The 72,089-nt window shown below is 41.6% G+C and overlaps 1 protein-coding gene across 1 annotated transcript; it reads right to left on the bottom strand.

Annotated features, from left to right (window-relative positions):
• Window positions 1-31,596: 31,596 nt before the first annotated feature.
• Window positions 31,597-42,121, bottom strand: LOC123934416 (odorant-binding protein-like). The gene is made up of 7 exons (XM_045994502.1): window positions 42,010-42,121; window positions 41,401-41,540; window positions 36,663-36,733; window positions 34,217-34,327; window positions 33,207-33,308; window positions 32,701-32,753; window positions 31,597-31,765 (listed from the first exon to the last, which is right to left on the bottom strand). The coding sequence occupies exons 1-6, from the start codon at window positions 42,085-42,087 to the stop codon at window positions 32,734-32,736; spliced, it is 522 nt and encodes a 173-aa protein (XP_045850458.1). The 5' UTR covers window positions 42,088-42,121; the 3' UTR covers window positions 31,597-31,765; window positions 32,701-32,733.
• Between the last annotated feature and the right edge of the window lie 29,968 nt (window positions 42,122-72,089).

The raw sequence follows: 72,089 nt of genomic DNA, 5'->3' as shown, positions 1-72,089 counted from the left end.
TCCATTCCTTCTTTCTCCACCTTTGACAAAATTCCTGGTGACAAGAATGGAGATGGTTTCCTTGGTCATAGACTGAGCTCAGCCTGTCACTCGGGCTCAGCCTCTCTGATTCGGTAGTCAGCCATCTGAGACGTAAGAGCCTCCAGTACCTAGAGAGGGTCTTGGCATGTCCATAGGACCCAGGCACAAAGACCTAAAGTCTGATGTCATAGTTGAATGTTGTAATTCTTTGGGAATATGTGCCTCAGTCGGGTGAGTAGTTGGAGACTTTGCATTTATGTGAGCCTCTCTGCCTTCTTCTTTCTGGTTAACCATGATTCTGCTCATTGGCCACCTCTCCTGCCCCCCAGAAGATGCAATACTGAACACAAGACCCCTGTCTGCTGATGCTGATGCAAAAATTTTGGTGCTAACCCTAGGCAAGTTTCTCTTCTGTACACATATATATTCCATATACTGGATCTCCTCTTCCTATCCTGTGGGAGCAGAAGCAATGCTGAAGCCAATGAGGAGGAAGTATTTAACCCAGAGTTACCAAAAAACAAACAAAAACATTACTATCTAAAGCATTCTTTCCATTGCAAGAACATTGCTAAAAATCCACCTCGGATTTAATCCCTGCCCACTGTGAGCCTGGCCCAGTGAAAAATAAACATCTCATTGATGAGTTTAATTGTCTTTGAACAAAATACCCCAGTTTTCAGCTTCCCTGTTTTCACGGGGAAAGTGCTTCCCTGTGTACATGGTATTGCTTTGTGAGGTGATGTCCACACAGACACAGCTGTATGTCAGACACACAGCCTGAATTCTATGTCTGAGCCTACTCAGTAGACAGAAACAGCCACATGTTGGTGGTCGAAAGATGTTCACACGTTGCCTTTTCTCCTTTGACCCAAAACACATCCTAAAAGAGTATGAGAGTCAGGACTCTGATAAATTTCCATAAGACATTTGTTGCAACACATTCAATCTGTAGAAACACACACATCCGTGAATATTTTGTACTCAAACAGATTCTTAAAAACTGTCTCCATAAGTGATTCCTTGTTTCTATTTAAATTGCAATGTCTTGGGTCTCCTGGGAGGCTCAGTGGGTTAAAGCCTCTGCTTCAGCTCAGGTCATGATCCCAGGGTCCTGGGATCGAGCACCACACCGGGCTCTCTGCTTGGTGGGGAGCCTGCTTCCTCCTCTCTCTCTGCCTGCCTCTCTGCCTACTTGTGATCTTTGTCTGTCAAATAAATAAAATCTTAAAAAAAAAATAGAAATAAATAAATAAATTGCAATGTCTTTCTCACTTGTAGCCATGCACAGATTGCTGATACAAGAGTATCAGACCTTGAATGCAGTAGGAGGGCTTACACACCTGTCCTAGGACCAGTGCCCTAAATTGGAGTCACAGCCCTAGGTGGGGTAGTGTATCCATAGGTTAACCATCTAGAACATTGTTACCGGCTCTTGCTTTGTAAGTTCACCAAGGAGACCCGAGGACCTTGGTGTATAGGGTAGGATAGCAAAACAACCCAGAGCACACTGCCCTGTGTGAATTGGGCGGGGGACATATAAACTGTAGGGGAAAAGATAATCATGGGTCTTTGTCTTTCAGCCGTCCCTTGACTTCATTGCAAGTCAAGTTAGGAACCGAGAAAAAAACGTCAGCATAACTCTGTTTTCCGAGCCTCCGGTTTATTTGTAGAAACACAGAAATGTACCCTATTTCATGTCATCGGAAACTTACATCAGGAGATAAACACTTTCAGCTGCCTTGGGAATACACTTAGGCTTCTGATGGAGTAATAATTCATATTATGAATCGAGGCTTGAGGATATGGAAATTGAATGATGGCCAATCCAGGGAAATGGTAGACAGAATTTCCCAAAGGAGTTGGGAATTGTGACCAATGCCCGCTTCTTTAAACAAGCACCCTACAGAATCGTTTTCCTGCAGAACATGCTAGAATTATGCCAGAATATGTTAGAATATGCTGACATAAACTTAGCTCTCGGGAGTTTGAAAACAATGAAAGCAGTACAAAATTTAATCATCGTTTTATGGAGAGAAAGGTATGATCTTCTTAAATACGGCTATTAGAATATCAATACTGTTGCAATGAACCTTATCCCAAACTGTATTTGGTCTAGCAAGAAAATAAATATGTGAACAGCCGCCTATAAATGACCCACTGGACACAGGCAAGGATTCGACACCCTGAGGATGTTTTACATGGTACAACTGTCAATGAGCATTCTGTAAATTGCATCACTGAATGTGGTGCATTGTGGTTTCCTGACCTCTCTATGAGCTTTATGACTCCCGGATAAGTCTTACCTGCCCTGGGAGAAGCCAACCCCACTTTATGCATTGCTCAGCAGAGGGTAAATCACTTGAGACCTGCAGTACGCAGCAAGGAAAGGGTTCGCTCGAGAGCCCGCCAAACCAGGAGAAAGAAGGTCAAGGCTTAAATCCACCTCTCCAAAGGAGGAGGGTCCAGGAAACTTACAGGCGGAAGGAGGAAGATTTGGATAAAAAATTGAAGCTGATTATCAGGAAGATCATATGATAGTTGTCTTTTTCTTTTTCTTTTTTTTTAAATATTTTTTTATTTATTTGACAGAGAGAAATCACAACTAGGCAGAGAGGCAGGCAGAGAGAGGAAGAAGTAGGCTCCCTGGGGAGCAGAGAGCCCGATGTGGGGCTCGATCCCAGGACCCTGGGATCATGACCTGAGCCGAAGGCAGAGGCTTTAACCCACTGAGCCACCCAGGTGCCCCAATAGTTGTCTTTTTCTGATTGACTTATTTCACTAAGCATGATACCCTCTAGTTCCATCCACGTCATTGCAAATGACAAGATTTCATTTCTTTTGATGGCTGCATAGTATTCCATTGTGTATATATACCACATCTTCTTTATCCATTCATCTGTTGATGGACATCTAGGTTCTTTCATGGGGGGTTAGGGGGATAGGAGAAGAATAGATGAAACAAGATGGGATTGGGAGGGAGACAAACCATAAATGACTCTTAATCTCACAAAACAAACTGGGGGTTGCTGGGGGGAGGTGGGGTTGGGAGAGGGGGAGGGGTTAGGGACATTGGGGAGGGTATGTGCTATCATGAGTGCTGTGAAGCATGTAAACCTGGCGATTCACAGACCTGTACCCCTGGGGATAAAAATCCATTGTATGTTTATAAAAAAAAAATTGGAAGGGGAGGCAAACCATAAGAGACTATGGACTCTGAAAAACAACCTGAGGGTTTTGAAGGGGTGGGGGGTGGGAGGTTGGGGGAACCAGGTGGTGGGTAATAGGGAGGGCACATATTGCATGGAGCACTGGTTGTTGTGCAAACAATGAATACTGTTACGCTGAAAAAAATAAATAAATTAAAAAAAATTGAAGCTGAGCTTATGAATGTCTGTGCTGCAATTGGCCCCATCAACCTTTTGGGGATGGATCTCCCCTGCTTTCAGACACACCAAGTCAACAGGCATTGTTTCCATATCCCGATGGTGCTCCTTGGTATTATTCCTACGTTTTGTTCACTTCTCAATCCACACAATGAACTCACCCTTAAATAAAAATAACCTGCTATGGGACACCTGAGTGGCTCAGTTGGTTGGGCATCTGCCTTCAGCTCAGGTCATGATCTCAGGGTCCTGGAATCGAGTCCTGCATCAGGGGGTCCCTGCTCAGCGGTGAGTCTGCTTCTCCCTCTGCCTGTGGCTCCCCCTGCTTGTGCTATAGCACTACGTGCCAAATGAATAAAATATTTTTAAAAATTTTAAAAAGAACCTGCTAGGTGCTTAAACTGAGTTCTTAAAAATAGGGCAGTAGGTCATAGGTACTGATCCGATTGGGTTTCTGACAGTGCTAACATGGGGCACTGAAGCAATCAGTCTCCCGATTCCCCACGTGTGGGCATATTCCCAGCTGGGACAGGAAGCATCCTCCTGCGCATTTCTCATAAACTCGGGCTGTCTGCTGTGTCCTGGCAGGCAGGAGGGTAACCATTCCTCCGACTTTCTCAACTGCATTATCCGTCTCTCTCCGAGTCACATGGTGAGGGCCCTGAACGGATCAGCCCTCGGACTCAGTCTTTTCCATCTGCCCCCGTTTCTTGTTCTGCAAAACTCCTTTCAACAGGCAGTACGTGAGCGCGACTTCTGTTTTCCACATCCCCGACTGCGTGCAAACACCTTGTGGGTCTTGATCCCTGGAGACACTCTGCGAACACGTGCGCGCTCAGTTAAGATGAATTTCTGGGATGGGACCACACACACATGAGAACTGTGATTTAATAGAGGACAGGGTCTGAGAACAGGTGCTACAAGAGATGATTTCGGGCGGGGGGTGGGGACGGTGCTGGATCTAGCTGGGGTTGTTGCGTATCCGAGGAATTGCTGGTTCTTGCAGATACCTCCCCAAGATTCTGGTAGATTCTATGCAGGTTCTACATGAAATCAAGCAGAATCCATCCTTCTGTGATGGGAGCATTGTGGCCTTAAGCATCATCCATGTCTTCACGTACGGAGAAGGAGAAGGAGAAACATCTCCTTCCTTTTTAAGGCTGAGTGTTATTGCATCGTTTCCTTTATCCTCCTGCAAGGGACACTCACGTTGTTAGCCCATCTTGACTATTGTGAGACACAATGCAACAGACACAGATCCCCTGGAGACCTTGATTCCAGTTGGATGGTGACGGCCAGAGACTGGGGCATGCATGGGATGGACAGAAATAGAGACCTGCCATTGAGCACGGGTATGCTCTCCACCATGCACATCTGCTTCACAGCGCAGTGCATACAGTTACCACTGTCGTGCACTAGAACATTCAAGGGGGGACAGACCTCATGGAAAGGCTCTTACCAGCAATGGCTTGGACTTGTCTGGAGTACCTTATTCATCCCTATTACTTTCTTCCCAGCAGAGTTGGGGAGTTGGCAACTCCCAAATGAGGAAGATCTTTGGAAAATAAAACTACCCAATTGGCTGACTCACACTTCTTGCATTGCTGTCAAAAGTCCAGATGAAGGAGAAAAAAAATAAGACTAGGGAGCTATAGCTAGTTTTTTAGGACAAAATTGAATTAAGAGCCTCACTACATGTATTAAAGCGCCAAATGCATATAAACCGTGCGTGATAGTCTTATGATTATCATAAGCTTTAAAAATAATCAAGTGATTCCTTCCATATTTTACCCAGAAATGCAGCTTCTAACATAACACCGCTTTACGTGGTGAAAGGGGGAAAGAATACTCGTTTATTTAGATTACGGGACAATTTAGTGTGTCTTTAAGTTTTTCTCTTTAATGTCATGGGATCCAATGAAAGAACTCAGCTGGGGTACATTCTTAGTGACTCAGAGTAAACAAGGTCATAAGACTGTAACGGTCATGTCCTTCACCCTTCCGAAAACAAAAGAGAAAGCATGAGCCATTGGAAGATTACAGGACTTTTGCCAGAGGCATTAATACCTGTAATTCACAGCAGAAAGTGGACTAGAATGCCACCGTGCAGATATCTGTTTGAAGCCCTTCACGGTCAGAGCGGCATGCTCACAGCTGGCGATAACCCTATAGCCCTCCCTCCTACTTGGTTACCTCTGCCCCTTTCAAGACTGAGTCATGGTCCCTGGAAAACAAAGCTGACCCAAGTTCACTGTCAGATACAACCACAAAAATGTCATCTAGGTTATACCACTCAACGTGTCATGCTCTGTATCACCATCCTGAACTTGTAGAATGACTCTGATGCTGGTGTCAACATCACACAGATTGGAGAAAAATGGTGTTCAAAGCGCAAGTGACTTGCTCCAATTCACTCTTCTCCCAGATCTGAAACTCAGGTTGAGACAGAAATCAGAACCAAAAATAATTGGCCACATGCAAAACCACCGGGGCATGGAGAGAACAAGAATTGTACAAAACAGCAAGAAGAAGAAAAATCATCCCTTTTTAGACAAAATCCTTTTTTGTGCAATTGCAAAAGGCCAATCCAGTCCCTTACTTATTTTCAAGCACATTCCTACTTTACAATTTTGTAGGTTTTCCTGTTGCTTTTTCTTTCCTTTCTGTCTCTCTTTCTCCCTCCCTCTCTCCCTTTTTCTTTGTCTCTCTGAATTGCTAGCTTTGAAGGAGTGACACTCCCTAAGTTCCAGAGTGACAACTTTCTACCAGGGGCTTTCACTTTCTAGGAGACAGTTCGACAGTCTGACCCAGGGTCACCCAGGAATTTGCAGTTCCATGTAGATAGTCTTCCTTGACCATGGGCTTGGTACAGATCACCTGCAACGGGCTGAACTCTATACCTCCAGAACCCGTATGTTGAATCTCTAAAGCTCAAAGTGACCATATGTGGAGATAGATCCCATGAGACAATAAGGTAAAATAGAATCAGAGGGTGGGGCCCTAATCCAATATGGCGGGTCTATGTACAAAAAATGGAAGGAGACACCCAGGATTTATGGGCACAGAGGAAAGGTCACATAAAGATGCAGTGACTGGATCGGTTTATCCTTTGGGAGCCCTCAGTGCTGGAGTCCTCTATATACAGATAAAGAGTGTGTAGAGTAGTACCATTTACTCAACTGGAAAAATGTAGATTTGCTTTTTGTCATTTTCTCTTTCTTTGGGAAGGGAACAGGTTCCACAGTATGGGCTGAAGAAACACTCCAGGAACAGGATAAATGGTAGAAATCAAAACCATTGTCTGCAGAACCTGTGTGGAGATGGTGGTCCATGGCTGGAATGGTGACAGTCCACAATCAAGGTGAGGGTAGAGAGGTGAGCTCACAGCCATGTGTTAAGAGAACAGCTGCATAGGAAAAGAGGCACCAATAATCCATCCCCTGTGGTCTTCTGAAGCCCAGACCACCATGCTTCAGTACACAGGCTTCATACTAACCACTCGCCATGCTAGAGGGGTGCATGGAATTTCGCCAGGAATGAAACTCCCAGTCAGCCATGGCTGCAAGTCCATGTTCTCAAGTCTATCACAGCGTGTATATGCACATTGGATCTTATTCTCTGTTAAGAGATGTTCTGTCTTACTTTGATTTCTGGTATGTGGTTCTACCAAGAATCCATCCATAATGCAGACTACCAGACCAGTTTGACACTCAAGCAGGGTCCTCAAACTGGGGACAAGAATGCCCATCTCCCAGGAGACGTTTGGTCATGGCCGAAGATGGTTTTGGTCACCACCAGCATCTGGTGGTCAAGGCCAAGCACAATGATCCCCATTCTATACTACCCAGAAAACCCAAGAAACAATTGTTCAACTCCAAAGGTCAATATTCCCATAGCTAAGAAAACCAATGGCGTAGACGTTTGAAGGTTTTGTGACAGATGCCAAATCACTCAATGCATGGGTACATTTCCAGCATCCAGGTCAGTTGGGTTTGCAAGGCAGCATGAGTGTGAAGCTGGCCCCAGTATGCCCCTGTAGGACCAGTGCAGAATCCTAATTCTAGGAGTTGTCCCTTACCTGGTCGCTGGTAGAAGAGCCTCATCCTAGGCTGGAAAGGACTTTGCGTGTCTCAGCTGACACCCGCGGTTCTTGCTCATTCCATCATACCTCAGCAAGATGGGTATACGCCGTTTTTGAGAAACCTTCTCCTCCACTCTCCAACACAGAGATCTCAAGGCAGATGACCTTAGTGGACAAAAGAGAGATGCCTCAGCCCACCTCCTTTATGTTTCTTGCTAAATGGCACACAGAACCGAGAATTCCCTGAGCCCTAACAACCTCCAAATTCAGTGGGGAGTCAGCACGTAGTCTGCAGTTACCCGCCACAGTTAGAACAGAGTGTGACGCTTGCCCAAGCGTATGCTACTTTGGAAATGGTATTTTTGGGGACCCTTCTGCTGAAGCCTCCCTCTGTTTCCACCCTCTCTTTGGCCCCAAACCTGGTTTTCTAATTGTTTTTGTTTGAATATGTTGTATCCCCTCATATATCTTGGTCCCAATGCTAATATAAAGATTATATGCTTGGCAGAGAGAAAATCCTCTAAAAGCTACATATTTTCTGTCTATTAGGAAAGCCAGCAGATCAGTTCTAAGAATAAGAAAGTTATTTTGGGGAAGCCCGGATGCCCGTTTCTTCCCACATAAATCAGCTTACTGTTCAGCCTTACAAGCTCTTAAAAAGGACAAAGCATCTTTATGATTCTTTACTCGTGGTTTGACAAGCATTAAATGTAAGGAAAGAATTCTTGAGTCTACATGAAGAATAGGAAGACGAGTCTTCTCTCAATCCAAATGACTATCATTTTTAGCAAAACAAACACAACATTTGCAGATCCCTATGGCCAACGTTTTGGACGAATCTCCCCCAGATTTCCCATGTATCCTCTGTTCCCTTCATTAAGAGTTCAGTCAAGACTCAGACTACCTTGCCCAGGATGGGGATGTCATGAATGAATGCAGGAAATTTAATCATTACATTGAGGCGATGGTCTCAGGAGGGAATGAGATTTACAATTCTCTTTGTTTCCCCAAAGCAGCCTCTTTGGGATCATGCCACCATCTGGTCTGTCACGTTATTTGAAGTTGTTGAGATACACAGTCAAGTTCTATAGATGTTCCTGTTTCCTTAACATCTGTACAGGGTTCTATAATTTGTGACACACAACATACTCTGCTCACTATGGACTCAACACTTTCTCCACCACACTGTGGAGAGGGGTGTGATCACCCCAGTTTCTGAAAGTTAAAAGAGGCGAGATATCCGTCCTCTCTCTAGGTCAAGTTGGATTAATGGAAACCAGGAAGAAAGAATAGTTTGCAGACTTACTTTTGTATGCCCATGTTTACTTACTTATTTTTTGCCTAATGTAGTATCAGGCAAAGAGGGTTTCATTCTCTCCTCAGTGAGGAAAAAAAAAAAAAAGATGCTTGTATGATGAATAATTTCCAAATGAAATGAGTATAGGATTCCACAGTATTGACATATGAGATCTTCCTCCAGAGCATCTCCAAGGCCTTGGAATCACTCCATGTGTCTATTTTCTGACCTTTTCAGAGGACTAAGATTAAAAAAACCAAAACAGAATAATAGTGTTTTGCCGGACTTAAATTTATCCCTTGTCCGCTTACTATCGAAATAGTAGGACTCATGTTCATTCTTAGGTGTCTCCTTCTAATTTTCTTTTCATCTGCTCTCAGATTCAGACTTTTCAATTTTTTTTTAAGATTTTATTTATTTAAGAGAGAGAGAGAAAGAAGGATACAGCTTGCACGTCGGGGGAGGAAGAGAGAGAAATAGACTCCCCATTGAACAAGGAGCCCAATGCAGGATTCCATCCCAGGACCTCAAGATCATGACCTGTGCTGAAGGCAGATGCTTCACCAACTGGACCAACGAGGCACCCCTCAGAATTTTATTATTTTTTAAGATACCTTTTATATTTTGATCTACACCTTTGCCCATTGTAAGGACAAGGAGGGAAATGTTGGTGTCAGACAATGATCCAAACTTGGTCACTCTCATTTCCCAAGTTGAGTGAAATTATCCTGAAATTCACCAGGAGGTCACTTCACCAATCTTACCCTGGGCATCTCCAGCAATGGTGAATTTATCATCTCAACCAATAAATAGCTTTAGATAATATCTTTGGATCTCCTACATCCTCTTTGACCAAATGGCTCCAAATTTCTGTAACCACCTAGCTCAGCAACTCTGAGATTCCATTGGAAATTCTTTATTACAATATAACTTTATTTCTGATTTTGATCCATGACACTATGTTTGTGTTTTGAACTAGATTTCATAGGGTCTTTTCCCTCCACTGGGATAGCCTTCCCCAAGACGCTCACATGCCTGACTGTCCAACTAATCTTACGTCTCTGCTCAGAAGTCATTACCATGTAAACAACTGCTCATAGAAAATAAGTCCAGCATGCCATGTCTTATTTCTCTAAATGGAGAGTCAAAAAGTTATTTTTCTCATGTAAATCACGTTCAAATGGGGAAATACCAACTATTAACATGTTAACATAATGTCTCATGCCAATATGTGTGTGCATGAAAAAATTTCAGAATGAGTGGATGAGGAATGAGTAGCTTCTCACTTTTATCGAATGTGTGTAAAGTGGAATTAATTAGATATGCTTAGAAAGCAAAGATTGTAAAGAAGTTAGGGCTTCCGCTTCCTTAATATCTGGTCAAGGACATCTGTAGTCACAGGAAGGAGAGAGAGGGAATACAATAAAGAACATAAAAACTTAGAAAAAAAATTTGCAAGGTCAGTGAGGCTGTATTGGAAATATATCAAAAGAGCTTAGAGTGTGAAATGACTAGGATTATACAGTCGACTGTCCATATTTTTAAAAGTAGATTCTAGTTCAAATCATACCCCAAAATATCTCCAAGGTGATTTGAAGAGCTGAAGGTGAAAAACAAAGTGATAGTAATTCTTAGAAGATACCAGATGTGCACCTTTTGGGTTTCTTTAGAGAGTTTTCACTCCTTAAAAGCCCAAGCTATAAAATACAGTAAAAATAATTTGACTAAATTTTGGTATCACAAAAGATAGCCCCAACAAAGTCATACTCCAAGCCACTGACTTAAAGAAGACAGTTCTTTATACTATTATCTAAAAAAATTTATCTCCCCGAATTTATAAAATCCTATGAGTGGGTTATCTTAAGCTGTTACCAAACAGCAACATGTTTGTGATGCTCATAATATCTGCAGCTGCCCAGCGTTCTTGGTGACATTGGGAAATAATAGTTCCTTACACTATTATCTAAAATAGTTTATCTCCCCAAATTCATAAAATCCTATGCGTGGGTTATCTTAAGCTGTTATCAAACAACAGCATGTTTATGGTTCTCATAACATCTGTAGCTCCTCAGTTGTCTTGGTGACATTAGGAAACACTCAGATGTCTTGCAGAGATAGACAATCACATTTCTTGTTTCTCAGTGTGACACCAACTTGAAAATTTACAAAAAAAATAATGAAGATGCTTCCATAGTGTTTGGCTTGTATCTCCTCTTTGTTCATTCTACCTGCTAGCAAACCCTCCTGAAATTGCTGCAATGTCTACTGATTCCATCTAGAAAAATTATAGGTATAATTATGCCAAGAATAAATAGTAATTTTTGTAGGTATCTGTATTTCAAGAGGATATCAGTTTAACCTTAAAAGGAGACAGATTTTTGCATAAACCCACAGGAGTGGAGTGCTTAGTACATCAATTCATTTCAGTTTTCACTAACACTGAGCAGAAGAGGTCATATGACCAGCAAGAATGTCATGTCCTCAAACTATGGCTTTCTAGGAGAGAAATTGGGTGAAAACATAAGCGATTTCTTCTCCATGTTATAATTCTGATGTCAAGGAGAAGATGACGTTGTAGCTCTCTTCATGTCATTATTACGTATAAGCATGTGCACAGAATGGCAAAAAATAGGAGATGGACTGTTACCCTGACAATCATGGGGTAAAGGTGGGAAAGAATGGTTTAAAACTTGGGAGTCATCCTTAAAGAACATAGGTAAATAATTCTCTGGTGGAACATGATAATGTCTATTCTGTATGGAATGTTCTCCACCACTTGAAACTTTTCCTGCTCCTGGCCATCCTGTGGGATATTTTATAAGCATCAATTTCAGAATGCACAGACACAGTGCAATAAAATGTTGCATATGCCTTTTGTCTGTGGCTACTTTCTGGCTGCATTGCCGGAGCATGTGGTCTGATGGCCACAAAGACAAAATATTAACTACATTAAGAAAAAAAAAAAAAAAGAACTCCAGCTAGTGTGCCTATGAGTCAATTCTTTCCTATAAATCTTTTTAAAATTTAATTTAATTTAATTTAATTTTTTCAGTGTTGCATGATTCATTGTGTATGCACCACACCCAGTGCTCCATGCAATACGTGCCCTCCTTAATACCCACCACCAGGCTCACCTAACCCCCCTCCCCTCCTCCCCTCCAAAACCCTTTCCTATAAATCTCATGGAGAAATATGAAATGTTTCGAATATTGACTCTGCTACACTCATTTGGCAAGTCAGCAGGCTTAAGTACATTCCATATCTCACTAATTGATCCCACAGTGAGCCAGCATCAATAAGACTACTCTGAGAATATCCTCCCCATTATCCGTGTCTTCACCAATAGACTTAAAATCATAATCTTTGGAGGCCAGTCATTCACATCACTTTATTTGTTATTTATTTATCTGTTTTTATTTTGTTTTATTATTTTATTTCATCTCATCTTAAGCAGCCTCCACACCCAGCGGGGAACCCAGTGCAGGGCTTGAACTCACCACTCTGAGATCAAGACCTGAGCTGAGATCAACAGCGGGACCCTTAACCGACTGAGCCACCCAGGTGCCCCTATATTATTTTTTATTAGCGTAGAGTAGACGCACGATGTCACTCGTTTTAGATGGACACCATAGTGATTCACAAGTCTGTACGTCATGTGAGGCTCACCACGGGGGGGGTCCTCTCAGTCAGATATTACAACGCTGTTGAAATATCATTCGCTGTATTCCCGATGCCAGCAATGATGTATGCTCACCAGCTTTAAGTGTTATCAGTATTTGTTATTTTAGCCATTCTTATAGACACGTCAGAGATACCTCGTTGTGGTGATTGGGTCTGTCCTTCACCATATATATTGATGAAATGTGTACTGAAGTCTCCTGCCCACTTTCTGATTGGGTTTTTTGGTTGACTTACTGTTGAGTTTAAAGAATTCTTTATCTATTAAAGAGACAGTTATCAGTTATGGGATGGGCAAATATCTTCCCAAGCCTGTTGCTTGTTTTGTATTCATTGAACAGTATCTTTCCCATACCAAAAGTGTTGTGTTTTTTTCCATCACTTGTAGAATATTTATAAATGGTGATGTTTGGTGTTAATTCTACAAACTCTTTGAATTGCCTTAGGTTGTAAGGTTTCCTTATAAAAAATGTTTCATAATTTTGTTTTACTACCATATTTATATTCCATATTGAGTTTATTTATTTATTTACTTTTTAAGAAAATTTGGTTGAAGTGTAACTCACATATAATATATTGATTTCAGAGGTACAGCGTACTGACTCAACAGTTACATAGAAGATCCAGCTGGGCTTACCTTTCAATCAGGTATAAGGTTTCCATTGGGAACAAATTTTTTTTTTTTCTCCAGTCGCTCTGCCTGAATTTGTTGAAAAAGTCTGTTACTTTTTTCTTTATTCACTTTCTCAATAACGGTTGGGTATATTTGTGAGAGTTTTACATTTCCTGTTCCTTCTGTTGATGTGTATGCTCATTTACCATATTCTATTAATTGGTATAGCTTTACAAAAAGTCTTAATATAGGTTGTGTTGAGTCCTCCAAATTCATCTTTCCTTTCCAACGTTGCTCTTTATCTAGTCTTGTTCTTTTGATTTCTATACAAATTGTAAAATTAAACTAGTCTACACAAGCAACAATCACTGTTGGGAGCTTCATAGAAGACGACTTGTGTTGAATCCAAGAGCAATTTGGAGAGACAATAGATCTAGTATTTTAAGTCTTCCAGTCCACTGAACAGGAGTCGACTCTCCTTTTACTGGGGTCTTCATGGAATTCTTTCATCAGGATCCTCTTGTTTTCAGCATACACTTCTTGCTCATGGTTTGTTAGACAATCTTGTGTATTTTATCCTTTTGGACAAATGGGAATGGAACTGTGTTTGGGTTTTGTTTTGGTTCACTGCTAGGATAAGGAATAGGATGGGGTTTTTTAGTCAATCTTGCATTCTGCTACCTGCTACAGTAAAACTCACTAGATCCAGGAGTCTGGGTTTTTTTTAGAAATTAGTAGGATTTTTTGTTGAGAGTATTGTTGGTGATAGTGAATATTTTGCTTTCCTTTTCAGCCTTCAATTTGACTTTCTTTTTTTTTTTTAAAGATTTTATTTATTTATTTGACAGACAGAGATCACAAGTAGGCAGAGAGGCAGAGAGAGAGAGAGAGGGAAGCAGGCTCCCCTGCTGAGCAGAGAGCCTGTTGCAGGACTCGATCCCAGGACCCCGAGATCATGACCTGAGCCGAAGGCAGCGGCTTAGCCCACTGAGCCACCCAGGCGCCCCTCAATTTGACTTTCTTATGTCACTGCTTTTATATTCATTTCATTCACTTTGCTTGCTTTGGATTTATTTTGCACTTTATTTTAACAGGTTTCAGGGGATTGAAACAGATTATCTAATTGGTAACTTCCTTAATTTCTAATAAATATTTGGTTTTACGTATATCTCTTTAAGCCATAGTGTACCACCATCCACAAATTTTGATATATTTCTGTTTTCACTTAGCTTTGTATTTTTAAATTTTCCCTTGAGATTTCATCTTTCAGGCAGAGATTATTGTGAGTGTGATTTTTAATTACCACATGTTTAGAGATTTTTCTGATGTTTTAATTTTTTAACCATCTTTCTCAAAGATATTCTGTAGGTAAGGAAGCTTGAATTAAAATACGATATATATATTATATATAATATACCACATAATATACAATATATAATATAATATATAATATATGCAATATATTATATGTGTACATATATAATACACAATATATACAATGTATATTATATAATATGCAATATATAATGTATATTATATAATATATATATTATATATATTTCTATCATTCTTTTTACATATGAAATGAATTCTGCATACTTTTAGGAAAAGTTGAAGTGACTTTCCCTATTTTGATGGCTTCTAAAATATTTTCTTTTCCTTCAGTTCATGTCATGAAATCTTCTGTTTCTTATTCTTTCTGACTACATCCTTTGAATGCATTTTTCACAGGATAATGCAGTGGGTTGTCCTTTACAATCCTTAAGACATTCCAGATAGGCAAATGAGAACCGGGAAAGTTAGAAATCTGGTCTCAGGTGATATACTTTGACAGAAACCAAATATTTAACATTTTCCCTTCTTACCATTGACATTTTTCTGAGCCTAACACTACTGAGAAAATTAAAGGCCACTTACATCTCTGATATCGTGCTTCCTGAAATAATTTCCAGGATCCTGAGGTTGCACCAGGGACTTCATGAAGGGTTGACTTTGGTTTTCAAATTTCCTAACCCTACCCTTGTTCTCTACCTACTAGTAGACCCCCATTCATGCCGTGCTCTAAACCAGCTGAGCTATTAGACAGTAAATTGTCAGGAATTATAGTGGTCTCATTCATGGTGATGAAAGAAGCATTCCCATCAGAGACAGAAACTTGTCTTTGAAAGGTAAAATACCATGAGTTCACCACCACGTGTGAGAACACTGAAATTCCTCATGAAAGAACCAACTTAATGACTCATAGTTCATTGATTAAAGTAAGGTATATATATATATATGTATATCTCTGAGCCATTATGACAGGAAATCAGATGGGTCATTGTTATTTCTAGCAACAGACCTACTTTCAACCCCAACTTTAGTTAAATAATATAATTCACTCTCCTCTGAAACTCTGGTGTCCCAGTGGAGTGACCCATACAATAAATACACATGAATCTCCAGGACAACTATGTATGTGTGTCTATAGGTCTATATATGTGTACAAACATATGCAAACATACACACTTATATACACACATATAAACCTATACCCACACATATATGTGTATAGATATTTTATATATATTAATAATTATGCATAAATAAGCATGTGCTTAGTTATTATTTATAAATACATATATAAATATATAAATATTTATTTATTACTTATAAATAATTATGTATATTGATATAGAAACATATCAAAGTTTTGTAAACATATAAAAGTTTTTGGGGAAAATCTAACATACCATTGATCACTTCTGCCCCTTTTCTCAAAAATCTAGTTTCTAGGATTCTTTTTTTTTTTTCAAATTTAAAGATTTTTTATTTGATAGAGAGAGAGAGAGATCACAGGTAGGCAGGGAGGCAGACAGAGAGAGGAGGAAGCAGTCTCTCCAAGGAGCAGAGAGCCAGATGTGGGGCTCAATCCCAGGATCCTGGGATCATGACTTGAGCTGAAGGTAGAGGCTTTAACCCACTGAGCCACCCAGGCGCCCCTAGTTTCTAGGATTCTTGCCCACTAAACCAAAGCATCTTTGCTGTCTTGTGTAGACTCATCTTGTTCCCTGGGTTCTTATTCACCAGCGACTCTCATTACAGAGGAAATGTCGGAATCAATTATGAGAGCTTCTGAACCAGGGAATGACGATCTCACTGCCAAACTCTTGCACGGCCAAAGATTTCATATCTTATCCAAGTATTTCCACAATGTGCTTGCTAATGTTGCTGAAACATCAATTAAGCAACATGACCTATTTAGTTGTATGGGTTATTACAGAATACATCTTAAATTTGCCATCTAGTTGCATGGAATATTGCAAAATACATTTTCAAATTCCTTGTTGTGTTTCAATGGAAGTGCATGGTCTTTTTTAAGTTAGAATACCTTGGGATATTGGCTTATGTAATTATGTAAAGTAGCCTTAGTTCCCAGTCTATTGGGGGTATCATTTTGGGATAATTTTTTAATGTAGTGTTACAGCTTATCTGTGTGACAATCAAATCTCATAACATTCTTTATTCTACAGATAATAAGGTGGTGAGGTAATAAGTCAATCTCACAAGTGAGAAAACTGAATAAAGCTGAGACAATTGAAACCGAGCTGATTTCTCAAGCCCATTTCTGGTGATTGAACACCATTCCATCTTTCTTACAAATCTGTGACTATACATCCAGTTACATTTCTGTAGGGGAGCAAAGTGACTTTGGTAGAGTTCTACACATCATGCCCTACTTGAAGATATGAGGAGTTCATAGGTGGGTTTCCTCTTTCTACACTGATGTCACACTTCATGCCTTATAAAAATCAGCTGAATCTGTGGGAGGACCATGGATTACACAAACCCAAACAACTACCAGCTCGAATCAAAACTCTGGTGCAGGGCAAAGTACTTTTCTGAAAGCAGATTCTCTTAGGTTCAGGTTACCCGGTATGGGACTATTATTTGGTGGGATGTTGTAGTTTTGATTTCTTTTTTTTATCACAATGAAGAATTAAAATGACTGTGCTTCACTTGGAACAGAGATCAGTGTTGTTCCCCATGCATTGTCCTCTCTCCTGCCCCTGGCATAGCATGGTTCTGGTCTGTTGGATATGGCACCAGTCATCATAGGAGTTGGTGATGACCATGTCATCGTACTCTTCAGACCAATACCTCAAGAACTGACTGTTACCTTGGAGGCTTTGTAAGACATATTCATTCTAGTTAGTGGGAGGGAGAATGAGCACCAAAACCATCCATGGGCACCCAAGACCAATGATGATTTTTTGGATCCACGCATCTGGAGCATGTGAGAACATCCCCTCCAAGTTAAGTGGTCCATTATCGCATTCCACTGAAATTGTCCCATTTCAAAATATGGCTTCTGCCCCCAGCATATTCCCCAGGTGACTGATGACTTTGACCTACACACCAAGAGTTAGGGAAAGCTGCCTGGCTGAGTACAAAGACTTTGAAGAAGATCATGGCATACTCGGGGTGGTCATGGCATTCATGTTACTTGTGTGGGAAAAGACTTGTGTGCAATCTGTGGAAGCCCCAGTAGAAGAACCATTTCATCAAACATTTCGGTATTGGGGTAAGGGCATTCTACTTATATGGAGAATGACGCACCTTCCAAAAGAAATCCAGGCCACCTTTGAGCAGCACAGGTTTGAACTACATGCGTGCACTAACACAGGGATTTCTTTTTTCTTTTCTTTCTTTCTTTCTTTCTTTCTTTCTTTTTTGTAAATAACAGAATCCTGTACATGTATTTTCTCTTCATTATGATTTTTTCATCTTATTTTCTTTTCTCTATCTTTTTATTATTTATGAGTTTTTTCTAGAAAGAGAGACAGGGTGCATGCAAGTGGCAGGAGGAGGGTCAGAGAGAGAGCGAGGGAGAGAATCTCCGGAGAATCACCGAGCCCGATGAGAGGCTCAATCTCACAGCAATGAGATCATGACCTGAGCTGAAACCAGGAGTTGGATACGTAAGTGACTGAGCCACCCAGGTGCCCCTCTAGCCTACTTTATTGTAAGGATACAGCATATAATCCATACAAATACCCAAAAAAGTGTTAATCGATGGTTTATGTAATTGGTAAGGCTTCCGGTCAACAGTTGGCTGTTGCTAGCCAAGTTTTTTGGGAGAGTCCAAAGTTATTTGTGGATTTTCATCTGTGCATGTTTGCATCTGTACTGCTAACCCCTGCATTGCTATTTTCTGCCAAATAAACCATGATACAGCTCAGAGGCTTGGACACAATGCCCTTAACAATGGGATCACATTCTATAGGATGAGGAACACACTCGATGTACCCTAGATTATGCTGAAAAACCAACTTTGGGACTATTGAGTGGTCACCTCAGGTTCTAAGTTCCCCATGGCACTGTCCCTGGTCCCTGTTATGACTGCATCATGGTTAAGCTTCTCATTCTGCTCAAACCTGCCTCTCCGACTCACCCAGACTTGCACTGTTGGCCTCAGAAACACCCAACAAACTTTCTGAACGGTCATCTTCATTACAGACAGTGCTTGGGAAAACCAACTTGGGACAGTCACCCACATCCCATTCCCTTGTATTTGTATCTTTCTTTCATTCCTTTTTCTCATCAAATGTTCCTCCCACTTTCCCTTAGTTCTGGTTGCTTCTTGTTATTTTAAAATTTCATAACTCTTTCTGTGTCCTTGGTGGCCAGTCCTTACTGGTTATATAGTTCGATGTACAGGCTTGGTTGGTTGTTGATTTTTCTTCTTTTTTTCCAATGTGTGTGTCTTTCCTTCACAACTGCTCTTTCTTCTCTTTTTTACCCCCTCAAGGGTTAATGTGATTTACTTACAAGGATCAAAGAAAAAACATTATAATAATGTCTTAGATCGTATTTTCTCCTCTCACGTAGATACCCCTAGGAATTGCACAATTAGTCCTAAGCACAATTATTTTCTGGCTCATTCCTGATGCAGTATTACGGATTGTTTTCTTCCAGCAATGATTTCCGTACACTGCAAGTGAGACACCTGTCCTCACAGACACAAGGGTGTGTCTTAATGAATTATTTCATCATTTAGGAATCTGGTAACATCAAAAATGGCATAGAAGGGGAGGGCAGGAGGGCTATGAGGTCAAGATCAACCCTTCTGGGCCAGAAGGAATACTGAATGGACAGAAAAGGCTCTTTTCATGTCGATAGTCCTGATGTGTTGGGAATGATGATGGTGCTTATACTGCTGATATCGTCATTTCTTAAAGCACGGAAAGAAAACGTTTAAAAATGTACTGAGCTGATGGATAGTAATAATAAAAAGTTATCACCAATAATGTGAAAGAAAAACCGAGCAATTCCTTGGGAACATGGTGAAGAATTCTCATGAGACACTAATGTCAAGAAATTCCATGTGTGTATGGGATGCACCTGCGGGTCTGCGTAGACTAGGTCATGGGATGTCACGGAACCCCACGTGTGTCTGGGATGCACTTGCGGGTCTGTGTAGACGACTCTGTAGGATGTCACGGAACTTCACCTGTGTATGGCACGCATCTGTGGGTCTGTGTAGACTAGTCCATGGGATGTCACAGACCCCACATGTGTATGGACGCACCTGCAGGTCTGTGTAGACTAGTCCACGGGATGTCATGGAGCCCCACATGTGTATGGGATGCACCTGCGGGTCTGTGTAGACTCGTCCACGGGATGTCATGGAGCCCCACATGTGTATGGACGCACCTGCGGGTCTGTGTAGACTAGTCCATGGGATGTCATGGAACCCCACATAGGTATGGGATGCACCTGCGGGTCTGTGTAGACTAGTCCACGGGATGTCACAGAACCCCATGTGTGTATGGGACGCACCTGCGGGTCTGCATAGACTAGGTCATGGGATGTCACGGAACCCCACGTGTGTCTGGGACGCACTTGCGGGTCTGTGTAGACGACTCTGTAGGATGTCACGGAACTTCACCTGTGTATGGCACGCATCTGTGGGTCTGTGTAGACTAGTCCATGGGATGTCACAGACCCCACATGTGTATGGACGCACCTGCAGGTCTGTGTAGACTAGTCCACGGGATGTCATGGAGCCCCACATAGGTATGGACGCACCTGCAGGTCTGTGTAGACTCGTCCACGGGATGTCATGGAGCCCCACATGTGTATGGATGCACCTGCGGGTCTGTGTAGACTAGTCCACGGGATGTCATGGAGCCCCACATGTGTATGGATGCACCTGCAGGTCTGTGTAGACTAGTCCATGGGATGTCATGGAGCCCCACATGTGTATGGATGCACCTGCGGGTCTGTGTAGACTAGTCCATGGGATGTCATGGAACCCCACATAGGTATGGGATGCACCTGCGGGTCTGTGTAGACTAGTCCATGGGATGTCATGGAGCCCCACATGTGTATGGACGCACCTGCGGGTCTGTGTAGACTAGTCCATGGGATGTCATGGAACCCCACATAGGTATGGGATGCACCTGCGGGTCTGTGTAGACTCGTCCACGGGATGTCACAGAACCCCATGTGTGTATGGGACGCACCTGCGGGTCTGCATAGACTAGGTCATGGGATGTCATGGAACCCCACGTGTGTCTGGGACGCACTTGCGGGTCTGTGTAGACGACTCTGTAGGATGTCACGGAACTTCACCTGTGTATGGCACGCATCTGTGGGTCTGTGTAGACTAGTCCATGGGATGTCACAGACCCCACATGTGTATGGACGCACCTGCAGGTCTGTGTAGACTAGTCCACGGGATGTCATGGAGCCCCACATGTGTATGGACACACCTGCAGGTCTGTGTAGACTAGTCCACGGGATGTCATGGAACCCCACATAGGTATGGACGCACCTGCGGGTCTGTGTAGACTCGTCCACGGGATGTCACAGAACCCCATGTGTGTATGGGATGCACCTGTGGGTCTGTGTAGACAAGTCTGTAAGATGTCACGGAACCTCACATGTGCATGGGACGCACCTGGGGGTCTCTGTAGACTAGTCTGTGGGATATCAGGGAACACCACGTGTGTATGGGATGCACCTGCAGGTCTGTGTAGACTAGTCCACAGATGTAACGGAACCCCCACGTGTGTCTGGGACGCATCTGTTGGTCTTCATGCAGGTTGCCATATGTATGGTTTACCACCTTACACACCGCACTCACGAGGTACAGTATGATTCCCCGTGTCCTTTGCTGGATGCCGCCTGATTCTGTATTTACTTGTGGAGTAACACGTGCTCATCTTCGGGACCCTTTTAACAACTGTGACAAAATCAAGCAGTGTGCTTATGGTGTTTGCGGTCACAACTGGACATTGGTTTGCCTCTGCTGGATGCAAATTCTAAATCCGGACTCAGGTCGCATAACCTGGCTTTTCCAATGTGTGTATCTGCAAGTAACCTTTGGGTCCTCGTAGAGCACTTGTGGGATCTCCAGAACAAGCGTGGACAATTTTTAGAGAAGCCATTTCATAGATCCCATTGTGGATGCCTTTCTTCATCATTTCTGGGGGACAACTTTCAGTACATCTCCCTAAGTTGACTAGAACTCGGGATTCTCGTGTGTGAGCACATTTCTGCACCAGTGTGCTTAATAAAATAAATGCATTTACGTACTTCTCTCCTTAATATAAATAACATAGGCAGTATTAACATGTTTATTTTGCTTAGAACAAGCTACAACATGCACCAAAGACGTCAGTCAGGTGCACACTTTTGTCTTCGGATCAACATTTCCAGCATAAATGACCAAGATGTGATTTGACCGAACATTAACTTGTGTATAAATTTTTCCCAAGACAGTGATAGGAAAAGCAGCATTTTCTAAACTCAGTATGATTCGCTGCATTTTATTTTTCACATTCCTTTCAACAAGAATCTTTGTCTAATAGACTTTTTCTACATCTTCATCTTCTTCACATGACGTAGATTTACAGTCTCCCAAGCCCACCGAAACGTGGGCAGAATTTCCCTTCAACATGAACATTATCAGTGACAGTGACCGTCCTTATGCTGTACTTGTAGGCATAGGACAGCCCTTTTCAAGCTCGTGGCTAAATTTTAAAGAATTGTGCAACCCCAACGTCGAATACAGCCATTATTAAAACCAGTTTTGTAAATGGACGTCTACATTAGTCATACCAAAATCATAAAGTCAACACACAACCCAAACCTACCACTCCCTCGTAGAAAGTCTCAAGAGAGGCACCATTCGAACTGTAGAACAATATTGTACACACGTATTCTGGAATTATATTCCAACTACATCCTCTTGCTCCAAGTTCCAACCTCAAAACAAGCTTGCCAGGCCAACATGAGAACGCTACCTTGTGCATTGTTTTCCATAAAAATTAAACACTTGGGCATTTGGCCCCAGGATGGTACAGCATTCAGGCTTGAAGATTATGTACAGTTACTTTAAATGGTGCGTGTAGAATTCGGTTCCGATGCCCTCATCGTTTTCAACTAAGGCGCAAATTCTGTAGCAAGGGGTTTGAGAGCTTTCCCCTCATTTCAGCCACGCTCCTATCATTTGGGAGATTTACGTTAATCCGATCGAACTTCCCCAACACTTTATCTCACGAAACAACTTTTAATATTGAAGAAACTTGTTTAATTAAAGGCAGTCTGGATGACGCAGAACAATTTTGAAAGAATCAGTATCATTTCAAGCACCGTTCGGTGCTTCCCCATGCCTGAGGAATGTGTGAAATCAATGTTCGGGGACTTGGTCTCACATCCCATCAGTAGCAACATGCTAAATGTGGACCTTATGCCGACCTTGTGGAACAGAATGTACTTTTGGAAAATCACATTTCTTTCGTAACATTGCCTCCCTGGACTGTAGATCTCGTTCTAGGCTCTGGGCATCTCGATATCTTGCATACAGCTAAGATCGTGAATTTGAACACGCTTGCTCTGATTGTATGAATTCATTTGAAGAGATCGCGCTTTCTCAACCCACCCGTAAATACCGTTTTCTTTTCTCACTGCCCGTGCTGCGTGCATTGCACACACCCCGTTAATCCTCAATGGCAACAACAAACCCACAAAACCGTCCTTAATCCCCATCCATTTCTTAACCCTTGAGGAACTGCAAAGGTTACCCTGCCTTATCATTGCTAAAAATAGTAGGTGTTTTCAATCTTACACTCATCCCATCTCTCCATGCTCTTTGGTGCCTTCATGACTCTATGAACAAGGATCCTCAGCCTCAGCATGTACTGGTACATTTAATGCGGTCGCTGTCTTGGGCACTGTAAGACGTTAAGGATCCCTGGTCTCCACCTACAAGATCAGCAGCCCCTGACCCTCACTGGGGAAGCCCCTACATGTTTCCAGGCAGCCACTGGCCACCGACTGCACAATCTCATTCCACATTGAGGATTGCTGCTCTACTCCTTTGATAAAAACACCCGCGTCAAAAAAAAACAAAAACAAAAACAAAAAAAAACACCCCCATCTTTGCTTTCTCCTCTGTTTTGCAGACCAGCACCCTCAGTCTAAGCGAAGGCTTCCATTTAGGGGAAATCAGGTTACCCTTATTCACAAGAAATGAAATAGAAACACAGTAGATCCTGAACAACAGTGGTTTGAACGGTGCTGGTCCGCTTTTGTTACTTTGTTGCAGGAAAGCACTACAAGATACAAAGACACAAACTGTGCTAGTCAACTGTATCCATTCCTGGTCAGGCTTCTGGTTAATAGTAGCCTGCTGGTAGTTATGTTTTGGGGGACTCAAAAGTTATACCCAGACTTTAAACTCTGTGCGGATGTCCACACCTCAGCCCTTGCTGTGTTCAAGGACCTGCTGTTCCCGGAATGGAAACACCCACAGCGTTTAGACACGGACACAGGCAAAAATAAACCTTCAACATCCACACGCCGTGTCCAGATCTGGTGCTTAAATGTGCATTACTCACATGTTCAACAGATTGCTTGCCTACATTATTATTATTTCTTCCAAACGCTTCACTTTGTGCACGTGGTATGTTATTCTCTGCCTCGGTTTAGTGCTGTCCTCCTTTCCACAGATGAACTAATTCAAACCTTCACATTGAATTTGAGAATTAAACTCTCTATTCATCGTCTCAATTTTTTTAATGTTAATTTCACTCGTCCCCATGACCTTTTAATTCTGTTGCTAAAATTCCCCCAAATTATCTCCCCGAATACAGTCTCTCCCATAGGAGTTCATAGTGAACCGACAATTAGACAATGAATTTTAATATCTCCTTACTTTAAAACCTACATCCGTGCTGAGTTCCCACGTGAGGGATATAAAATTAATATTTTTGACATACGGCGGTGTCCCAAACAAAGCCCGAGTCTTTGCTTCATTTTCTGCAACCGACGTCTTCCCGATGGAACCTGACCACGCTGAAAATCCAACATCCCCTGAACTCACAATGACCTGTTCTAGATCTCTGCCTCTGTGCACCCTGATTCTTCTCTTTCTGCGATGCTCGGTTTAAGATTTTATTCCGTGTTCAGTGAGTCAATGATCCCCCTGTGAGGACCGTTTCTCACTCTCTCGACCCACCCAAGTGCTGAGGTTTCCCTGCTTCTGTGTAACCTTTATCCTTCGTAATTTTTGTTCTTTCTTTAACTTAGATGTCCATGACCTTGACGGAGTTTTGAAGTGTCAAGGTGAAATTCATTTTCTTTTTATATTTCTCATTCTTATAACATGTATTTAAAGACAGTGCTTCCAATAGAATAAACATTCCATAAATATGTACTTCTTTTTTTGTAAGATTTTTATCTATTTATTTGAGAGAGAGAGAGAGAGACAGAGATAGCAAGAGAGAGCACAAGCTGGGAAGGAGAGGGGAAGCAGAAAGCCCAATGCAGGACTCGATCCCAGGACCCCAGGATCATGACCTGAGCCAAAGGCAGACACTTAGCTCACCGAGCCACCCAGGGTCCCCCAACAATTCTTACTTCTTGCATCCAAGTGTTCACGTATTCATTTAATTTTGTCCTCAGAATATCAGGGAAATACGATTTCCTGCTGCATTTCCTTTGTGCTTTTTTTTTTGGATTAATATTACATTTTTATTCAAGGATAGTTGATAAACAAAGCTACATTAATTTCAGGGGTATAACATAGCGATTCCACAACTCTACATTATGCAAAGCTCACTACAAATGTAGCTACCAGAAAGATGGATTTAAAAAAATATATATATATTTAAATTCAAAAGAATTTAGTGATTCATCACATGCGTGTAACACCCACTGTTTGCACCTTCATTAAAGATCCATTCTATATTCCTGTCCCTCCCCCCAACCCCACCAGAAGCTTGATTTCCTGGTTCTTCCTATTACCTTACTAATGGTTGGGGAATATTAAATAAAAGGCAGTTAGATCATGAAGGTTATATGGCTTTCTTTGGGACTAAAATAACGTAAGACTCAGGCTCCAAAGACCAACCAGTTGCAACAACCTCCTAGAATGACTTCTATTCCCTTCTCCAGACAGTCTTCAGGTTTCCCAAGACCCCCAACAAGTCACCCATTCCTCCAAGATGACGATCCTATTAGCACCAAACATTGATTATCTTCTTCCCCAAAGGAGACACGTTCGATCTTTTTACTGAAAGGGGCTTCTGTGTAAATGCCTGATCACCTCGTCAGAAAACACACCCACAGTTCATCTGCGTTGTTCTGTTTTCCAAATACCTTTTTAACGATCTAATCTTTAATATATGTATCCGTTGGCTCAATGATATCTCCAAGCAAGGAAAAAAGCATATAACACTTGTTCCCTGATTTTTATAAGTTCAGAAGAAAGAAAACAAACTTCTCCCAATTTCTGTACATCTGGCGATTTTCAAGGACATTGAAACAGCCAGAGAACCTCTTATGTTTGTTTGTTTGGTTTTTTTCTTTTTGTTTTTGGGTTTTTTGTTTGTTTGGTCCACGTTTCCATGTATATTCACTTTCTTTCCTTAGAAACTTGTCAGATAAATATCTTGAAGACATAATTTGTTCGTACCGTGAAGATGAACAAATAAGGACACTCATTGTGTCCGTGTCCTAGGAGTGAAAACGCCCTGAGGACTGGCTCGCTGATGTCAGCTTCAGCATCCTGGTTTGGCCTCTGACCTTTGAGGAGACCATGGCTGAACCAAGTCCCCAAACTGTGTGTCCCACTGGGTGCTTGCCTTCATGCTCTGAGCAGACCAACATCATTCATGCCATAGGATCATCTCCTTTGCTTTCTGTCCCCTTCTCTTCAGGTCCTGAGATCTTTATTTTTATGTCTTGCTTTCTTTCCCAAGTTCTTCTCTACTGGTCTTTGTAGCATCTTGTTGTGAAGCTTTGAAATCGTTTCACATCTTCCAATGTCTTGGCAAACTTTCTCCGTTGTGTCCAATGTCTTGGCAAACTTTCTCCATGGTTCTACCCATGACTATCCTCTGTACCTCTTCTTCTGTGTCTCTAATATCCCTGGTTTGTGTTTTTTGCTTTTTTTTGTTGTTGTTGTTATTTTGTTTTTGTTTTATGTTGTTTGTTTTTACTGGATCTTACCAACACGTGTTTTCTGGGAATGGAGCCTAAGTTCCTCCTGTCTTGGAAGCTCATTCTAACTGCAGATCAGTGAGAAATTAAGTAGAAGTTATTCTGAAAGATAGTTGCAACAGGTTGGTCTTTGGATCCTGTTAATCCTCTTATTTTCATCTTAAACAATGATGCCAAGTCTAGATCCCAACTGTGTTTCATTAATGTTACTCAAAATGTGGGTAAGTGAATGATGAGTTAAGAACAGAGTCCTGCTACCCACTCCCACCTTACAACCCAGCAAGTAATGGTTTAAGGTACCCTTTTCCTACTTATAGGCAGTCTGCCTTCACCAGGGTGTAAGCATCACCATTTCTTAGGGTTTGGACTTTGGTGTTGGCTGCATGCCCAGTGCCTACAACTGGTTAATGAGTGAGTTTGTGTCCCTGGGGATTTGAGTCCTAGTGCTGTGGAGAAGAGGGGCATGTCTTGTTGAACTGAAATACCAAACTATCTGCTAAGAACATAGAATCCAGAGCCGCATCCCTCAGTCATTGGATCAAACTCCCCAGCGTATGGCTTCGGTAGAAGGGACTGTTACCGCCCAGTCAGTTGGGCAATGAAGCAAGGGTCTGGGAAGCATGTCCAGAAGGACATGGGAGTCACACAGCGTCCTCTGCTGTCTGAGACACACGAAGAAAGGGAAAAGTAGTCATGTTGAGTTCAATAACACACAGGAGAATGTACAGAAAAGGGAAGAAACACACAGAAACTGCTGTCTAGGGGAGTCCCCACTTAGAAGCAATGTTGTTATCTTACAGAGAACAGCAATGCCCCTATTAAATAATTACCCAGGTAGTATGTACTAGCCCATCTTCCAAGGATCCCTCATAGTCTGACCTTGGAAGCATCACTAGTTTCCCATGAAGGGTCATGCTGCTTGGAGACACTCTGTAGAGGAGAACAGTCCAGGCCAAGAACAAATAAATTAGATTTTTTTCAGTAGAAATTCTCACCCATTGGATCATCTTTTGAGTGCATGCTTAGCCTTGAGAATCCCTCAAATGTATCCATTTGGAGAGAAAAACAGACATCTTGAAAAAAATCCAGCGTACCTGATTGGTTCAATCAGAAGAACGTGCAACTCTTGATCTTGGGGTCATGAGTTCAGTCCCTGTATTGGCTGTAGAGATTACTTAAATAAACTTAAAAAAAAAAAAATGTGACATGTTCCAAGAACTTCCTAATCCTCCTATAAGCTTCTGGAAACTTTACATATGCAAATAGATATGAACAGGACTGGAAGGATACCCTATAAATGTCAGAGAGGACAATGTCCAGAAACAAATGTCCCCATTGTCTCCCTCCACTGTTTACCTTTCCTTTTACATTCGCGCATGGGTGGTTTTCCATCGACTTCTGTTTGTTCTTTGTCCTGATTTCATTGTGTGTGTTTGTTTTACTAAACGGACACTTGATTCCTCAGATGACATTTTAATCTGTCAGGTTCGGGACATAGTCTGTCATCAAAACCTTTAGTATCAGCTAGACAAGAGTTGCTTTTATCCACCATCCCCACGGCCCAAGTTACTGGTGATTATTACCTATTGCTGTCGTCAAAGGGAAAACAGATGCCGGCAACGGGGAATCGTGTACTAACTCGTCCCAAGTCGTATGCCCTCCGTCGCAGAACAACAGTTGTTAGCCATCCGTAAAATGACTTCATTATTTTGTTATCTTACCCGAACATATCCGACCATACAGTCCAAGATACTGTAAACTTTTTATTTTATTTTATTTTTATTTATTTATTTATTTTATTTTTATTTTCCAATATTTTATTTATTGATTGATTTAAGAGATGGAGAGAGAAAGAGAGAAAGAGCAACGTGTGAAGCTGAGTCCCATGACCCAGAGACCACGACGTGAGCCAAAACCAAGGCTCGGAAGCTTAACTGACGGAGTCACCTAGGCTCCCCTCTATTGTAAACTTTTATCCACGTTTGCGCTATAAAGAACGTGTCTTCTGTAAGACCGCTCCTGTCCAGTGTTTGAGTGTGTTCAGTAAATACTGGTTGGTGTGTTTGATGTGCCAACAACAGCCCGAACCTCAGAATTCAGCAGGAATCACACAGACTCTGCTCATGATCCGCTAAGTCATCCTCCTGTGAAAGGAGAGAGAATACAAACTAAAGAGGAATTACCACATATATAACCTGTTCCCAAATTCTAGGCTGAAGAAGAAAGCCAGGTAGGCACATGGAGTGCGCTGGGGTCTTATTTCAGAAGGAGACATTGTGCTCTACGGAATGGTTTTGAGCAAAGCTCGGACAGTAATTGGAAGAGGAAGTTAAATGTTTCTCTGTGGGAAGAACATGCTGGAAACTGACTATAGAAAAATGTAAAGGTGTTTTAAGAGGTTTAACTTGGTTGTATGCATCAAAATTCCAAACGTGCACTCACTTTGGTAAGGCCTTCCCATTTATAGAAACTTTTAAATCATTGATATGTACAAAATTGGGCACTGCTTTGTTGGTGGTGATGTCGAAACATTTAAAAATAAATTCAGCAGTCTGGTGGCCAGGACACATTGAAAATGGAAAAAATATAAGGAATTAACAGTAATAAGTTAGATCTCAATGTATCAACATATGGATAAATCTCTAAAAATACTACTCCCCGAAAAAAAAAAAAGTATGATATTCTTCATATTTTTTCATGTTCTGTGTGCATAAAACAAAGACTGCCCTCCAAAATATTAGTATATTTGTGGGTTCATGAGAATTCATGCCTGTGTGCAAAACAGAATTTATATCCATCTCTTGAGAGTATCCTGTGTTGGCCAATGGGCATAAAGGTACAAATTGGGATGGGGAAACATTTTTTTTTAAAGATTGATTCATTTGACAGAAAGGTGGAGAGGAGCAGAGGGAGAGAGAGAGGCTGAAGCAGACTCCCCATTGAGTGCAGAGGCCTGACGTAGGGTTCCATCTCATGGCCCTGAAGTCATGACCCGAGCCAAAATCAGGAGTCGGGTCCTTAATGACTGAGCCATCCAGGTGTCCAGGGAAATGTTGTAATATGAACTCATATGTTCACGTATCTCTTGATGTCTGTGAGCATTGGGGAGTTAGGTTATGCTGACCTCATAAAGTGTAGGACAGTTGTCTTCCTTTTGTCTTTCTGAATATGAGTCCATATTATCTAAGCTGAGTGATCTTCTGTTCTTCCCATGTTTGAAAGGATTTACTACTGCAATCTTCTGGACCAGCAGCTTCTTTACGGAAAGTACTGTGAGGGCAAATTCCGTTCCTTTAGTGCATGAAGGACTATAGAGATGTTCGTTTTCTTCTTGGAGAAGTTACAACTTCTACAGAAGTCAACTTTGTAACTTATCTTACAAGAAATGTATCCATTCCACCAAAGGTTTTAAAGTGGTGGGGTGGCTGGGTGACTCAGTCGGATAAGCATCTGTCTTCAACTCAGGTCATGATACCAGGGTCCTGGGATTGAGCCCCATGTCAGGTTCCCTGCTCAGCGGGGATCCTGCTTCTCCCTTTCCCTCTGCCACCTCCCCCGGCTTGTGCTCTCTCTCTCTCTCTGTGTCAAATAAAACAAAATATTTTTTTAAAATGTTAAAGTGGCATAACTTCATTAACCGTTTTCTCTGACTATTGGTATCTGTAACATTTGTGGTGACAGTCCCCCTTCCCTTGTTAACACTGGTCACACACACACATTTATGAGAGAAAGAGAGTAGGCAAAAAAATTTGCAGACTCTGCCTTTTCTTCTTGCCAGTTTTCTGTAATTTTTATAACATAATGTGCATGTGTGTGTATTATATACACATGCACACACGCAATCATACATGGGTGTGTGTGTCATATTTCACAGTTTTTTAAACCGATTTATGCCACGGTTCACCTTTCAACATCCTTACAAGACTGAAGTTGAATTCACAGCATTTCCAGATACACTATGATGATAGGAGTCAGAACTCCAAATCCATACCCTCTTTTATTCAAGAATAATAATTCCAACACTTTTAATTTTTTTAAAGATTTTATTTATTTGTTTGACAGAGAGAGGTCACAAGTAGGCAGAGAGGCAGGCAGAGAGAGAGGAGGAAGCAGGCTCCCCGCTGAGCAGAGAGCCCGATGCGGGGCTCGATCCCAGGACCCTGAGATCATGACCTGAGCCGAAGGCAGAGGCTTTAACCCAGAGTCACCCAGGCACTCCTCAAACATTTTTTTTTAATTTTTATTTTCCTGGAGCTTGGACTGAATATCTGAACTCTGTATCAACCATTGGAATAAGTTCTGCCTCCAGAGTGCTGATCTCTTTGGTGGGGAATCCCTGGATTTTCATAGATAGGTACCTGATCAATGGGTTCTGCCCATTACAATGGGAATGGCCATCCCTTAAATTCCCAGGGTCTACTGCTATGTGAAACACAATGGAATGGCACACTTGAGGTCTTATGTACTGTGTTAGCAGCTTCCCGATTGAGCTCTCAGCCTGATTGTTTGTGTGAGCACTACATTGACTCCATGACTGTATGGGTGGACCAGGTCTTGGCTGGTGCCCCATCTTGGATGACCGGTGATCCTGTTGTAAAAAATTACCACTTCTTCCCCTCAGTGTCATGAGTAATGTTGCTGTCCTAGTAAGCATTTCCCCTTGATTATGAGTCATGGCATCACAGACTGTCCCTGTATAAGCCTCAGGGAGATACGCCCATGCTCCTTTCCTTGTGGGGAATAAGATGCTTCTAGGAACTTTTTTCCTTGACCAGACTACCTCATCCCATTGCAGTCAAAATACCCATCAGCATTTCCTCTCTTCCCTGATGGTTTAGACGTTTTTCTCCCTCTCTTTGTCATACATCTATAGCACATTGAATCCTAATGTAAGTTGTCTCTGATGGGATGTCGATCCTATTATAGATGTAATTTCCTGGACAGTTGTATTTAAAGTGGTTATTTGTGTGTTTTTAAAATTAAGGGAATTTTTGCACAAACACATAAGTACAGGATGCATATTTCACCAATTTATTTAATCATTTGACAATCTAGTAACAGCAAACAGTACCTGAACGGTGAGGGGGAGAGATGAAATGGGGAAAGGAAGCATGTTAAGAGAAAAACACGCTTTCTTCATACTGTTGATCCTGATTCCATGCAGAAAAGGATGTGTCTGCTTCTCAGGGACACGGCTACAGGAGGAGAAAACAGGACAGAAGGTTGAGTTGACTGGACTGTGTGATAGCCTGACTGGGATGAGCCTCAGGGAGTATAATGTCAAGGGTTGGGAGAGCTTTTAGTTAACGTAGTGCACAAGTTCCATGGGGAATGTCAGACTCTGCATCTCTATGATATGGGAGGACCCCCTGGAATTTTCCCATGCGTGTACATAGGATGACACCTTTCATGATTAGGATCCCTTTCAGGACTTTGATAATTTCAGAATGCATGTTCCCGGGCACCGTCCATCCAAAAGGATTTTATAGGATCTTTGATGGACTTACACTCTGCTCTTCCAATTCTAAAAGCCTTATGGCTTGAAGATGTTGTATTCAGCCTGGAAACTAATGTCTCTGTTTGCTCTCTTTTCCTCCGTTTCTTCCCAACAACAGCAACGAAAGGTACATTTTAGCCTACACCAGCATCATGCGTTGACGTTCACCTTACTTTAGAAAGTTCAACAATCACACTTTAAGGAAATCTCCTTCTGCAGGAGAACACACCTTGGAGGCATGTTATCATGTAGCATTTTTGGGGGAGTTTCCAACGGGGTGATTACAATTATGTAAAATCACGCCTGGTGTGTGTAGGAGTGTGCAGAGGGAATCGGGACATGTACAGACAACCCTTCACTGAGACTGAATGAAAAACCCATTGTTTTTCCAGTCATCCCTGCCAACATCTGCCATCTCCTGCTTCTCTCTGAAGAACGATCATTGGCATGATTCTTGCATGATAAGCCTTTGTCACCAAAACTGCTTTTTAGCATGAATGTGCTAGGATGTGATATTTGCAATTTCAGTGGGACTCGGGGTAAACACAATAAACTCATAAAAAAGCTCTCGACTGACATAATTTTTGGGCTAGTTGACATAGAAACACTCACAACAGAGTCATGCTTACTTACATTATTCAAGAGGAGCTGGCTTCACTGTTTTTATTAATTGTTGGGACAGTCGTCTGCGGACAAAACAAATACAAAAAATGAAACAAAGGACCAACCCATCATGACCATTCCCCAATACATATAAGGATTTTCTCTCTTTTTTTTTTAATTTGAATTTGAAAAAAAAATTATTTATTTGAGCAAGACTGAGAGTGAGCGGGGAGAGGGGCACAGAGGGACAAGGAGAGGAAGAATCAGACGGCATGCTGAGTGTGGAATCTGAGGCAGGGAATTAAAATTTTTTAATTAAAATTAAAATTAAAATCATGACCTGAACTGAAATCAAGAGTTGGATGCTTCACCAACCTCACCACCCAGGTGCCTCATGATTTCTTCTTTTAAATGAAGGGTTTTATAAAAGATAATTCGTGAAAGAGAAAATTCAAAAAGGAATCCGTTTGTTTCCTTGTAGCATATTTACATATCAGGTAAGGGATATATTCAGGTAAAAAAAAATATTACATTACCAGTACCGATGAGCTTTACAATATTTTCTTCCGGAATATTCTTTTGTCTAACCAACTCCTTGAATTTCTCAAAGGCTTCCTCACCGACATGATGTGGTCTGCCTGAAAATCACAATGTGTAAAGCAGAAATTGTCCATTAGAACCCCCAGGAATTTCTGAATACAGAATGAGAAACACGAATGGGGAAATCTAGTCTTTCACCGAGTCTCCAACGATGACCTTGTCTCAATGTCAGCTCCCTGACTTAGGTGGATAAGAGCCATTAAACCCTCTGTGATTGCATGACCATGAGCTCTCCAACAGTGCAGGACTCCAGGGACACATCACCAACTCCGTGACTCTTGGACCCGGCCCATCAAGATCATCCAATCTACGGCGTGTCTGCCTTTGCCTCAGAATCTGTGTCTGACACATAGACTCAGAGACAGCTTGTTTTGTTTCGTTTCTTGTTTTTGTTTTTGTTTTAATTTAAACCACAGTTCTCAAATGCCTTTTTCCAGATCCAAACTCAGTATCCCAGAGACTCTAGCATCCATCTCCACACCGCTTCTGGGTTATTCAGGGGTTGAAATAGTCCGTGTTTGCCACAACAATGCATAAGAAAGACTAAATATGATGAAGGTTTATTTTGAAAGCTTCTGTCCCGAGGCTGGTCAGTGGATTTGGGAAAATTATGGTCATAAATTGAAGGATAGGGTTCAAACTGAAGAAAGCTGAGGGTTGAAATTAGTTGACCTGCAACGAAACTACTTCTAATGAAACTCAATTTTTTTTTTAAGTTTCCATTTTAACAAATGGGAGTTATTTTTCAAGACTTCCCTCGTCTCCTGACTTTTGTTTACACCTTTCTTTCTAGAGGCATTCCAGGACCCTTGACACAATGCGCATCAAGACTTTGGTCTTGTTGGCAGAATCATTTATAATGTCCATAAGTACTGATTTTCTCAGTGAAAATGCAGACAGTCGAAATATGATATGGCCAAGACAATTGTCGGGATGTGATACATACCAATCAGTAAAACGAAATACGTGGTGCGTCCTTCTGCATCTACATTGACATCATAGCCCAGCATAAAGGTTGGGGCTATCTTGACAACCTGGAAATTGTTGGTCCCCTCATCTGTGAGGGAGAAAAAAATATATATTTGTAAAATTTATATAAACTGATATAAAATTTGTATATATATATATATATATATATAAAGACTTGCCTTTGTTAATTTATCGTAGATTGGCTTTACCGTGGCATAGTTGGCGTATTGGTAACGACATTCTCGTACCGGACTCTGTGTCCCCTGGACGGCGTAGTATAAACATGAACATTGCTTATGGCAATGAGAACAAGGAGGGTAGGGGACAGTTTTCCTTACTGCCACCTTCTTCAGGCATGAAACATTTCACACCTCTCGGCGTTACTAAAATAGTCCCTAAAATGTGTTACCATGACATCCACGTTTCTTTGAACAACACGAGTTGGGATTACACGGCATATTCTCATATACAAGTTTGCAATCTTTTCATAAGGGCCATATCCCAGGAACGGAGTTGATGTCTTTAGACCAGCTGCCATTCAAAACCATGCATAACCGTATGCTGAGTGTCTGCTCTGCATTGGGCAACCCTCTGGGCCTTTGGTTAACACCAACGTTTGCATTCATTCTGCCTCTTAATCTAGGTGTATTGGTGAACACATTGAAAGTTTCCACGAATACATCCATTTTTATGACTATTGGTTATACCATGAACACATCATGGGTGGGAACAATCTCAACATTCACTTCAGATCCCACGTGCATGGGGCACCATCCTCTCTGGCTATGCCCATCCATCCCGCCATGTTTCTAAGAAAAAGAAGAAGGCACTGATCCACATGTCGTGTTTTCACCAAACCTTCCCACACCATTCTCCCTTCCCACCACAGCATACATAACACCTTCTTTGAACCATTGCTCCAGATTTTACCTGAAACTCTGCCAGTTTGTGTGTCCCCCTGAACCAGCATTAGCCTACCATGGCGAAAGACCAAGGAGCCCCAGACGGGACTTCACCATCTCCCAAACAAGTCTCTGAGCCTTGCCCAAGCCTACTCTAGCTCCATGAGTCTTGGATTTTGTGGAAAGAATTTAAATAAGATTCCATGCGTCTCTAATGATTCTTGGTAACCACGTGTTGGAACGACGATGTCATAAAGAGGGCTCTGCAGGAAACCTTACTAATTCGGTTTATAAAGGGAACCCAGGTCATGAAAGTGGCAGGATTAAATACGTCAAGGCCACCGCTAGTTTTGTCCCTTGCTTTCTCCAGAACAGAGCTGGGTAGGTTACAAATCCTAGTTCCCAAAGTGAACTCAAAATAAGTCGAGCTCATGGACTTTCTCGCCTTCCTTAAATTGCCGTGTCCAAATCTCATTAAAAAGGACTACAGAAATGCAGAAAATTAAAGAAAGGCTGATAGAGAACATTGATGGCACAAGCAAATGGAAAAATCATCTACGAGTAGGAAAAATGAAGTCATAATTTAAAAAAAAAATCTCCTGGTAATATAAAAGCAGCAGAAGGACAGGCCTATAATTGACTTTATTTTTGTATCTTCTAGTTAACTACATACCCACTGTGTTGTTTCTTATCTCAGACAAGGGCTGTAACCACAGATTTACACATTCAAATTTTCATCCGATAGTTACACATTAGGCCACTTAAAAATTTGGAACGTTGTTTAGGGTCATTAGAAAGAGCTTAGGGATCCAGTTCTTAACTGACATCCTCATGGTTTTCAACAGAAGCTGAGCTTATGAAGAAATGTTCCTGGTGTTGGAAATACCACTGATTCCCTTGGATTTAAGTTAATTGCCCGCACATGGAACAGAGTAAGAGGCATTAAGACGATCTTTTAAAATATATTCCATTAGGGCGCCTGCATGGCTCAGTGGGTTCAAGCCTCTGCCTTCAGCTCAGGTCATGATCCCAGGGTCCTGGGATCAAGCCCCATATCGGGCTCTCTGCTCCATGGGAAGCCTGCCTCCTCCTCTCTGCCTACTTGTGATCTCTGTCTGTCTGATCAATAAATAAAATCTTTAAAAATAAAATAAAATGTATTCTGTTACAGCAAAATGACATCAATATGTAAACTCAGGATAGACCCATTAGATTAAGTTCCTAGGTCCTTTTACCTTATCTGGCAACATTTTCATGCAAGTGAGAACCTTAGGAAACAAACCATCTAAACACACAGTCTGACCACTCCCTTAATAATACTTGTAATTGGTAGGAGCTACCCATATCCTACGATTGAACTGTCTGTGCATGACAAAATAAAGTGCTTGGAAAATTTACGGACATGGTGTCCGGTCATACTTCTGATCATTCATCAAAGTAGAATTCAGGCATACAGAGTTCCGGAAAGAAGCTGAGGTTAAGAATTCAATCTGAAAATATCAGTAAACCGATTATACTTACAATCGACGTTGATCATGTTGTTGAGTCTGACTGTTCCCACGACAGATTTTTCTGTGCATTCTCCATTGACCCTAAAAATCAAAATGTCTGTAAGTGGATGGACGAAAACAATGAAACCTTGGTCCGTAATTAACATCTTCGTTCTTTCAGCCGCAGAAAACCCTATCTGAGGAGTCATGTCAGTGCCTATGAACAAGGATAAACAATGGGACCTTCAAAAGAGAAGTAGGTGTTCCTACCATCAAGTGTCACCTGGCAAGGACGTCTTTGTCCACACATGGCATCAGACTAGTAGTTTAAACGACAGAGAGGAGATACAAAGCAGGTCATATTTAAAGCCACTTAGACATGAAGACATCTGAAGGGCGCCGGGGGGGCTCAGATGGTTAAACATCTGCCTTAGGCTCAGGTCATGATCCTGGGGTCCCAGGATCAAGTCCCGCATCGGGCTCCCTGCTCAGAGGGGAGTCTGCTGCTCGCTTTCCCTCTGACTCTCCTCCCCACTTGTGCTCTCTCTCTATCTCAAAAAAATAAATAAATAAAAATAAAAAACATGAAAAAATTCAAAATATTAAAAAGTTATTAAAATATTAGAAAATAATAAACATTTTCTGGTAACAGAGAGAAATAGCTCTCAAGGCACGCCTTAGCCATTCTCACAACACTGGCAAAGATTTCTTACCCAGCATAATAAACAAAAAACATCCCCCCAAAAAGAACAAAGAAATATGGGTTTAATTTAATCAGAACCACAAACTTCCATTAAAAAAAAAAAACCCTAAGAAAACTAAGCACCAAGCCACATATATATATACATATAAACATATGTTTATACATATATATATACATATAAACACAGACACACACAAGCACACATGTTACACGTATGTGATACGTGGAAAGTAAATGCATATTACAGGCAACCATCATATGTGTGTCCCATATATAGCAAAAGAGTCCGTGTGCCTTTGTGACCAAAAAAATGTGTATTTGGAAAAATATGAATAATGCGTACAGCAGAAATAATTAAACAGGAAAGAGTCCGACTAAAATGAAGCTATGTGTTGAACAGATGTCACAAAAGAGGGGCCCCAGGAAGCCATGGTCCCTGCTATGAGTCATTAGGGACATGCAAAGGAAAAGCCACTTCCCGTTCGCCCAGAATGGATAAAACCACGGACCAAGTCAGCCCCGAGGTTTAGAAAGAATGGGTTGCCGTGGCGATCTGATGTCTTGCTGGCCATGATCCCAACGGCGCTGTCACTTGGAAAACAATTTGAATTTCCTGTCCTTAGAGATGCTGAGGTCAACCATAGACAACGACGATGTCACTGTGGCACGGTCCTCAGGGGAACAGTAAATAATATGTCCACGCAAAGACGTGGCAGAGCGACCCTTATCAAAGCCGTCCACAACACCCACAACGAGCAGACCTTCTCCAGCACCTGGAAAACGTGCCCGCTGTTTTGGACACAAAGTACTTTAACTCAGCAATGACAAAAGGGACTAACTGTCCCAGAAGCCCTGTGCCTACATGGTTAAAGCCTTATGGGCAGTGAGGAAAGCAGGAGGACATGCACCGTGTGTGACTCCTCTGTGTGGTGTTCGGGAACAGAGGAGAAAAGCTTGTCAGGTGTTCTCCACGTGGCCACACGGGCAGACACTGGGAGAGAAGCAGACTTTCGGTGGCGATGGAAAGGTCCCGTATCTTGATTAGCAGTGACGAATGGTTGTACACGTGTGTGAAAACTCACCCACTAGGCCTTCACGTGCACGCCTGCGAGCACACGTGCATGACATTTCACTAGACCTGATTGCAGAACGAGAGGCCCCATGCGAAGTCCGCGAAATGCAGATGGACACAAAAGTATAAAAATGACCCCAAAACATCATAGGGTATTCTTTAAACATATATATATGGAAAACTGACAGGGATACTTATTAGGATATGATGTCTGTGTAATTTCATTATATGTATATATGACATCTAACCAACCGTATCGTAGATGATACATAATCAATTATATATCTATTGGGATGGGATATGTGTGTAATTTGATTATATGTATATATAACACATAATCAACCACATTGTAGAGTATACGTAATCAATTATATAATTAATTATATATCAATGGCATATATCAACTATAAGTTAATTTTTAAATTAATTATATCATTGCATAGCATTACATATATTCTAATTACTGTGTATTATACATAGCAGTTTTATCCATTACTAAGTTCAGAAAGCATTCCAGTACTATTAATGGAATGCTCATACTACTGCTGGCATGCATATATATATAATAATTATATATTACCATATATTTATTATATATAACTGCATATTATTATATATTAGAATGATATTATAATAATTATACATTATTGTATATTTTAATTTATTATTATTATAATTATTATATATTATACATTATTACATATTATAATTGTGAAACATGTTTACACTTATCAAACATGTTCATTCGTGATATTTGTACATTATATCAATTGCATTTGTATATATACAAATATATATTTTATATTATTATATACTATTATATTATTATATAATATATATTTTATATATTATTATATTATATATTGTATAATATATTATTATATATTATTATATTATATATCATATATTATTATATTATATATCATATATCATGCATTATATATATTATTTATATATCATATCACACATCATATATTATATATATTTATATAATATATTATATATTTATATATATATTATATATTTATATATAAATTATATATAATTTATATATATAATTATATATATAATTTATATATATTTATATATTATATAAATATTATATATTTACTATAAGTCAATCGGAGAAAGACAACTATCATATGATCTCCCTGATATGAGGACATGGAGAAGCAACATTGGGGGGTAGGGGGATAGGAGAAGAGTAAATGAAACAAGATGGGATTGGGAGGGAGACAAACCATAAATGACTCTTAATCTCACAAAACAAACTGGGGGTTGCTGGGGGGAGGTGGGATTGGGAGAGGGGGAGCGGGCTATGGACATTGGGGAGGGGAGGCGAACCATAAGAGACTATGGACTCTGAAAAACAACCTGAGGGTTTTGAAGGGTCAGGGGTGGGAGGTTGGGGGAACAGGTGGTGGGTAATGGGGAGGGCACGTTTTGCATGGAGCACTGGGTGTTGTGCAAAAAGAATGAATACTGTTACGCTGAAAAAATAAATAAAATGGAAAAAAAAATATTATATATTTATATAATATATTATATATTATAATTGTATCATATATTATATATTATATCACTATATATTATATATTATTATATTATTATATATTATAATTGTAAAACGTGTTTATAATTACCTAACATGTTCATTTGTGATATTTGCATATCGATTATATCAATTACATTTGTATATTTATAAGCCCATCTCTTCAAACATAGCCCTCTTATTTTACTTTCTCAACGCTCATCTTTCTTTGTTTTTTGTTCTTCAGCACCTGTGTCTGTGTGTGGAAACTAGAGAGAGGTTCTCATCCTGTTTCTTATAATGCACGATCTTTGATACATGTTCTGAACCCCTTTATCCTTGGAAGAATCACCCTTCCTTTTATTCCTCTTCCAATTTCTTCCCGATTCTTAACAGATGAATGCATCTCTCTCCTTATTTTCAGCCCTTTACTCGTGTGTGTTCTCCAGCCAGTACCTTGCTCGGTACCTCTAAGCCTCGCAATATTTCCTCCCAATATTTCCTCAAGTCCCGCCTTTGCAAAGTTCCTTCATTTTTCTTGGCACTGCCAACTTTTTGAACTATTAAGCCATCGTCCGTTCCCACTGCAATTCTATCTGCATCGGAAGGACTGCAAACAGTAAAGTTTCACAATTCCCTTTCCAGGTGCCATGCAAACATAGGTTTCAACCTTACACACAGTGGATCTGTTTGCATGATTTTGTGTTTTGGGATGCCCTCTATTTCTTTTAAATAATTCTTCCTGCTTCCTTCCCTCCTTCATTCAGTTTAAAGTCCTTTCTATTGATCTGTGTGCTAACATTTGTCCTCTTTCTTCCCCCTTTGTTGGAAAACCCCAGTCCATCTTCAAAGGCATCCTTCATACCTGCTTCATAGAACCTTCATAGAACACCCCCCAAACCTTCATAGAACACCCTTCATAGAACACCCCCCAACCCCCACCATACGATCACTGGCCATTTTCTGGTGGTCTCTGTCCACCTAGACTTTACTCTTACGATAGAATTTCACACATGGTATTGTTACAAGTTTAGAGATCTGTATCAGACTCTATTTTACCAGTGAAGGTCAAAATAAATAAATAAATAAATAAATAATAAGTCTCATCTTCTCTTAGTCTTTTGAGTTCTTAATAAAATGCCTATTGTATCGTGGGCATTTTATAAAGAGTAGTTGAAGTAGTAACGGCTTTGGTGAAGGTAGCAATTCAAGGATGTTCAAAATATGCTCCTTGTGAGTTCTTCAGGGTAGAGAATGATCGAGCCAGTGGCAGGAACCCTGTGGTCTCAGAAGCTCCATGAAGACCATCTCCTTAAAGCAAGAAGGCTGTGCTCAATTTCTAAGGGACTGAGACAGTCACACTGTTCAAGGCCGTGCAGATATTACATGGCAAACATGGAGGTCAGATGCCCTCTGAGGGTTAGGCACTAACAGGCGTGTTTGCTCGTGTGATTTTTACTTACTTGATAAAAAATTTGAAGTGCATTGTCCTTCTTGGTATGTCCACAGCAATATCTCTCATATAACCCCTAAATGGGCTGTTTTCACTGAGCTTCTCCAAGTTGCTCGCTGCCATGTACATCGTCTTCCATTGTCCTGCAAGCTAAAGGCAAAGTTCCTATCAGCAACTTTACTCAATTTCTTTTTATTTTCTCCAACATCATCCCATATGGTTATGCCTTGTCTTTCGCATCAGCACAAAACTCACTTTTTGAACAACCCAGGATTTATAAACTACGGGAAAAAGCCAAGTCGGCAACAAATCAACACATTGACATATTCCTAAAATAGCATATCCATTCTTACCCAATGCAAGACCTCAACCCCAACAGCTCATGGGCTGTTGCACGTCCTCTTTTACAAGTACAGCAGAGATGTATAAAGGGCCAGTTACTAGACTCTAGGAAACATGCACAGTAGAAACCAGTAAGGAGCCTATTAACAGAGGAGTTCTCAGTTTCCAGGTAGATGGCTAACCCTGACACACGTCAACTGGATAGACAGAGGAAAACCCCCCAAAACACGCACATACACATAAAGACCTCTTTGTCAGGTCACCCAGTTCCTAGTACCTGTGAAAATTCACTAAATACGGGTAGCTGAGCGTCGCAAACCGCAACAAGGACAAGAGACAGCAGTAAAATCTTCATTTCTCCAGCACGTCTTGGTTCCTCCTCTGGAGAAGCTCGGAGTAGATTGCCGGTTGATAAGATTCTGAATTCTGGTTGCTTTATATAGTATCTGTCTCTGGATGTGGCAATGTTTGTCTATTTGTCATTCTTTTCAAGAGAGAGTTGTGTAACACTGAAAACATCCTGGTTGGCGGTAATTTATCCCAAAGACCTGTGAGATCTGGGGCATGTTGCTCATTTCTTCCTCGCCTCTGGAAAAGACATTCAGAAGCTCGGTTGGCCCATACCATTGTTTGGATCAAGCCTGCATCTCTCATGTAAGATGGATACTCATTCATTCCTGGGGAAAAGAAATGTCCCCTTCCCTTTTTGTTGGATGTGTTGCAAGGAGATCACCTTCCTGCCCCAGCACACTTGTTCCCTGTTTCTTGTAGAAAGCTGGAAGGCTTTATGTGGGGGATTTGCCACAAACCAACTCATAAAGGTAAATGCCAAGATGCAGGTTGGGAGACATCTGGTCTTCCTCTTTCCCAGCAAGCTGGGAGTGAAATCATTTTGAGGCTCTTCACAGACAAAGCCGTACACAGTCCTGAAGCGTGTCTGTCCCTCTGAGCTTATTATGAATATCAGATAATTACATATCTATGGAAAGCTCATAGGAGAGTGTTTAGCGTGGAGAAAACGGGTCTTAAGTTGTTATTAACATCTTTGAAGAGAACCAGGGAACCAGTCAATCAAATAAGAGTCTTTTAGGAAGCTGTTGCCATCATCGGTTTGTTCAACATGAAGTGAACTTGCCACTCATCCTTACAGGCTAACAAAGTGAGACAAGAAAACAGGCGTCTTGTGATTCTTTTGTTCACATTTGGTCAATCATGAAATAGCATAAGGGGGCTGTAGGATAAAAACACAAAGACTGGAATGCCCAGAATAAATGAGTATCTTTTAAAATATGATAAGACCAGGGTCAATAAGGTCTAAAATACAGGCAGTGGTACTAATACCTCATGAGAGGTTGGCTTGTGTCCTCTTCCAAACTCATGTGTTGACGCCCTACCTGCCCAACCCCCAGAATGGGATATACTTTGGAAATAGGGTCACTGTGACAATGTAGTTGGCTGTAGTTAGTTCAGAGCAGGTCATGGTGGACTAGGGTGGGCCCTTAATCCAATATGGCTGGCGTCTTTCTAAAAAGGGGAAATTTGGATGCATGTGCACACCGAAAAGGTAGGGTGATGCTGTCACAAAGCAGCAGCCTTCCACCGGCAAGAAGACAGAGATACAGCAGACCCTCCTCTAGAGACTTCACAGACTACAGCCCTGCCCACATCCCATCTCACACTTCTTCTGGCCTCCTTATCTCCAAGATAATACATCTCTCTTGCTCTAAGCCACCCATTTTGATTGACTGTTTGACGGGTTGATTGATTCTACAGTAGCCCTAAGAAACTCTGAGGCACTCGGGATTTGATATCTACTATGACTTGGGCTTGTAGCTAAGTTCCTTGTCACGTTCTTCAACCTCTGCCTGAGTCCACTGAACTGATGGAAGACCGTCTTTTCTCTGAGGCTAAGAACTCAGTAGGGCATGAGAGCCCTTGTTCTCATGCCAGCTGCTTGGAAGGTGTTGGGAAACCACACCTACAAATGAAGAAGCACCTTCAGCAACAGGTTAAAATTATTGACTTGATTTATTCTTTTGGAGCAACCATGTGGTCTCCATATTCTTGGGAGGTCTTCCTTCTTCAGGAGATCAGTTTATGCTCTAGGCACAGGACAATCCGTTCTCTCTTGATTTCACAAGTTCTTTTATGGATTCAAAATACACTTTGTGTTCTCTTAGGAAACACAACAAAGACAACTGATAAGGGACTTCCTTGCCAGAAGATTACAATTAATTACCCACAGGATAGACTCAAAAGACTCTGTTTAAGTCAGTCATTCCTTCGGAGTGATTGTCTCTCATTTGAGCTTTAACATTTTGTCACCTTTTGATGAAGGTATCTCAGACTCCTGCTTCATCAGCTGGCCTTTTGCTCCCTTTTAAGTTCTAAAAGTGGCCAGTTTGGGTCACTGAATTGGATTCTTTCATTTGTCTCTCTCTGCTTTAGAGCCATTGTTACTTTTCTGTGTTTTGTCTTCCCCTCTGTGGGTTGTCCCATATCACTTGCCTCTCGGCAATGAAAAGGAAGTCAGTCATTTCTGTATCCACCAACGTTCTGTCCAACTCCATCCATTTTGAACATTATGAGATGGATACTACTCTGTCTTCAGTCAACATGGAGATTGAGTTTAATCTTTGAGTGAATGTTGTTCTCTGTGGTTCCCTTGAAATACCTTTCACTTCCTGTCAACACGCCATTTGAGTCCCAATTATATAAATTACCTAGTATATTCTCTCAGTGCAATCTGAAGTACACTATGGTACATTGAAGGCTCAATTATTAATATTCAAAGGATTCCATATCTCCCTTCTGTAAAACCGTAGACTGTTTTAGACATCTGAGACAACTCTCCCAACCACAAGGCATACCCCACACCTTGCCCTCCCATGTGTTCTTTGCTTTCTAATTCTCGCATTTGTTTCCATATCCACCAAGACTCTGGTCTTGTAGAGTCTTTAGTTATCCATTTCTTTGGATATCCATCAAGAGTGTGGCAATCAATTCAATATTCTCCTCTTTTTTATGATTATCTTTCGGAGCCTACGTCTCTTCTGTTTGCCTTTTGCCTTTTCTTACCTAACATATTCATGGGTAAAAGATTAAACAGACACCTGTCTACTCTGTCCTGAAAGGCTGACCCAGCATAACCCTTAGCCAAATCCTTTAGCTTACTGGCCTCACTACCCACAAAGGACAGGGAAAGGTGACCATCTAAAGGACATCTTGATTTCTCTACGTATCATCTCACTTTTCATACAAAAGTCTTAATGTGAATTCCTTGTGGATTCCCCACCAGCACCCAGGTGTTCGAAATCAGAAGGATGATCATTACTCACATTTTTGAGCTCTGAACTCAGTGCATTTAGGTGACCGGCTCATCCCACTTTTTCTGGGAGTGTATAGCTGGTTTTCGCACCAGCAGTCTTACATCCTAGGAAAGCCCACGGTGCCAAGCCAATGAGGACAATCAATTGCCCTGAGAGTGGTGACGAGCCACTGGGAATTCCAAACCTTCCCACAGAGATCCTGGGTCACTTGAGCTGTGGCATGGCTTTCTAACCTGTGTGTTTAAGCAGGTCATGGCAGTAACGAAAGAGCCACTTTTTTCTTGCCAACTCTGCAAAGCACTGTGTAATTTCCCCAGCTTTCCTGACCAACCCTATCCTTGTCTACACACCTCCCGAAACTATACCATCCCCTCCCCAAAAACATCCACGGGCACCTGAATGACTGAAAGTCGGCCAGCAATCCTGGAGTCTAAATGCCACTGTCACAGGCCAACCCTTGTCAAACTTCAGTGCTTCAAGATTAGCCTTCTCCTCCCCCATTTTACTACCTCTTCCTCCCAGTCTCTGTCCTTAAACCGGAGTGTCATTTCCAACTATGTTTTCGTGTTATTCTCTTGTGCTGAAGCTCCAGTGTCCAAAAGTTCCTGGTGCATATAGGAGGCTTGCCTTGTTAAATTTGAAGTTCCTGTGCAGTGTGGACGTGTGGATATACTTATGCTGGAAAGAGAAAGCTTTGTTGTTGATCTCAAATTCCAATGTAACTGCCCATGTGCATTTCTGTTCGCTGATTCTGGCTCATGGGCTTATGGAAGCTGACAAGTCCTGAGAGGTACAATCAGAAAGCTGGAGATACAGGAGGGTCAATGGTGTAAATCCCAGTCCAGGGGCACAGGACCTGTGTCCCCATTCGATGTCCCAAAGAGAGAGCAAATTTTCTGCCTTTCATAGATCTGTAGATCCAGTCTCGATCTGTACAGCATCTAGGTCTCGTGGAACTGTAGATCTGGTCTCGGACATTATGTACATCTCGACCTTGTACATTCAAGAGTGTCTTTTTCTTTTCATCCACCTACAAGGACTTTTTGCTTCTTAGCTGGGCAGTCTTGCTGCCGTGGAGAAAGCACATGCTAGAGACAATCCAAGTATTGAGTCACAACTTGAGTTCCCTCATTTCTCTCATTCGAAGACGGGGTAAATTTCAGATCTCCAAATGCGGAGAGCCACAGCCAAACACACACCAGCCCCTTTGCTCATGCACTTTCCTCTCCGGAAATTCTCTCTTCTCTCTGCCTCTTGTAAGCCCACTTAGCCCCAGAAAATCCCACAAATCCATCTATGCAGAGATGGGAAAAAGAATCCGTCAACGTCTGATGGTCGTTCTACCTCCAGGAGACCCTCATGGAAGGCAGAAGTCATCAGAATGGGTGTTGGCAGGACTGGGATCGATCTCCCAGACTTCCTGCGAATGTCAGAGGTGGCAGCTTCCCGCCTGAAGGAAAGGCACGACGGTGTCTTCCGTCCTTTTGTTCATTTGCTTTAATTTGGCTAGCTTCCATTTGTTTGTCAGTTCTTCATTTTCGTTTTACGGTGTGCATTGATTTTGCCAAACGATGGGTATTGGCTTTCTGGGGTCATATGGCACTGAGTGCCGCTCTTTATTGCGATGTTTATTATCTACGACCTGTGGATTTTTTTCTTCTCCCTCATTCCCTCCCCCCCGCCCCCCGAGTAACGGTTCAGTATTATCTCATCTCACGTTTGAAGAAAAACCCTCTCTCAGCACAAATAAAGCCCAGTGGGAATGTGTGAAGGCTCCTTTTCAAAGCCTTCCTAGCAGGATGTACAGGTGCACTCAGGAAAAACACCTGATACCTGATACACGGTAGCCATGTCTCGGCCGTGTTAGGAGACAAGCCCGTTATCATTGGGAAGAATGGGTGTCTCCGAGTTTTTAAAATGAACTATTAGAAAGTCTAGTGGCGAGCAATGTAGTCTTTTACCCCCATGTATGCTGACCCCCCCCCCAAAAAAGTGTATTTCCACAAGTGCTCATAGCAAGTATTTGGTGCCCTTCAGTACGTCTCTGTTGAGCTCAGACCAGGTGAAGGCCATTGTTGTTGGTCTGTCACAGACAAAACAGGGAATCACATAGGTATGATTCCCACAGTTTCTGTTACCATGAGGGGAAACAGAAAATAAATAAATCCTCAGTGGACACAATTGCAAGTATTGATGCCCATGGAAACGTAACATAGGAAACCAGGCAGGGAGTGGGAGAGGGGTGTTTAAGCAGAGATCCAGAGAGGTGAGAAAGTCATGCAGTTATCTGAGTAAAATGCTTCCAGAAGGAAGGACTGGTGACTCCAATGTTCTTTTAAATATGAATTTTGGTAAAATATACAGAACTTACAATTTACCATCCTAATCATTTTTTTTGAAGATTGATTTATTTATTGGACAGACAGAGATTACAGGTAGGCAGAGAGACAGGCAGAGAGAGAGGAAGGGAAGCAGGCTCCCTGCTGAGCAGAGAGCCCAATGTGGGGCTCGATCCCAGGACCCTGAGATCATGACCCAAGCTGAAGGCAGAGGCTTAACCCACGGAGCCACCCAGATGCCCCCGTCCTAATCATTTTTAAGCATACAGTTCAGTAATGAGAAGTACACTGTCATTGCTATGCAACGACCTCCATAATTCTCGTCATCTTGCAAAACTGAAACCCTGTCCCCATTAAACACCAACTGCCCATTACCCCTCACACCCACGGTTCTTTCTGTGTCTGTGAATTTGCCTGCTTCGGGAAATTTCCTCATTGATGTGGAAGCATACGGGATTCATCCTTCTGTGTCTGGCTGATGTCATTGAGCATAATTACAAGTGTTCTGGCAGGTGTCAGAAGAGTCTTTGTTTTTGATGGCTGAGTAATATTCCATTGGGTGATTCACATCTTGTTCACCCATTCATCCACGGATGAATACCTTTTAGCTGTTGTGAATAAAGGTACTATGAACAAAATGAAACACGAAGAACCCAAAGAACGGGAATATGATAGAGAAGAAAGGGGAGAAAAGAGGTATTGTTTAAAGTTCAACATGTAGTTTATGATCTACTAGAAAAAGTGGGAGTCTCAAGGCTAACAGGTCATAACTTTCCAATACTGAAGGGAGACATTATTCTAGGGACTCAGGAAGCACTGCCCAGCCCTAGAAGGACAAACAAAAAGAAATCCACAGAGACCTACCTGAACATAATTCCCAAACCAGACACTAAGTGTGCAAAAGAGTAAATTGCTTTGAGAGAAGGAATTAACGGGATGAACCGCTAAATTCCGTAAGACACAGTGAAAGTCGTGGTCTAGTAAAGTGTTCCACTGCTGAACTGTCCTACCAAATTGAAAGAGAAATAAATATCTTTTCAGGCAGCCAAAAACCAAGAGAATCTCTCATATGCATGCCAGTTCTTAGAGAAATGGAGGCACGGAAGTGTATCTCCGATCAAAGTTTGCTGGTGCATGGAGGTGCCTGGGTGGCTCATTCGGTTCAGCGTCCAGCTCTTGGTTTCAGCTTGGGCCATGATCTCAAGGTGATGTGAATGAGGCCTCTGTTGGACTCCATGCTCAGGACAGAGTCTGCTTGTTCCTCTCCCTTGGCTCTTCCCTCCCCATCCCCACTCACAGGCTCTCTCTCGCTCAAAAAAATAAATAAAATCTTTCAAAATAGAGGGATTAATAACACTCCATACATCACAGCTCATTGAAAAGGACCATAAAAGGTGGGAAACGATCAGTTGAAAAATGGCAGAACACAGATAATCACTGAAATGCATATATATGTATATTTAAAACCTTATTAAATTTTATTTCTTATAGCATATATGTACCTATATTTCAGCTAACTATCCATCATCTATCCATCCATCCATCATATCTATCTATGTATCCACCCACCCATCCATCCATCCATTATCCATCCATTCATCATATTTATCTACCTATCTCTCCATCCATCCATCCATCTCCTTATCTATCCATCCATCCATCTATCCATTCATCCCTAGGTATGTCTATCTAGCGATCATCTATCTAGCCATCCATATCTATCAAGCCATCCAACTATCATCTATCATCCATCCATCCATCTATCCATCCATCCATCATATCTATCTACGTATCCACCCACCCATCCATCCATCCATCATCCATCTATCCATCCATCCATTCATTCATCATATTTATCAACCTATCTCTCCATCCATCCATCCATCTCCTTATCTATCCATCCATCCATCTATCCATTTATCCATAGGTATGTCTATCTACCTATCATCTATCTAGCTAGCCATCCATCATATCTATCAAGCCATCCAACTATCATCTATAATCCATCCATCCATCCATCCATCCATCCATCCATCCATCCATTATTTATATCTGTCTGTCTGTCTGTCTGTCTATCCATCCATCCCTCCACTCACCCACCCATCCATCCATCTATGTGTGTATATATATTCACAGTAATAAAATTCAATAGAATGTAATACTGTCTCCATGTAAGATACAGAGAGAATCAGACTGGATGAAAACTATCCAATACATGTTATTTACCAGATAGACAGCTTAGATATAAAAAGGCAGAAAGTCTGGGAAAGCATATACCATGACAATCATGAAAATATTTTGGCACACCATTCTCTGGCTTTCTCAGTGTTCCTATAAAAACAAACAAACAAAAACAAAAGCCCCAGCCCCGTGGACACTGAAATATATATGATGTAAAATTAGGAAGTGTTTGCTTGCACTTATCCGAGAAATATTTTCATATACCATAAGCTTAGATACGTAGCTGCTTCTTTCTGTAAGGAAAGGAGTAAGTGATGTAACCCAATAGGACAATAAAATTTCTCTTACCACCCCCAGCGTCAAGGGTTACAACACAGACTTATCTCTAGATTAAGCTCTAAGACTCTTAAAGCCCTGCGGTCCGCTTGGGGTTATTTACACATCAAGGAGGAGCAATCCCATGACCTTGTAGCCACTTGTAGGTGATAAAACTGTCCCGGTGTTCCAGAATCCTGGAGAGATTTCATATACATCCAAAGGACTGTCCTAAGATAACCCCTCCCAGCCGTCTCCTTCCCCTGTGTACATAGAGAAAACTCTTTTTCCCTACTTCCCAGGCTATAGGGTGTTAGGCTACTCACTTTGTGCAATTGACCTGTTTCTCATCGCATCCACACCAGATACTGGCTGGGGGCAAAAGGTGAGGACACAATTATTACATGCTGTTAAGATTTTCAATAACAAATCCATCTCTGAATCGTAACACCGTGTGTTCACTTCAGCATACAATTGACAAAAAACCCCAAAACACTAAGTGTCAGTACGCTCCCATGGTTACAGCAGTATTGGACAAAATAGTGGAAAATGCAAAAGGGGGGCGAAAAAGAACACTGGAAAACAGTAAAAGAAGAAAACCATGAGGAAGGAGTAAAATTTTAAAAGTAAATGATCAACACTAACTCCTAAAGTCACCATAGCACACATTGACAGTTGCATGCGTCCACAATTAGCATGGGGGAGTTTTCCACACTTGTTTCAGCACAGAGACAACTTAACTAACACATGACTAGAAATAGAGAAAATCTGGAAAACAAGATCCATCGAATGGAATGAATTAATGTATCTAAAACACCGCGCAAGCACTCTCCTGCTTTGAAAGGCAAACCAGAACTTTTCACCTGTTTCAACCAAAGGGACGTCTGAAGAAATGTGAACGAGTCAAGTCATACAGATTACTATGCTTGAGTTTTGGGGTTGTTTGATTATTATGGTTGAGTATTGTGTCATAACCTAGAAGGGAATTAGAAAAATGTTCATACACTTGGAATTTGGAAACATGTGCTTTAAAAAATGCATCCAAGAAAAACGACATGGATATTTGAAAATATTTTGAACTTAATGAAAAGCTAGAAATCAAACCCCTGTCTAAATGCCTCATGCTTTTCTTTTTACATTCCTTAGCCACCCTTTGGAGCAGGTGGACTCATTACCTCCAAAGTGAGAGGTGAAGAAAATGCATAGAAACTTTAGGTCCCTTGATCAAACACAGCTGTTAGGTTGGGGAAAGACATACATAAAGCCATCATAAAAAATAATTTGGGACCATTCTAAGCCACTTTAACAATAATTGCTTGTAATTTCCTAGGGCTTTGCTTTATATGTGAAATCAGGTACACAGAGGAGTGTTGTGGAACCTCTTTGGAAATCCTGGCTTTTACCCTAGAACTAAAAGCCACCCCTGCATTTTGATTTGAGAAACGCCATGGCTCAACTTAAACTTTAACAAAAGTTTATAAATGATTTCTTGACTGTTGCTGGGTAGGGTGGAGAGGACACCAGGGAGACCACTCTGCGGTCTTGTGGAACCACACGTCAATGGAAGTGAGGGTTTTAGCGCAGCTGAGTGGTCATGACGCTCCTCACCACTGTTATCTGGTTTCGGCAAACAGTTTCAAGTACACCCTTCATGAGGTTATATGCTTACGTTGGCATATAACTCATGAGCGATGAAGACGAGTCAAGGAGCATCACACGTTTTGGAAGTTTGGAAATTTCTCTTATTCAGTCACTAAACGTGGGTATGCTTGGACACATGATGTTGAACTCATGTTTGGACACTTCACGAGGGAGAAATACATTGGACCTTCTTATCAACAACTTGGCTGGTGTATCGAACACCCAGTGTTGGCCATGGTTTGCGTGACTCAATCTTTATTGTGATCTCACAGCCATGCGAGTTGTGCATATCTTCTCACTGAAGGGCACAAGATGAGGACTGGCCCTTTATGTAGCATGAGTCCATTCTCATGGCAGAAGGAAAGAACAGGAGTCAGCTGTTATCCCCATAACCTTGTTTAATATTTCTTCTCAGGGGTTGTACTAGGCATGCCTGCAGTAGAACCTCTCCTAGGGTAACAACTTGACATTACCCATTGCATTTAGCCATGGGAGGAACTTGAAATATGGGTACACCCTGGTGAGTCATGGGACAACTTTTCTTTATATTTTGGCTCACCTAGTCTCCTTTTGAAAGCCTCATAGACATTGGAGTGAATTCAAGAGAGATTTGAAAAGGAGAAACATGAGTCCAGGAGTCAACTCTCTTGAAGAATTTTGCAAGAAAAAAGTGAAAACATGGCCTATTTGGACAGAAACATATTCAAAATAACTTTTTTTTTTTTTTTAGTTAGGAATATGTCAAAATAAATTAGCAGCACCTCAGAAACACTAATTCAGGAGAGTGAAATAATCAGATATAGTAGGAACATATTTTGTAAGGCACATCCTTATTTTTTGCAAACCCCAAATCCTTAAATCAGCAGTAAACAGTGAGTGGTGACATTTAAGCTGAAACGTCCAGTGGAGCAGAAGTCAACTAGGTAAATGTCACTGGTGCAAGGCTAATGGATTGTCTGGAAGGAGGGGGCCCGCGAAAGGGTTGACCAGTTGTACGTAAAACACATTCCTCTGGTAACAATATAGTGGCTTTGATGAGATTGTTGACTTCAACCCTATAAGAAGATTTTTCTCCTGTGGAACTTAGAAAGAGGGCATAATACCCCATTTCAATGGCAAACATCCCATCTATATACAAAATGTATATTCAGCCCCCATTTGGTTGCCCTGATCCCAGTAGGAGTAGAACCACGTTTGGTGTTATTTGACCATAGGCATAATGAACCTTTCTACATAGCAAGATGCCTAACAGGTGAATTGAAATTATCTTTGAAAACAAGACACTGTGCCTGAGTTTCTTTGTCAAGTGGGGGAAAAAAAAAAAAAGATACTTCCAACCCCATAAAACTGCTGTTTTCTGTTGGGCGTTAGGATCAAGCAGGCACGTCTCGCCATGGCTCAGGGGGCCCTAATATCAAATTTCCACACAGTTGGAAAAATCCTTTGAGCATCTCCATCCCTTGTGTACATATACACGAATGTAAGTGTCAGTCACGTGGGTAGTTATGTCTGTCATTCTGGGGACAGACCACCGGAGTCGGAACAACAGTCTATAAACACAACATGGAGAAAGCTTGCCCCCTTTGCTCATTCCCGGAGTTCTCCCTGAAACCTCTAGATTAGAACAAATATGAAAAAATCTTCATGTCAAGGAACTCACCTGACCACAGAATTTACAGTAAGACGCAAGTGCTTTAAAGCTCGCTCCCGAGGCAAGATGTGGTACCCAACGGACTTGGCTTCCCCGACTTCATTCAATAAAACCTCCTCCACTTTTAAGACTTCTTTACAAACACACCAAATGCTTGTTTGGGCTTATTCTTATGGCTTCCTTTAAAAAAAAAAATTAAACCCCTTTTTTATTGTGATTCAAATAGCTTCTCAAATCCTCTTTCCTTGAGAAGTCAAAAATGGACAAATTTCTATTTCCCTCTTTCATTCTATTGGAAATTACACTTTTTGGTGATTGTCTTCGTTGCATCAAATACTCTTGAATATTGTGCATACATCTTTTTTTTTAATGAAATTCTCTACGTGTATGAAAATTTCCCAAAAACCATTCCATATAAAATGTAGTTCAGTAAAAGACTGTTTATTTTTACTTTACTTCCATGGGTGTTTATGGTTATAAAAAGGAACAAAATGACGAGATCTCACTTGAAATGCATTTCTGTGTACTGCTAGCAAAGAGGACAGTATTATATAGAAATTCAATAAACTTGCCCAAATCATCCCTATCTTAAATATTAAATTCCAGGAATCCGGGACACTGTTCACTTTTCTCTGTATAGCAGACATCCTTATAATTTAAAGGTTAGTGTCATATGTCAAATATAAATACATTCAAATTTTAAGTCTGGTTTAAACATTTGGTCGGCATTCCACTTGTAGGTGTAGTGAGAGACGGCAACTGCCAAGACCGTTGTTTCAAACGAGGGAGCGATTAGTTGAACACGGTTGTTTATTTTCTGAAAGGGAGAAAGAAAAGAAATAATCATTAAAATAAACATCCCATGCAAAAAGAATGAATACTGTTACGCTGAAAAAATAAATAAAATGGGAGAAAAAAAAATAAATAAAAAAATAAATAAACATCCCAGAGATTTCTCTTCATACATGACATAAAACAGACCACAAAAAGAATTTCCAGACTTCTCCGTGATATGTTCATGGAAAGGATTGGCACAGCCAAAGTCCAAAGAACATAGAGACACAGCTCTTGAACAGGCGTAACTGTTGTAGACTGCACAATACTTTCAAGGGCACTTCTGTGTGAAGGCGGCGTCTGGACACAAGGACTCCCAACAAACCAAGCATCATGACCGCCGACCACAGACAAATCTCGAGATGTGCATTATTAGTACTTGCAAAATCCCAGAGTCTTCCCAGGGACAGCTTGTCCTCCAGCATCTTCTGCCTTGGGAGGTCCAACTGGGGTCCACCCCCTCATTCCTCACCGTCCTTCACTTCCCCCTCTCTGCCTGCACCCTATGTCATCCTTCATCAAACGTTGCAGGACCCCCACATTCCACCCACCGTGGTGGAGCCCTTCAGTGACAGCCCGGGACCTGTCTTCTGTTCCTCTGCAAACCATTCCCAGCAGATGCACAAACCATTCCCAGTTCCGAAGCACTTTTTTAATTGCGCATGGGTCCCTCTGTCTGGAGTGGGCTTCCTCTGGTTGTTCAAGTCTCATTAGCCAACGTCAGCAGCTCTCTGTGCTTCCTAGGACGTGGTTGTCTCTCCACACCTGACATGACAGGAGAGGGTCATCTGAGGCTTCCCAACAGTCTGCCCCCATGCCTACCAGTAGATACAAGCCTCCTCCTATGTGGTTGTGTCTGGCTTCTTGCATCTGTGTGCAGCCATGGTTTTCAGAACCCCCACGTCCCCCACCAACATGTCCCCAGGATCTCCCTATATTCTCACGGTGCGTCCACACAGGTGTGGGGCTCCGCACGTGGCCATCCGGACACGGGAAACCTCTCCTCCCCTGAGTCCCACAAGAGGACGACTCCTGTGGGCTTCTCAAGGAGGTCTCTGGTGAACTGGTAGGTTACCAAGAATGAACAAGGCATAATTAATTTGTCCTTCTGTCATTTGTTTTAAACCGTATCCTGGCTATTCGTCATGAATTCTACCGTGTGCCCTTCTTCCCTTAGCAACGGTTTTATCCCGGTTACATTTAGCCATGATGTCCCAAGCCCCAGGCTTCTCCCTAGGAAAAGCACAAAGCCCTTAAGCAATGATTGTGAAAATCCCACACATTCTTTATTGATTTATTTGAGTGATTTATTATTTCGTATGTTTAGTGCTTCCTAAAGCAGCGTGCAGCGCGAGCGGAGACGGGGCCGACCTGAGCCCCGGTGCAGAAGCACCTATGTTTAGTGCTTCTGATGCTGGGTTTAATTTGTCCTCTCTTTTTCTACCTTCATAGAGAGAACATTGATTTTAACCCTTATAAAACATCTAATATGCGCCTAGAAAGCTGTAAATACCCCTCTAACGACCACGTCAGCTGCATCCCACACATTTTAAATAGGGTTTTCAATACGTCCTAGGCTTTCTTCTGTGACCCACGGGCTGTGCAGAAATAGTTGGCTTGAACTGCCAAATACGCAGGGATTCCCCAGATAATTGTTTTCATTGATTTTTTTAAATTTAATTCTCTTCTGATCAGAGAATACACTTGATGGGATTTCAGTGTTTTAAAATGTCCCATTATTTATTTTGCCGTCCAGCCGATGGTCTGTCTTTGTGGATACTCATGAGTCCCTGAAGATAAGAGTCTTGTGTTCCACGGCCCTTGGGTGCGTGAAGGTCAGTCCCTACGACCGTGTGACACAGTGTTCACGCCATGCCTACTCTTATTTACACTCTATCTCTTTGTTCGATCAATTATTTACTAGATTAGTGGTTATTTACACTCTGGGTACAGTTTTCTCAGCCCACAAGGACGTTTGCCTACCGAGTCTGTCCTTACGGATGCACCCATTGTTGACTTGTGATGACGTTCCGTCGATTTTGAAACCTTTCTGAAATCAAACAGGAATCAGATTTCTGTTGTCTTGCTGGTTGGACCCATGTATCATTAGGAAATGTCCATTCTTATGTCGGTGCCCATAGATTCCTGACTCATTCTTCACATACATGGCTGAGCTCTCTTAGGAACCAGGCTTGTGTGGTATATCAGAGCCATTCTTTAATTCTGAATGTGTGGCTTTCCTATAATTAATACACATTTCTTGTAATAGCGTGATGGTGGATTTTCATGGTCACCCAGCCCCTGTGTTACATAGATGGGATTCACATGTCTAAGTCCTTTCTTCTAATTTATTGAGGTACAATCCATACTATGAACAGCGTCCATTTACAACATACAGTTCACTGAATTGGGAAAAATACGCACCTTAACTTAACCCCATGCTTTCCATGTTCAAGGCAGAGAATGTCCCCATAACCCTAGAACGTTCCCTCCTGCCCCTTTCCAGTCAAATCCTCCTTCTGTAACAAGCGCGAGGTAACCAACGCACCTCAACATAACCCCACCTCAACATAACCCCATGCTTTCCATGAGCAAGACAGAGAATGTCCCCATAACCCTAGAACGTTCCCTCCTGCCCCTTTCCAGTCAAATCCTCCTTCTGTAAGAAGCCTTAGGCAACCAACAGTACGTTCTTTGTTGCTGTAAATTTGATTACACATTTTTCAAAATGTCAGATCTGGGGAAACAAGACACTGTGTTGCCTTCCATCTTTGTCTTTTTGGCTCAGTGCTCGGTTCTGAGAATGGAGCTGGGAATATCAGTGTATTCATAATTTCGGAGCATAAGTCCCTTCGTAATTGTATAGTAAGATATTTTTAAATCGATTTTATGCTTAGAGTCAAAGTGGGAAGAAGGTGCAGAAATTTTGAGTTCTGGGGCGCCTGAGTGGCTCAGTCAGTTAAGCATCTGCCTTTGGCTCAGGTCATGATCTCGGAGTCCCAGCATCAAGTCCCATGTGGGTCTCTGCAGTGAGCGGGAGGTCTGCTTCTCCCTCTGACCCTCCTCCCTCTCGTGCTGTCTTGCCCTCTCAAATAATAAATAAAACCTTTAAAAAAAAAGAGAGAGAGAGAAATTTCAGATTCCTACCCCTGCCCCCACATGCACACAGCCTCCCCATTATCAACATCTCCTCCCCACTCAACAGTGCATTCATTACAATTGAGGAGCCTGCCCTGACCGACCCATCAGGAGCACCCAGAGTGCACAGTTCACATCAGGACTCACTCTTGCTGTTGTCCACCCTGCGCGTTTGGACAGATGCTCCATGACACGCCTCCACTATTACTGTATCGAGCGAGTGGCTTCACGACCCTAAATCCTCTGTGAACCCCCTCTTCCTTCCTCCTGCCCTCCAATTCTTGGCAAGCAGTCATCTTTTTATGGCCTCTGTGGTTTTGCCTTTTTCTAGAATGCAGAGACTTGGACTGTATGTCGCCTTTCTAGCATTTTTGTTTGTGCTTGCCAAAACGTGGAAGCGACCAACACGTCCTTCAGTAAATGGATCAAAAACGCCGTGGCCCATCCAGACAGTGGAATGTTATGGAGTACCACACAGAAATGAGCTTTGAAGCCATGAAAAGACATGGAGAGGGCACCTGGGTGCTCAGTGGGTTAAGCCTCTGCCTTCGGTTCAGGTCATGATCTTAGGGTCCTGGGATCGAGTCCCGCATCGGGCTCTCTGTTCGGCAGGGAGCCTGCTTCCCTCTCACTCTTTCTGCCTGCCTCTCTGCCTACTTGTGATCTCTCTCTGTCAAATAAATAAATTAAATCTTTTAAAAAATAAATAAATAAAAATTTAAAAAAAGAAAAGACATGGAGAAAATGAAAATGTACAGTAGTAAATGTAAATTTTTATAAAATTTATTTTAGAGAGAGCACGAAGAGGAATAGGGGTGAGCAGAGGGACAGCGGGAGAGCAGACTCCCCCCTGAATTCAGAGCCCAACATGGAGTTCCATCTCAGGACCTTGAGATCGTGACCTGAGCTGACATCAAGAGTCGGACGCTCTATCGACCGAGGCAACCATGTGTCGACCATGAAAGGTAAATTTAAAAAAAAAAAAGGATATGTACTCTTAGTCTGTTCAAATCTGGAGTAATTTACATCTTCATTAGCATTCTCTGAATTAGAGTGTTAGAATAAGAGAACATAACAAATCTTTCGCTCTTTATATATGTATATATATTTATATAATTTTATTTCATATACATCTACTTACATAAATATAATTTCAATTTATGTAAATTCACACACATCTGTATTTTTGGTTTACCCCTGTCTCTTCATCTATCATCGACCTATCGTTTATCTCCCTACATAATCTTGAACTTACGCCCTAGTCGCCTGTCATACTTTGTTTCCTAACATCTCGGTCTTGTTTCTTCCAAGAGATACGCATTTCAAAACACCCATTGATGTTGGGGGACATTACATCCCAAAACGTACAGCGGTCTGTCCTAACCACCATTGCTTTCTGACTGTTGCTCAAGAGAATGAGAAGAGAATGACCCTTTTTGAGAATGACTCAAGACACCCTGTCCATGGCAAGGTTGGCAGTTCACGCCCACTAATGCCTGCAAGCCAGGACTTGACGCTAATGACCACATCCGTGCTCAGTTCTTTTTCCATTGTTTAGATGGTCCTTGCCCTCGAATGACGTTTACAATTTTCAGAATCCACCTCTGTCATCGAGATCTTGTCATTTTTCCAAGTGCTGGAATCTCCCACCACCCCTTTTGGCTAAACACATTTTTTCAGCTCCTGTCTCTTTTCAGACCACCACCAACTCGAAACCAAATGGCACCAGTCACAACGCAATTTGTCCCAGCACCAACGTGCACCTTAACCCTCTCTCCCTTTTCTCCGCAGGTGGTCTTCAACAGCCTGCATCTCATGTAGCGATTTGCTCACCCCGTTACACCTCAAGCCCACTTAAGAACGTTCTTCTTGGGGGTGCCCTGGTGACTCGGTCAGCTGGGTCTCTGACTCCTGACTTCAGCTCAGGTCATGAGCTCAGGGTTGTGAGATCGAACCCCGTGTTGGGCCACAAGTTGGGTGTGGAGTGGATTGAGATTCTCTGACTCCCTCTGCCCTCCCTCCCCACTCCAATGGCATGTGCATACTTCCTCCCTTAAAAAATAAATAAATACAATAAATAATGGTCTTCTTCACCCGTCTCACAACTGTTATTTTCTCCTGCCAAAATCTCCAATGCGTGCCTTGGGCACATGGGTTGAAAATCTCGTTTTATCATGTTTGGTCCCTCAGAAACTTCAGATGTACTGTGCGTTATTTTGCAAGGCATACAGCTCCTCGTATCCCCTTCCCTTTGCTCGACTTTGCTCGTGTGTTTGTCCCCGAACTCATATGGATGCCCTGGTGCCCACTGGCTTCTTAAGTTATTAGCAACTGTGTCAGTGAGAGTTGCTGTCTTGGGCTGTCTTGGCGAGAAGCACACGGAGCCCTTGCCCAATGCATTAGGCATCCTTCTCTGGTTACTGGCTGTCCTTCTCAATGAGGAGAGTTGAGGAGAATCCTCAATATTTCAGAAATATTCCCTTATACTTTATTCTCCCTTACGTAGCCCTCTCTACATGTATGCATCCAGCCCCAAAAGTATATCAGTACTGTACTGAAATAAGTATTTTACCTGAGCATGTGGTTATAGTCTTTGAAGGCAGAAACCCCAGACCTGTTAGATTTCTTACTTGAGAGGCTAAAAGAAGACATTATATGAGTGCTCACATTTTATTGAAATGACAATGGCTGAATGAGTGACAGAGATATGACTGTGCTATATTTGTGGACTTGGACAAAACTGGACACTACACGTAGAGGAGTCCAGAATCAAGAACATGAAGTAGGAAACATCTAATCACCATTGCAAAGGGCTCACAGCATCTCAGTGAACCACACTGATACTTTGAGGGGCTCGTAAGGTGGATTCAATCCAGGTTGTTCCTATGACAGGGAAATTCACCCAGTGAATAAATCAACCCTGCAAACTATCTCTTCCTTTTTATTTATTCTGCTCCTAATTTATAGTGAAAACGATGTTCACCAATGTGTATGAACAGCACGTCTTCAAATATCCTGGTACATCTGGCCGTTGAATCGTAACTTCATTGGGTTTCATAATAAGAATCCTGTAGACTCTGGACATGCTGGATACCTCTGGGCATATTATTTTATTTTATTTTAAAGATTTTCTTTATTTATTTGACAGAGAGAGATCACAAGTAGGCAGAGAGGCAGGCAGAGAGCGAGAGGGGGATGCAGGCTTCAAGCTGAACAGAGAGCCCGATGCGGGGCTTGATCCCAGGACCCTGGGATCATGACCTGAGCCGAAGGCAGAGGCTTTAACCCTCTGAGTCACTCAGGTACCCCAGCTCTGGGCATTTTAGAGAGATAATTGTGGTGACAGGCTAAACGGAAAAGAAGCAGGAGGAAATTACAAATAATAATGGGACCTAATGTCAGAAGTCTTAAGGAAATGTGTGATTGCACCCTTCCCTGTAGAATATAACTCTTGAGACGAAGGGTTTGAGCTCATACAAGCAGAAAAACGGTCAAGGGTTCTTATACTTATATACTGCTTTCTGTACCACTTCGACATCTTCAGCAGAGGAATTCCTGCCCTGAAAGAAGGAAACAAACTCAGAATACGATAGCTCAAGGAAGAGATGGAAAAAATACAGCAGAATATGGATCATTAGTGGGTGGAACTCAGTAACCAAGAACAACAGTCCCAGAGTGGGAGATGAAATCAAGGAAAAGCAAATAAGACGAGAAATTAAAGAAAATTAAGAAATTAAAGAAAAGCAAAAAGGACCAGAAATTAAAGAAAATTAAGAAATTAAAGAAAAGCAAAAAAGACCAGACCTGCAAGGAAAACATGAAAATAAATTCAATTAAATATAAACCAAACACATTAAGAAGGTTTGGAGACGCTATTTCTAGAAGGCGTCGAAGTGGGGGAACAGAAAAGCGAAACCATGCTCCATATTAGATGTTACAGGTAAAATTCAAAACTACGTGTCTGAGAACACACCACCTAACACCACTACTAGCAACAAAATTTACCATGCGATCAAGGAACTAAAAATTCCAATAGCCAATGCAAAGGAGTAACAGTATAAGGAACTCATCCAACTCAATAGCAAAAAACCAAAGAACCAGATTTTAAAAATGGTCAGAGGACTTGCATGATTAGACGACGAATCGAGATTTCTCCAAGGAGACATCACGCATCGTCAGGGAAATGCAAATCGAAACCACGAAGAGATGTCATCTTGCATCTGTCAGAACGGCTAAAATCAAAAAGACAAGAATCAACATGTGTTCGGAGGATGCGGAGAAAGGGGGACCCTCGTGTACTGTTGTTGGGAATGTGCACTGGGGCAGCCACTCTGGAACACAGTATGGAGATTCCTCAAAAGGTTAAAAATAGAATTACTGTAGAATCCAGCAATCCGTCTTCTCGGCATTTATGTTATGGAGCTTTAAAAAGAAGAAAATGCTATGATATGACATCAACAGGGATGAACCCGGAGGGCACCATACTACATGACGTACATCAGTCACAGAAGTGCAGATGGTGCATGTTTCTGCTCACACAAGGTACCCACAGCTGTCCAATGCACAGAAGTTTCAGAGCATACGGAGGTGGCCACAAAGAGCAGAGGGGAGCAGTAATGGAGAGACGCTGCTCAATCCATGCAGAGTTTTGGTCATGTAGGACCGACAGACTTCTAGATCGTCATGCTCATTATTATATCATATTAATCAAGTAACGTGTATAACATAGATAAGGTACTACAATATGAGAACATATTTCAAGAAATGTTAAAATAGGTTATACACACACAAGTGTATATAGCAATATCTTTGACCTATTTAAGCCGTAACAATTGAGAATATATAATTGAAGATAAGGTCTACTTTATAGTAACAACAGAAACTTTAAAGTTTGAACACATCCAGAATGTAAACAGGACAGAAACAGATCTAAGGGAGTAGAAACTCTCCTTGATCGAGTATAAAAGCACAGTGGGTTAATGGAGGAAGAAATTGAACAAAAGGATAATACAGGTCCTTCCTGAAGGTTTCCATAAGTTACATAAAGTGCACATTTATTGAAAAACTTAAAAATAAATCTGTATTACCATCAAAAATACCAACAGACTAATTCTACAGAATGTGTAATACACTAACCCGAGAATGACCTGTGGACCTTGGAAAAAAAACATAGCTATAGTGATATTAGTGAAACAAAATGTGGATCATCGAACAATGCCTTAATAATGCAAACTTTATATTACTGGTATTAGACTGGTGTTTTATATTACTGGTATTAGACTTATTTTAGCAAAATAAGGTGGAGGAACCATTGAGAACGCTGAAAAACAGACTCAAACCTATGTAGGCAGCCACATTACATGGTACTTGTTCAGAGGAACATGGACCTTCATTGAGTCTGCCAGGAGGCAAGGTTCTAGCTGGGGCGACTGTCCTTTGTCTATGACTTCAGACCCCTGCTGGTCAGTGGGGCAGAGGTGGACGAGGAAAATCCAGAGAGAATGAAGGAAGAGAAGAGAGAGATGGAAAGGAAAAGGAAAGAAAAGCACAAAGAAATCTTATTTAGAAAGTAAAGAAATCAGAATTCTCACCTGCTCTGGGAGAGGAACCAAAACCCTTTATCCATTAAGCTCATTGCAAAGTAGTTTGGGTGGGTTTTTTTAAGATTTTATTTATTCATTTATTTATTTGGCAGAGCAGAGACAACGCGAGAGGGAACACAAGCAGGGGGAATGGGAGAGGGAGAAGCAGGCTTCCTGCCGAACAGGGAGCCTAATGCAGGGCTCAATCCCAGGACCCTGATCCAAAGGCAGACACTTAATAAGAAATCCATACAAACTTACATACCTATTTCTATTCCAAAGCATCACTTTTAGTCATTCTTAATAGCAATTCTTAAGATTATCCCCAGTCCTTATTTACTTTCCCCTCATTTTTTTCTGCAAAGCTCCAACTGCTATAAAATATAAAGTCTGTGAAAAGAAAGCAGGAAACCAACCAAACAAGACAAAAGAGTGTTATTCCAAGATAATTATTGGAGAGCAAAAGAAACTGACATAAATAGGTGTCTCAGATAAAAGGTAAAAAGGCTTAACTAAGAAAAGAAAAAAAATAGAAGCAATGGGAGCTCAAAGGAGGAAGTGTGTACAAAGATTAGAAATGGACTTTACTGTATGATTTGAAAGTGTCCAGTCATATCAAGATACAGTAGTAAGACCTGCTGGACCTGGAGAGACCCAGCACCAATGACCTCTTCCAGAAAGTGTCCCTTTTGCTGTCCCTGAGACCCTGTGGCATTTCATGCGTCCTAATTTTTAGGTTTTACTTTTTATTTAATTTATTCTTTCTCATGTGCCCTACTTTTTGGTTTAGCTGATGTTGCAAAGACAAAATTACAAAGGAAAGCACTGTGGTTATAGCATGTCAGCTATTTAGGACTTTTAAATATGGGCTTTTGTTTCTTATCATTGCTTACATAGAACACCTGAGATTAGAACATATATTCTTTAAGAAAGAAAAAAACGAGACAGGATTTTTGCCTTTCCTTTCCTTTGAAGGTCTTAGGAAGCCAAGAGAAAGAAAAAATTAAAAGTGTGGACACCATGAGCCACACAGGATATAGCATGCCCAGTTGGCTATGGGCTCTCAGATGCAGAGGAAGGAAGAAACATAAGCCACCATAAACTCCAGCCAGAATTCAGATTTCCCCCAAAAAACTACAACCACAGTTGCCAAAGCACATGAAATTATATACCAAGGTGATCTAGGAGCCAAGAGGGACATGGGACACTCAGAAGACTTGGCTTAGTATCACCTTGTACAAGATACCCTTTGCCATTGAATACTCAGGCTGTGGGCTGACAAAGTTACACTCTGTGACATTAGGCCATTGGATGATACCATTCCAAGATGGGTGATGGTTAGAAAGGAGCCAGCGGCATGTTCATGGAAGGAAATCCATAGCAAAGACGTAAGAAAAATGCAAATGAGAAAAGCCCGTGTAAGAAAGGGAATTGTACAGTTGATCCTTAAACAACACAAAGGTTGGGGCATCCACCACCACGCAGTCAAAAATCCCTTCTCCAAATATCTTTGGATTCCCCCCAAAACTTAACTGCTAAGAGCTTACTGCATATAGGAAGCCTTACTGATTCCATGAACCATCAGCTAACACATAGTTTGTGTGTGATACGTTATATGTACTGTATTCTTAGAACGGAGTAAGCTGGAGAAACGAAAATGCTACTAAGAAACTCATAAAGAAGAGAAAATACGTTTACAGGGCTGTACTGTGCTATTGAGAAAAATCTGTGTATAAGTCAAACCCGTGTTGTTCAAGGGTCAACTCTATAAGGAAACAGCTCACCAGGCTGCTCTCCACACACTCAAATAAAAATACACTTGGCGTGATCTTCTGATAATGAAATAACATGACTGGTTTCAAAGGGAAACCTTAAGGGCCCAGAAGAAGGGCAAACTCATCTGAGACAGCTCGGTACAGGCATGGAATGTGCAGGTGAACACCACGGGAAACCAAGTACGTTGTAAAAACACATCACAGATGAAGAACCGCCATACACAAGACAGAGAAGCAGGATAGAAACCCCCAAAGTTAAATGGAAAATAACACAGACTTAAAAAGAAGGTGGCAAATAAAAATCATCAAACTCTCTGTTCTGAGAGAAGAGAACAAAACAATTCTAAAATACCCACCGTGAAATTGCCAAATTACAACACTAAAAAAAAATAAAATAAAATGAAACAAAAATATTCAAAAGTGCATTCAAGAGAAAGATATCAAGTTTCATGAAAAGACATGAAATGGAATGCATTTCATAGGTGCCCAGAGTGACCTCATTAGCAGGTGAGGGCAAGGACATGTCTACAAAGTCCAAAGTCCTAAGAGGAAGGAAGGTTACCATATGGCGTTCCTTCCTTCACCAAGCCAAGTTGTCCATCAACAAATCTAAAATCAAGTGAAAGCTGAGTATTATGGTGCCATGGGCAGTACCCTAAACTGTTATGTTTTATGTATACTTATACATAAAATGTATACATAAAATGTGTGTGTATACATGTGTGTAGATAAGTGGACATCAATACATGTGTGCGTGTATATCTATGTATTAAAGAGTATACTACCCTTAAAACTGCATATACTCTAAAAAACACACATGTGTGTGGTTTACAGACATGCACGCACTCAACTCAAAGGCCACGTGTCCTCCTATGACCAGTTATGGGTACACAACTCAGGGACCCTGTGTGTCCTTCTATGACCAGTCAGTGATAACCGGGCTATCCTAAGTCATCTTCACAGTTCACTTGCACAAAAATAGTAAGGGATAAATCTTGGATTTAAGAGTGCTTTTTTAAATGTCTACATAGCTGCTTACAGACATTTTTATTTATTTATTCATTTTCAGCATAACGGTATTCATTGTTTGATCTATAAAGAACTCCTCAGAATCAACACACACAAAACAGATAATCCTATCAAAAAATGGGCAGAAGATATGAACAGACACTTCTCCAATGAAGACATACAAATGGCTATCAGACACATGAAAAAATGCTTACAGACATTTTAATGATTCTCTTTTCCCAAAACATTACCCTTAAATACAGGCTATATTCATGGAAAATCTGCAGAATTTAAGATGTGTGAAATCTGAGTCTCCTAGGGCTTAGTTATGATGTTGGTGTCTTTATGGCAGGGAAGTAAAAACGTAACACTTTACATTATTTTCCACAATTGACTTCCTTTTAGAAGACGTGAGAGGAAAAATAATTCTGTATAGCAACCTGATTTAAGTACCAGGACAGTTGGAGTTAGAGGGAACTGGACAGCCTGCCATTTCCCATCATACGACAACTAAAATCTTTTGAAATGAAGAAATCTGCATACCCAACTTACACTATAGGTAATGTGTTCTGAAAGATTCTCATTTTCCTCCTAGAGGGAAACAGCACGATTCACAGTCTGTCGTTTACCGTCCTACATGTACTCATAGAAATACTCTGCATCCAAGACACTGGAAAGCAGCCGGCCTGACGTTGGCCATGCTAGAGTAAACCATAGTACCTTTGTCTGCTATCCCCATGTGCCTGCCCAGTTCCCTGTTGGGTTCCTGAAACCCGCTGAGGACTGGTATAAATTTTGGAGTTCATCGTTTCCAACAGGGTTGAGGTGTGCTTTTCTTTGCTGTGAGGTTAAATTGTAGAGAGGCAATCCCATGAGTGTGACTCTGTGTAGCAATGGTAAAAAGTGACCATTAATTCCTTCCCATCAACCACATTAGATATGAGGTGGTGGAAATCCTCTCCCTTTGAATCAGGGATGGCCTGTGTCTTCCTGGACCAATTGGTCATGGAGCCCATGATGCTCTGTAGACATTTACGACCTGTAGGTTACACCTGGTTTTGGCACAATGTTCATTGATGAGGTGCTCCTTCTTTCTCTTTGCTCTCATTCTATGAGAAATCCAAATCCCATGGCGAAAGCACATTTTGGCGTTCTGGTCAGAACCCCCCCCCCCCACACACACACACACTCCCTACAACACACACAAGCATGCACAACTGAGCTCTGGTTTGAGTTGACACAGTCACAGTACCAGGCATGGGAATGGAAATTTCATCTCATACACAGATAATTGCTTACCCGTTGGAGTCAGCCCAAGCACCGACAATCCCAACCATACTGGACCTTTCTTTGTCCATACATGGATTTCTCATAGAATGATGGGTGGTTACCCAAGAAGGAGCACCTCATAAATGAACAAAATCCATGATCAAATATAAGCATGACGTCCACCATGGGAAATGAGACCACCATGTCGATGGTCTATCCCAGGAAATCACCCATGCTTAGACAACAAAGGCTCACCTGAGAGGCTCTGTGGCTGTCTCACCATCCCCCGTTTTACACAAAAAGGCTGTGCCTTCTCAAAGAAACATCAGTGGGAGAATCAATCACCCCAAATTATCAACCCGACTGGGACCTCCTTGTGAGGGCAATATGGCCAGCGGCCCCAAAGTAAAAATCATCACAATGCTGGGATCTGCTCACAAGGTAGATGTCACAAACAGCCAGGCCAGAGGAGCCTCCAGTGTGCCTGGGACTCTGATCTGAAGCTAGGAAGAGGAAGTTGTGCCTCAGCAGGGCTCTCTGATAGAGAGAATGTCCTCAACCCAGGACATTTTATATTTTGGTCATCCTTCTGAGTCCATAACAGCTTATGATGTGTTTGCGTGCACACAGCACAAAGACGGGCTTTGCTGTGACCCCAAGAACCAAGAGGCAAATGTCTCATGACACACAGCTGGTCATATTCATGCTCATCCAGACCCTTTATTTATTTATTTTTTCTACCCCTTTTCCTTGATTCTACGTTCCCTGTGTTTCAAAAACTCGCCTTGACGGTAATGCAATAATGTGGAACAGAACAGAAACCCAATCTCGGTTTTCCTCTTAACACAGTTCGCGTGAGAAGAAAATCGCCTCACGCCGATGGTGATAGGATCCGGAAGCCTGTGTCAGGGAGATGGATGGAATCAGATGATTGCTGCATGTGACCGTCACACACGACTGTTCATTACATTGACGGCAGCGCTGTGCACCTATTTCTTTTGTCTGAGGGGAGGATGCCATGTCCGCTGAGTGAGGAGGTGTCATGAGGGAGCCGTATCATTTCACGACATTTGTTTCTGGGTCACTTGAGGGAAATGAAAGCCTGTTATCTTACAATATCCATTTATACAGTGACCCTCTACATGGTGTGCTCTGTAATAACAGGAAGAGTGGTCTCCATACTGCATATACACTTAAAATACATCAACTTTCTGTAAAAGTATAGCTAAATATTATATTATTATTATTAATAATTAATATAATTATATTATTATATAACAACCTATTTTAATAATGTACGATATTAATATAAAATGGTAAACATATTTATAACTTAATAGAGAATTGTCTATAAATGTGCCTTCCAGTTCATTGTTTTTTTAAAAGATTTATTTATTTATTTTAGAGAGCAAGAACAAGCGTGCAGGGGAGAGGCAGAGGGGAAGGACAGAGACATTCAAGTGACCTGGCAAAGTCCACCATGGGACTTGAACTCATAACCCTGAGATCATGACCTGATCCAAAACCCAGAGTCGGATGCTTCACTGACGGCAACCTTCAGACGTCCCCCCTTTCAGTTCATATTATAATTAAAAGGATAAAGATGCTTGTAAAGATGCCCTCCTCACTGGATGGGGAACAGCAGCTCTGCAAACACTGGTTTTGCTTAGCTTCTACTTTAGGTTACAGAAAATTATCTCTAAAGGATGCCATTGATTTTGAAGACAGCAGAAGAAGCAGCAGGTGACAAGGGTCAAAGAATCACCAGGTCTTTAAAGAAAAACAAACACCACCACCAACACCAACGAAAAACCATACAGGACCTTCAATGTCAAAAGTGATACAAAGTTGATGTGTTTAAAGAGATACTTAAAAGGACACCTGGCATCGGATTTCTGTCTTCTGTTTTCCATGTTTCTCCAAAATCTTTAGAAACCCGATAATCCTGTGTCTCTGACCATGAGTTTTCTCCCTCCCAGGGTAGTGTCGTGTACAACATTCCCATCAGCACACAGGTGGGACCCCAGCTTTGATGTCCCTACCTGGGTCCACAATGTTGGAACCCACAGCCACATTCTGATTCCTTTCACTGAAAACACACATAACACGAAAAAAAAAACAAAACCCAAAAACCAAAACCTCAGTGTCATTACTTTGGAAGTGCCGAAGCGATCAGACATGTGATGATGTCAGGCTGACATACATATATTTATATCAAAATGCAAGTGAGTGTAGGTACTGACTGTCATTTCATGGAGTGCATACTTTGGGGGAAGGAATTGCTTCTCAACAACAACAAGAACCAAAAAATCCCAAACCAAGAGACAAGTCGTAAAAATGATCATTCCTGCAGAATCAAGACTGCCCCACCACGGGCTCTCTCCCTGCAAAACAAAACAAGGAAAAATCCAAACCAAACCCAACCCAAGCCATCTGGGAAGATGGATTTTCACTGAACAAAGCTAAGAAGATGCCCTTTAGTAGAAAAACCTGTTGATCACGAAAACCTCTCTGCTCCGACTCCATACCTTGGAACACCAGCTCTTAGAGGTAATGGGAGATAACTGTCCCTGACTTATGAGCCGAAAAATAGGACAGACAATACTCAGAGGAAGATACTTTTAGAATAAAATCAAAAGGGACAATCAAAACTTTGCAGCTGCAGAACATGCTTCCCAGGACACCTCAGACACTAGAGAAAAACTAACACAGAGTAAGGACATTAATGAAAGATCATTAATCAAGTGTTTTCTGATTATGAGTGCATGCAAAGAAAACCGATAAAATCAGCCCCTTACAGAAAGAAGCATTACTTATTGCCTGTTTTCCTGATTTGCCTGTTTTTCGTTGTTTTTTTGTTTTGTTTTCTGTTTTTTTTTTTTCTGGTTTATGGCTGATTAAATGTGTGTAAGAACTTGACATTCTGCACTTGATGTATTTTCCAACTGTTCCCCTGTTTTGGCTTCTGCTCCTGTAAACTGTGGATAAATTGATCATTACTCATCCTCCGAATTTTTAAAATCAAAGACTTTGTTTCTAAACTTTCACTGTTGTTCCCTTTTCACATTATGCTGATTACTTTCGATAATCTTGCACCGGCTGATGAATTTTTCATGACCCTCTGAACGTTTTTGAAACATTGCAGAGCAGATTTTTATGTTCTTTGATATAATGCTACGATAATCCCACTATAGCAGGGCTTTGGGGTCCTGAATGCTGTGTTTGCTTTTTGTCATTCAGAGACGCCGCTTCTCTTTGATTTTGCTGGTTCATATTTGATTCACCATAACCTGTGGCATCTGCATACTCCAGGGGAATTATTTGCCTCCAGATGTGTTTGCTTTTGCTTCTGCTAAGAGCAAAGGTAAATACTGGCCTAAGGCCAGTGTAGCTCCTGCCAAGAGCTGTGCCTCCTACAGGATCCTCAAGTCCTGCTCCCACATAGCGTTGGCTGGGCCCCAGCTTCAGGTTCCCAGTCCCCTCTCTACCGCTGACACTTAACTCCAATAAGCAAATAAAACCTCCAAACCCTTGACTTTGTCCACTGCCTACATGTTCGGTGGTAACTCATTGGGTTTTGTATTTATTTGTTGTTGCTGTTTTGGTTTAGCATTACTTGGGGTTCTTGGAATTTGCTTTCTTTTTACAAAGTTGCCTTTCATTGTGGTAAGAACCCTTAGCAAGAGATCCGCGCTCTCAAATGTTTAAGTGTATAAGGATGTATGGTTGACTAGACTGTTGTGTAGTAGATCTCCAGAACTTACCAACCTTGCTTCACTGAAGCCTTCTGCCCATCGATTTATGAGTCGCCATTGTCCCATTTTCCCCACCCTTGGCAACCGCCATTCCCATCTTTGACACCATGAATTTGGACTATTTTTAAATTCCACATGGACCTGAGATCATGCAGGATTTCTGTGCTAGGTTTATTGAACTTAGCATGATGTCCTCAAAGTTCATGCATTGTTGGTCCAGAGCGCAGAATTACCTATTATTTTTCTCTTTTTAAAGGCCGAAGAGTGTTCCATTGTGTGCATAAAACACATCGTCTTTATCTGTTCATCTCCCAGTACACATTCAGGCTGTTTCCATGTCTTGGTTCTTGTGAGTAGTGTTGCAATTCATATGGGGGCACACATATCCTGTGAAGAGCTTGATGTCCCTTCCTTTGGATAAATATATTGCAATTTTCTTCTGCTTGTTAGGAAATATAGCAATTGCTAAAGGGCATGCTTGGGAGAATTTATGCAAGGTCTATTTGTTCTGTGTTAGGGGTCTCTTCAGGGAATGGACTTTTGTACCCCCAGAGTCCTCCAACATGCCCCTCCATTTTGGTTTTCTTTCAAAGTATAGATTGATGTCAAGACTTGTGTACTTATTCCCTGCTCTTACTCTGCTTACAGAATGCAAGGGAAGCTCTTCCACATGGCAAGCAAGGGACTGTGTGATTTTCCCCTTCTGTGTACTTCTTAGAATTACCCATCGCCCCATGCACACCAGATTCCAGCCATGTTGGACGCCATAAAATACCTATCATGTACATTCCACATCAGCATGTCTTACTTAGACTGATGCTTCTGGGTAGCTGTCTTCTCCATCTCTGTCAGGCTTCACAATAGAAGCATCAAAGCCATTCCTTCTACCTTTGGGGCACACAGAAAATAAATCACATTCGTCACCCTCTCTGACAACTTGGTGCAGCCATACGATTGAGTTCTAGCCAATGACGTGTGGATGGATATCTCTTTCCCACCAAATGAAGGAGATCTTTGTACATGTTTTTTCCACTTCCTTCACCTGTGAAGAGAAATGGTGATCACTAGGTCTGGGTTCTGGATGCTGCTCCATACCCATCTGAAAAATGAATGCTATGCATTTAAGATGGGATTTCCTACAGGATCTTCTTGTACGTATCTTCTACTTGCAATCCTTCTGCTAGACTTTATCTGAGGATCTCGAAAGCCACCACACTTTAGAAGCATCCGTCTGGTCCTAATGCGGGGAAGAGAAGAGACAGAACATTTGGGCTGATCAGCCTCATTGGTACTTAGACAGCATTTACAAGGAGTGAGGAAGCATCTCTGTTATGTGAGACACAGTAGAGCTGAATTAGGTTCACTCCCATAGACAACGAGTACTTCCTTTCAACTAAAAGGTGACGAGGGTGGAGATAAAACAACTCTTTGGACATCCCTGGAATTGTCATAGTTTGCCCTTCATATTAATCCTTAATAGTCAAAAGGATATCAGGGTGTATGTTCTGGAGAATATCTCTATGGAAAGGCTGTCTACCGT

This window comes from Meles meles, chromosome X, assembly GCF_922984935.1.
Source record: "Meles meles chromosome X, mMelMel3.1 paternal haplotype, whole genome shotgun sequence".
Classification (NCBI taxonomy): Eukaryota; Metazoa; Chordata; class Mammalia; order Carnivora; family Mustelidae; genus Meles; species Meles meles.
Note: the sequence above shows the minus strand (reverse complement) of the source record. Positions and strands in the feature narration are given on the sequence as shown.

What these genes read in the sequence shown, in the direction of transcription:
- LOC123934416 (XM_045994502.1), bottom strand. Translation starts at nt 42,087, where the DNA reads ATGAAGATTTTACTGCTGTCTCTTGTCCTTGTTGCGGTTTGCGACGCT. An exon ending in CAACATGATCAACGTCGATT is followed by an intron (nt 34,328 to 36,662) that starts GTAAGTATAATC and finishes TCTCCCTCACAG; the next exon opens with ATGAGGGGACCAACAATTTC. An exon ending in TGTAAAGCTCATCGGTACTG is followed by an intron (nt 32,754 to 33,206) that starts GTAATGTAATAT and finishes TTTTGTCCGCAG; the next exon opens with ACGACTGTCCCAACAATTAA.